This window comes from Spinacia oleracea, chromosome 5, assembly GCF_020520425.1.
Source record: "Spinacia oleracea cultivar Varoflay chromosome 5, BTI_SOV_V1, whole genome shotgun sequence".
NCBI lineage: Eukaryota > Viridiplantae > Streptophyta > Magnoliopsida > Caryophyllales > Amaranthaceae > Spinacia > Spinacia oleracea.
Window position 1 is genome coordinate 11045938 of NC_079491.1, and position 53923 is coordinate 11099860.

At 37.4% G+C, this 53923-nt stretch overlaps 9 protein-coding genes, 1 long non-coding RNA gene and 1 other non-coding gene across 14 annotated transcripts; 5 read left to right on the top strand and 6 right to left on the bottom strand.

The window, feature by feature from the left end:
* The first annotated feature begins 1840 nt into the window (after positions 1 to 1840).
* Positions 1841 to 1947, top strand: LOC130462145 (small nucleolar RNA R71). Its single transcript, XR_008922285.1, has one exon. It is a non-coding gene; the product is annotated as a small nucleolar RNA R71 (small nucleolar RNA).
* Positions 1948 to 10894: 8947 nt separating this feature from the next.
* Positions 10895 to 16068, top strand: LOC110799621 (ribulose-phosphate 3-epimerase, chloroplastic-like). The gene is made up of 10 exons (NM_001426460.1): positions 10895 to 11176; positions 11893 to 12007; positions 12186 to 12326; positions 12408 to 12521; positions 14044 to 14122; positions 14451 to 14560; positions 14661 to 14717; positions 15085 to 15154; positions 15243 to 15353; positions 15820 to 16068. The coding sequence occupies exons 1-9, from the start codon at positions 11055 to 11057 to the stop codon at positions 15290 to 15292; spliced, it is 858 nt and encodes a 285-aa protein (NP_001413389.1). The 5' UTR covers positions 10895 to 11054; the 3' UTR covers positions 15293 to 15353; positions 15820 to 16068.
* Positions 16069 to 16313: 245 nt separating this feature from the next.
* Positions 16314 to 18980, bottom strand: LOC110799630 (NEP1-interacting protein-like 2). The gene is made up of 5 exons (XM_022004916.2): positions 18624 to 18980; positions 17569 to 17747; positions 17256 to 17339; positions 16803 to 16961; positions 16314 to 16674 (listed from the first exon to the last, which is right to left on the bottom strand). The coding sequence occupies exons 1-5, from the start codon at positions 18736 to 18738 to the stop codon at positions 16552 to 16554; spliced, it is 660 nt and encodes a 219-aa protein (XP_021860608.1). The 5' UTR covers positions 18739 to 18980; the 3' UTR covers positions 16314 to 16551.
* Positions 18981 to 21969: 2989 nt separating this feature from the next.
* LOC110799639 (probable steroid-binding protein 3) lies at positions 21970 to 23149 on the top strand. The gene is made up of 2 exons (XM_022004926.2): positions 21970 to 22130; positions 22460 to 23149. The coding sequence occupies exon 2, from the start codon at positions 22489 to 22491 to the stop codon at positions 23038 to 23040; it is 552 nt and encodes a 183-aa protein (XP_021860618.1). The 5' UTR covers positions 21970 to 22130; positions 22460 to 22488; the 3' UTR covers positions 23041 to 23149.
* A 4847-nt stretch (positions 23150 to 27996) lies between these two features.
* On the bottom strand, positions 27997 to 36011 carry LOC110799650 (pentatricopeptide repeat-containing protein At5g61400). 3 transcript variants are annotated; one of them, XM_056828182.1, is made up of 5 exons: positions 35791 to 36011; positions 35628 to 35686; positions 33125 to 35506; positions 30383 to 32401; positions 27997 to 28476 (listed from the first exon to the last, which is right to left on the bottom strand). In XM_056828182.1, exon 3 carries the CDS (start codon positions 35487 to 35489, stop codon positions 33561 to 33563), a length of 1929 nt encoding a protein of 642 aa, XP_056684160.1. In that variant the 5' UTR covers positions 35490 to 35506; positions 35628 to 35686; positions 35791 to 36011; the 3' UTR covers positions 27997 to 28476; positions 30383 to 32401; positions 33125 to 33560. The 3 variants fall into 3 exon arrangements, with proteins under 3 accessions (XP_056684160.1, XP_021860629.2, XP_056684159.1); XM_022004937.2 differs by having other exon boundaries at positions 33125 to 35686; XM_056828181.1 differs by having other exon boundaries at positions 33125 to 36011.
* Positions 30928 to 32304, bottom strand: LOC110799022 (putative pentatricopeptide repeat-containing protein At1g74400). Its single transcript, XM_022004226.2, has one exon. The coding sequence runs from the start codon at positions 32302 to 32304 to the stop codon at positions 30928 to 30930; it is 1377 nt and encodes a 458-aa protein (XP_021859918.2).
* Positions 36012 to 36370: 359 nt separating the features above from the next.
* LOC110798753 (uncharacterized) lies at positions 36371 to 37450 on the bottom strand. The gene is made up of 3 exons (XR_002536198.2): positions 37426 to 37450; positions 37131 to 37335; positions 36371 to 36525 (listed from the first exon to the last, which is right to left on the bottom strand). It is a non-coding gene; the product is annotated as an uncharacterized lncRNA (long non-coding RNA).
* Positions 37451 to 38258: 808 nt separating this feature from the next.
* On the bottom strand, positions 38259 to 39485 carry LOC110799033 (uncharacterized). Its single transcript, XM_022004235.2, has 2 exons — positions 38600 to 39485; positions 38259 to 38551 (listed from the first exon to the last, which is right to left on the bottom strand). Exons 1-2 carry the CDS (start codon positions 39483 to 39485, stop codon positions 38259 to 38261), a joined length of 1179 nt encoding a protein of 392 aa, XP_021859927.2.
* A 788-nt stretch (positions 39486 to 40273) lies between these two features.
* On the bottom strand, positions 40274 to 41107 carry LOC110798758 (18.3 kDa class I heat shock protein). Its single transcript, XM_022003957.2, has one exon. The coding sequence runs from the start codon at positions 41028 to 41030 to the stop codon at positions 40515 to 40517; it is 516 nt and encodes a 171-aa protein (XP_021859649.2). The 5' UTR covers positions 41031 to 41107; the 3' UTR covers positions 40274 to 40514.
* A 182-nt stretch (positions 41108 to 41289) lies between these two features.
* LOC130461304 (pentatricopeptide repeat-containing protein At3g62470, mitochondrial-like) lies at positions 41290 to 42464 on the top strand. 2 transcript variants are annotated; one of them, XM_056829344.1, is made up of 2 exons: positions 41290 to 41516; positions 41632 to 42464. In XM_056829344.1, the coding sequence occupies exon 2, from the start codon at positions 41701 to 41703 to the stop codon at positions 42259 to 42261; it is 561 nt and encodes a 186-aa protein (XP_056685322.1). In that variant the 5' UTR covers positions 41290 to 41516; positions 41632 to 41700; the 3' UTR covers positions 42262 to 42464. The 2 variants fall into 2 exon arrangements, with proteins under 2 accessions (XP_056685322.1, XP_056685323.1); XM_056829345.1 differs by having other exon boundaries at positions 41688 to 42464.
* A 3821-nt stretch (positions 42465 to 46285) lies between these two features.
* Positions 46286 to 48507, top strand: LOC110798766 (pentatricopeptide repeat-containing protein At2g20540). Its single transcript, XM_022003967.2, has one exon. It carries the CDS (start codon positions 46473 to 46475, stop codon positions 48126 to 48128), a length of 1656 nt encoding a protein of 551 aa, XP_021859659.2. The 5' UTR covers positions 46286 to 46472; the 3' UTR covers positions 48129 to 48507.
* Positions 48508 to 53923: the final 5416 nt, after the last annotated feature.

Genomic DNA, 53923 nt, shown 5'->3' on the forward strand with positions numbered 1-53923 from the left:
GTTTACAGAACTTTCGGCCCTTTGGGTCGTGGCATCATCAATCCGTCCCTTCTTTCGAACCCATGCCGAAGAGTGCATACTCCGATCACCTCCACCTGCAAGATAATTTGAAACATGTGCTTTTTCCGAGGAGTTATTAGAGTTAGTATGAGTCAATTCGGTATTAAAATAATCATTAGAAACATTGACTCCAAAACATGACTCTTCTACCATAGGGTTCTTAGCAACATGGGTTAAATTGAAAGTAACCTTATCATCCCCCACATTTAAGGTCAGCTTGCCATTTTTGACATCTATGATTGCCCCCGCAGTGTGTAAGAAAGGCCGACCTAAAATAATAGGAATTTGCCTATCCTCTTCCATGTCTAAAACAACAAAATCAACAGGAATAAAGAATTTACCTACTCTAACAGGCACATCTTCTAAGACACCTAGGGGGTATTTTACAGATCTATCGGCCATTTGCAGAGTTATGTTGGTAACTTTTAAATCACCCATGTTCAACTTAGTACATACAGACAGGGGCATGACACTAACACTGGCACCTAAATCACATAAGGCTTTGTCAATAAAAAGGTTGCCAATATTACACGGGATAGAGAAACTCCCGGGGTCCTTCAACTTGGGTGGAGACTTATTTTGTAGTAAGGCACTGCACTCCTCAGTAAATGCAACAGTCTCCACCTCACTAAATGCTCTCTTCCTAGTCAAGATGTCTTTCATGTATTTAGCATATGCAGGTACTTGAGTAATTAATTCAGTGAAAGGGACTGTTACCTGCAGATTCTTTACCACTTCTAAGAACTTACCAAACTGCTTGTCTAGCTTGTTCTTTAGCTGACGATGAGGGAAGGGAAGTTTGATAGGTGGAACTTGTATCTCAACTTTCTTCTCAACCCCTGTGTCAGCTTCCTTATCCTTGACCACCTTCTCACTTTCTCCTGGAACAGCACCACTAACAGATACTTCAACCCCTTCCTCTATAGTCATAGGTGGCCCATCATATTCATATCCACTCCGCAGAGTGACAGAATTTACAGACTCTCTGGTCACAGGCTGTGAAGGGAGTTGACCTTTGGGTCTCTCTGCAAGAGCGGTAGCCATTTGTGCCAACTGTTTATCCATGATCTTGTTATGAGCAGTGAGGGCATCGATTTTGGCATCCTTTTCGCTTAGAGATCTCTGCAATTCCAACATCATATTCCTCATCTCTACAAGCATGGGATCAAGTTGTGTGGGTTGAGGTTGTGGTGGTAAGCCAGGTGATCCACTAGGTTGCGAGTTGTAGTTACTCCGCGGTTGGTAGGGTTGTTGTGGTGGTGGAGGGTGTTGAATCTGGTGGGGGTTCTGAACATTAGTACTCCTATATGATAATAGGGGGTTGTTTTAATACCCCTCATTGTATGAGTTGGAATACGGATTGTTCTGCTTGTAGGACTGGAATGCATTGCATTGTTCGATGGAGCTCCGGCATACCTGTGCATAATGGCCTTGCATCCCACAACTATTACAGACATTAGCAGATTGGGCACTCATTGCAGCGACACTAGCATGTTGGGTGGATTGGGAAGATGCGATATGTATATTGTCGAGCTTGTGATGTAGGGCAGTTAGCTGAGCAGTAAGCTGTTCAATAGAATTCATCTCATGCTTAACACCTCGGTCGGTAAAACCTCTAGGATTCCCATATTGGGCACTATGGATGGCCATCTCCTCAATCACCTCCAAAGCTCTAGGCACCTCCAGTTGCATAAATCTCCCACTGGCAGCTGAATCCAAAAGACACCTAGACTCATTACCCAGACCATTGTAAAACTGCTGAACCAGGAACCAGTCATCCAAACCATGGTGTGGGCACTCTCTTTGCAAGTCCTTGAATCTCTCCCAGACTTCGAACAAACTCTCATCTACTTGTTGAGAGATACCTAATATCTGACCCCTCAGACGAGCTGTCTTCTCGGGTGGGAAATATTTAACATAGAATGCAAGGGCCAAAGAATTCCAATCGGTGATTTTCATAGCTGCGCGGTTGAGACTGTTAATCCATAGCTTGGCCTTCCCACTCAATGAAAATGGAAAGAGTATCTCCATAGTCTGCTCCGGTGTTAAATTCTTCTGCTTAATGGTGGCACAATACTGAATGAAAGACTGAATGTGGAGATTGGGATCTTCACCCTTTTCCCCACCGAATTGGTGTCTCTCGATCATGTTTATCAGTTGGGGTTCAATCTTCAAATTCTCGACCGCAATGGAAGGCATGATTGCCTTGGGAAGCATAGACAGACTTGGTTTAGAATAGTCTGTAAGCCTTGGCACAAGTGGGGGTGGTGGTGCTTGGTCACCCATCTCTGAATCTGTATGGAATAGATTGCTTATCAGATAGTCGGATTCAGAGTCAGAATAGTCTCTCAACTGTTCAACGAATCTACGCCGTCTACGAAAGGTCCGTTCAGGTTCAGGATCGAACGAAGTCAGATCGCTGGTATGGACAGTCCTGGGCATAAACAAGCAAGAACTAGAAAACAGTCGTGAGATCCGGTCTCAAGGAACGGGAGTCCCTTGAGAAGTGACAAACAATAATCTAGAAAAATAATTAATAACAGAAAATAAAACCGTCTCCCCGGCAACGGCGCCAAAATTTGACAGGCTAAATCGCACTCCTATCAAAGATAAACCTAACATTCACCAACTAAAAATATAGCAAGGGAAGCAGGGATCGTATCCACAGGGAAACAATGTTCTTTCTACTATTAATTAACTAATCTAGACTACTGGTAACAAAGAATTGGATTGGTTTGTATATTAAGCTAAGGCAAATAATCAAACTGGAATATAACAATATTAAGGGAATCTAGGGCAGCGGTTCACCACAAATGCAGACCGGGATTGGACAACGGACAATAACAATTAATTAACAATCATAACTAGGAAAACATGCATCTCTCGAATCTTATGAATTCCTTAGGATAGAACAACCAGCGGGCTCTCGCTACGTACTAGAAATAATTCCTATCTAATAGCCACAGACCAAAAACATCAGATTTATACCTCTCGGCGCATAATCTAAGGTTAATCAAACTCAAATCAAAATAGTCCGGCCGAACAGAATTGACGAGCAATAATAATAAGCTATAGAAATTATAATCAATCAATCAAATAATCAAATCCACATATAATCCCAATCATGCATTCATGGATCCCCTAAACCCTAGAAATTAAACTACTCACTCATGATAACTAATAACAAAGCGATTAACATAATGGAAAACATGATCAAAGCAATAGAATAAATTAAAGTAAGAAACAATACCTAATTCTCCAACAATGGAAATTGAAAGCTTGTGTTTTTATATCAATCGAACTAAGTGTTTGAATTAATGTAGAGAGGAAATAAAACTTAGAAAAATAAACTAAGGGTTTAGTGCTGGAAAATAAGATGATGCTAAAAAAATAAAACAAGTTTGCTTATATAGTTTTGCCAAAATAAGGCCTAAAAACGGAATTAAAAACGCGAAAAACTGCTGGAGGTTGGCGTCGCCCGATCGGGCGACGCATCGCCCGATCGGGCGAATCACTCGATAGTCGGCCCGATCGGGCCAAAATCCGCCCGATCGGGCGGATTGCGAAATCTCCATAAAGCCTCCAGATTGACCGCCCGATCCGGATCGGGCGAGCTGCGCCCGATCGGGCGCGCGTTGATGAACTTGGCTTGCTTATACTTCCGCCCGATGGTTGCATTTCGCCCTCAGCTTCCAGGGCGATTTGCAATCTTCAAGGTATGTCGCCCGTATCACCAAGTCTAACTCCCGGGGCTCAACCATAAGCATCTAAGGCTCCCGAAAGTTGACGATGGAGGTCCCGAACTTCTCGGACTCATATAGTGGCCTTGATCAACAATGAAACGGGTCTAAAACGACCAATTTCCCATAATCAAACCTGAAACTCAAGGCACACTCAATAACACACATTAGTACTAGAAACGGCTCCTAAGAGCACGTTTGATACATAAAATTACTAAGGGACGGGGGTAAAAAACTCTATATAAAACGCATATATCAATAGTCTCCTTTTACGATGCGACGCTTGACAACGTCAAAGTAACCAGTTCTCAAACAAGTAATCTCAAATCACTCAGGTATTGAGGATTACTGTCTAATAATGTAATGAAATTTACTTATGACAGATTTTCATCTCTTACAGTAAAGTTTCATAGGTCTGTCCAATACTAATCTTCTCAAGTAAGTATCTATGCAAATGATTGCGACATTTCCATGTCCACATAGTTCAAGAAACAGAACTACTGGTCATTTTGCACTCTAGTCGTCTAGCGTTTTCTATGCGTCCACCTTTATAGAAAACTTCCGACTAGGGACCATTTTCAACTTTTGACATTCAAGTTCACTTGATAGACATTTCTTAGTCACATGACTGGTCCTGACAGTCTATCTTGAATATATTGTCAAATTGAAATGACTCATCATTCAATAAACCACAAAATTAAATGGAAAAATGAATTTCTATTCATTTATATGAATGGTTAACCAAAACGTTTTACAAAGTATTAAACTCTAAAACTTTAAAATTTATATTAAAGACATCAAAGCCATTATCCAACATGCTTGATTCCCATAGTTGCAGTGTGTGAGTTGTGCTTCGCTTGCGGTAGAGGTTCAGTCAATGGATCTGAGATGTTGTCGTCAGTTCCAATCTTGCTTATCTCGACTTCTTTTCTTTCCACGAACTCTCGTAGAAGGTGAAATCTATGAAGTACATGCTTGACTCTTTGGTGGTGTCTAGGCTCCTTTGCCTGTGCAATAGCTCTGTTATTGTCACAATATAGAGTTATTTGTCCTTTAATGGAGGGGACTACACCAAGTTCACCTATGAACTTCCTAATCCAAATAGCTTCCTTTGCTGCTTCATGTGCAGCAATGTACTCCGCTTCAGTTGTAGAATCCGCAATGGTGCTCTGTTTAGCACTTTTCCAGCTTACTGCACCTCCGCTGAGGCAGAAGACAAACCCAGACTGTGATCTGAAATCATCTTTGTCGGTTTGAAAACTTACGTCCGTATAGCCTTTAACAATTAATTCATCATCTCCACCATAGACCAGGAAATCATCTTTGTGCCTTTTCAGGTACTTCGGAATATTCTTGGCAGCAGTCTAATGTGCCTCTCCTGGGTCTGACTGGTATCTGCTTGTAGCACTGAGTGCGTACGCAACATCTGGGCGTGTACATATCATAAAATATATTATTGAACCAATCAATGATGCATATGGAATCCCACTCATTCGTCTATGCTCATCCAGTGTTTTTGGGCACCGAGTCTTGCTTGGAGTCATTCCATCAGACATGGGTAGGTAGCCTCTCTTGGAGCCAGCCATATTGAACCTTTCAAGCACCTTATTGATATAAGTGCTTTGACTAAGCCCAACCATCCTTTTAGATCTATCTCTGTAGATCTTGATGCCCAGTATGTACTGTGCTTCTCCTAGATCCTTTATCGAAAAACATTTCCCAAGCCAAATCTTGAGAGAGTTCAACATAGGAATGTCATTTCCGATAAGTAATATGTCGTTGACATACAATACTAGAAAAGAAGTTTTGCTCCCACTGACTTTCTTGTATACACAAGATTCGTCTGCGTTCTTGACGAGGCCAAAGTAACTGACTACTTCATCAAAACGTATATTCCAGCTCCTTGATGCTTGCTGCAATCCATAAATGGATTTCTTAATCTTACATACCTTTTTAGCATTCTTTGGATCCTCAAAACCCTCAGGTTGTGTCATAAACACAGTTTCTATTAAAACGACGTTTAAGAAAGCGGTTTTGACATCCATCTGCCATATTTCGTAATCGTAATATGCATCGATTGCTAACATTATCCGAATAGACTTTAGCATTGCAACTGGTGAAAAGGTTTCATCATAATCCATACCGTGAACTTGCATGTATGCTTTTGAAACCAATCTAGCTGTGAAAATTTCTAGTTTCCCATCCTTGTCTTTTTTCAGTTTGAAAACCCATTTTCTTCCTATGGCTTGGTAGCCATCTGGAAAATCGACCAAATCCCAAACTTGGTTTTCAGACATGGAGTCTAATTCAGATTGCATGGCTTCTTGCCATTGTTTGGAGCTAGGGCTCGTCATAGCTTGTTTGTAAGTCGCAGGTTCATCGCTTTCCAGAAATAGAATTTCATGGCTCTCATTTGTCAAAATACCTATGTATCTTTCTGGTTGAGACCTATATCTCTGCGAGATCCGTCATTTCCGAATGATCATAAATAGAGTACTTAGTGAATGATATATTCACTTAAATACTTGATCCGTTCACGTACTATTTGTGTGCCCCTACGGGTTCAGTCAAGAGTAAGTTGTGGATTAATATTATTAATTTCACTTGAACTTAAGCGGCCTCTAGCTAGGCATTCAGTTCACTTGATCTCATTGAATTATTAACTTGCATGTTAATTAATACTGAACCGCATTTATTAGACTTAGCATTAAATGCACACTTGGACCAAGGGCATTTTTTCCTTCAAAATATGCATAGCAAGAGCATCCAAACAAAAATACAACGTAAGTACAAAGTTTCACAACTCTAGAAGAAAAGCCTTGAAAACATCACAAAGTAGCATTAACATGGGGGACATAATATGTGTAAGTGACTTAGAAAAAGTGCTCGGAACAGGAAAAAGTACAGTCCAAAGAATGGTTAAAAGGGGAATCATTAAGGCTCATACAAATTCATTACATCCCAGTTTAAAGGATGAAAATATGACGGGTGGGTTGGAATGGATTTTAGGCTTGTTGATGGAAACAATTCAAGCAAATATCACACAATGTACGACTTTGTGCACTTGGTTGAAAAATGATTTTATTTAATCAATAAATCACAAAGATGATACCTAGCAAAGGGTGAAAAAGACAAGTATAAAGCAGCAAGTTCAAGCAAATTTATTCTAAAACAAAGGGTATTTGTTCGATGAATAGGAATGATTGGTTCTGGTATTGCAAGATGTTACCTAGCAAAGGGTATTTGTTCGATGATGCTTGGGGACAACTGAGGTCACTAAAACAAAATATACGTACTTCATTCATTATTTCAAAAAAAATAACTTCAACAAAAATACTTCATTATATTACTTCAAAATACTTCATTCAGTACAACTTAGGCTAATTAAACCAACACCACTCCAACTTTATTCTATTACAACTTGGCCTAGATAATTATGTGCATTTGATATGGATGCAATGTTTGTCTGTGCATTATATGTTGATGCAATGTTTCTGTGCTCTTCCCCTTCCCCGTACACAACTTTCCATGCTTTTTTCACTGCCCACATTGGAACACTCACTTATTCTTCCAATCTTCCCTCGGCAACTAGTTTTTTCTTACTTACATGTGGTAGATCATAGTCATTTGATCCTTCAGCCTTCAAAATCTAATTCATCACATATTGTAGAGTAGTCCACACATGACTTAGTGTTGTAGGCTCGAGTTCATAGAATACTTCATGCACAGCCTCCATCATCTAGCTTGTCAACATATTTGGGCATCTTTTTGTTCATGGGTGATTGTATGCTTCTGAAAAATTCGAGGTATATTATGTTTAATTTAACGGTTTTTTCATGAAATACCCTCGAGGTTTCGCGTAATGCACCAAATACACCCGCGTGTTTCAAAATACATAATATACCCCTATTTAAACTTATTTGCACTAAATACCCCTGAACTTAACGGAAGTCTAACGCCGTTAGTGATTAACCCCAAATCTGTTAATTAAACCTAATTAATTAAAAAATTAACTCCTAATTAACTAATTAGCCCCCAATTAACTAATTAACTTCATCTCCTTGCTTCTCTTCCTCCTCCTTCCCACCATCACTCAATTCAACACCACCATTCTCCAGCATCCCAACCCGACACCACTACCCCAACCGGCGGCACCACTACCGACCTCCCACCACCACCACTACCGAACTTCCACGCCCATCTCCACCTACCTGGGGAACCGCAGCAGAGGCAGCGACGGTGGTGGTTCGACTCGCTCATTTCTACCCACAACCGCCACCACCCTTAATCAAAAGTCCCCCGTAAACCCCGCCGGCAAACCAACCTACGCTACTTCATGTGGGCCCAAGCATGGTGGATCGGCTCGCTCATTTCTACCCTCAACGCCCAATCTGAAGACCCAGAAACCCTAACCCCTAATTGATCAAACCCTAACCTTCATCTTCTCTTCTCTTTCCCCATACTATTAATGGGATTATGGAAAAACAAAATTGGTGTTTGGGATGATTTGTGATGATTTGCGATGATTAAGCACAAATAATGGGATTATGGAAAAACAAAATTTGTGTTCCCGGCGGTACTTTGTAGGCGGTTGAATTTGGGATGTTCTAATTTTATTTTGGTTTGTTCTTGTAAATTGGTGTTGTGTGGTTTCATATTAGAATTGGGTTTGATTTGTTATCTGATTTCTTGTAATGTATCCCTTCCCCTCTCATTCGTTCAAGCCAATTCCATGGTAGTTAACCATGGATGTCCTTTAATCGAAGCCCAGATCCTCCACCATTGTCGTAGTAAAGCTCACAACTCCCTCCACTACTAGCAGCAACGGCGTTCGACTTCGACGAAGCCCACACGTAATTTAGTGTTAATGGTGATGGGGTAAAGGTGGAGAGATGAAAAATGAGAGACTTCGTGGAGAGTTAACAGAATTGGGTTGGGTTGTGGAGGCATGGGTTCATGAATAGGGAGCAAGAATAGGGGACGGTGAGGTGCGTCGGCGGCTCTGACATGTCAAGCGAGGGAGCCGGAGTATGCCGACGTGACGCAAGGGCCAGCGAAGGTGTTTGGAGGTACGGTGGTTATGGTATTAGGACGACAATGGTGGATTGGTGTTTGTTGTAGTTAGGTAGTTATTAGGATTAGTTTAGGATAGTTTAGAGTTAATTAGGTTTAATTAGGTTAATTAAGGGGTTAATTAGATTAATTAGAGGTTAATTACTAACGGCGTTAGACTTCCGTTAAGTTCAGGGGCATTTGGTGCAAATAAGTTTAAATAGGGGTATATTATGTATTTTGAAACGCGCATGTGTATTTGGTGCATTATATGAAACCTCGAGGGTATTTCATGAAAAAACCGTTAATTTAATGGGGGCTGTTTGGTGGTTGTTTAATTAAAATGAAAGTAAAACCTTCTTGTTAATAAACTTGCTGCCATATCAGATCCTCTTGACTAATATGTACTCGTGCATTATCTCGTTGAATAAAAATTTATTTATGCCTTCCACCCTTGGGCCATTTTGCCTTGATTGCTGGTACGATTGAGCATGTCCCTTGTGACATTTTGGTTGACTGATTCAACCACTTTAGTCATCATTGTCCCCTTTGCTCTGTATTTTGAACTTCTTTTTGTTGCTTCTTGGTAAGTGAACGAGAAGCTAATGATCTTCCCATCAAATGTGCACTCACCTTGTTCATTAAATCTTGGCCTTGCAACAACCCCTGCGAACACGACCTTTAGAATAAATTTGCTTGAACTTGATGCTCTATATTTGCCCTTTTCACCCTTTGCTAGATAACATATTTGTGATTTCTTGCTTAAACAAAACCATTTTTCATCCAAGTGCACAAAGTAGTACATTGTGTGATATTTTCTCTTTGTTGTTGGTGTATTTCCCATCAGCAAGCCTAAAATCCATTCCAAGCCACCCTTCATGTTTTCATCCTTCAAACCGGGATGTAATAAATTTTTATGAGCCTTAATCTTTGGAGTGTACTCTTTCCTGTTCCAAGCATTTTTGCTAAGCCTCTTACACATGTTATGTCCCCCATTTTAATGCTTGTGATGGTTTCAAGGCTTTTCTGCCAGAGTTGTGAAACTTTATACTTACGGTGTATTTTTGTTTGGTTGCTCTCTACTTATTTGTTGTTTTCCATAACTTGCTTATGCTTCTTCTTGATAGTTTGCATTCTTTAGTTGCAGCCTATATCGATCCCCACTTGATTTCTTCCTCTTTTCCCGATCCCCATTAAGCAGTCAAACGAGGATATGCAACCTTTTAGCACTGTCGAGTCTGACTCGCTTGTGACTAAAACGGTTGAGGAGCAGTGAGTTTTCTACTGATTTGGGGTAGTTTTGTCATTTCACGTTTTGCACAAAGATATTATTTTCGGAATTTAGCAACACCTTTTTTTTGCTAGCTTTTTGAATTTTAAAATGTATTCTTTTTAAAATAACTGTTAGATTCTTTAGAAGCTCAAAAGCTTCAAAACGACATAATTTTAAGCCGGTTGCGTGTAAAATGATAGGCAAACGGATATACCTTATACTAATTCGGTGTACCTCCTAGTTTGCGCTAGACCTGATCAAGATGAGCCCGGCCCGGGCGAAATTTTTGCGGGTTTGGGCAGAATTTTCCGGCCCGGAAACGCCCGGCCCAAAATTTTTATTTTTTTGGGCGGGTTTGGGAAACACAAAAATACACTTTTTAGTTATAAATTTGACCCGGCCCGAAAATGGCCCGAAAATAACGGGTTTGGGCACAAAAAATTATCCCGAATCTTGGCCCATCCCGACCCGACATAACAGGCTGTTTTTACGCTCAAGCCCGGCCCGAACCTGGCCCGACCCGCCATTTAATCAGGTCTAGTTTGCGCTCGATATCGGGGGTCATATTAGGCTAATTTCCAATGGTTATACACTTATACCCCGTACTTCGAATTTCCCATATCCCCCTTGTCCCTTGATGGCGTATGTGCACCACAAGTGTTGCACATCCAAACAATCAACCATGCCTTTCAACAACCCCCAAGAGTGGGCCTCCGTCCCTCTCAATCGCCCCCGTCAGCAATACAGAACCAACCATTCCTATTCTGCAGATCAGATAAGCCACATCCTCCTAAAACTTTCTCTGACAAATCCTTTCTTTCTCCTTTAATTTCTCCGGTACAGAGTTTTTTCCCCTCCTTTGCCACAAGTTTGAAGGAGAAGAACACCTTGAATTGATTTCTTACGAGGAGAGAGAAAACGGTGCAGAAATGAGTGCTGCTTCTTTGTGTCAATCAACTCTTCAGTCCCAGATTAATGGGTTTTGTGGGGGTCTTAACATTCGCAAACTTCAGCCTTCTACTTCTAGCCCCAATTCTCTTACCTTCACAAGGTTAGATTTTATGTAATTTTTTCACATGGGTTTCTCAAATTATTTGCTAATTAAATACAACTATGTAGGTAGGAATGGAAAATTGAAGGACCTGTTCTACATTTATCGTCATTTGGTTTTGATTGGTGGATTAGTAGTATTAGTTATGGTGTTTTTGAAACCAATTTTGTAGGATCACTAGTTGTTTGATTGGTGAATTACTATTTGTTCTAGTTATTTGAATCACCCCAATAGGACAATTGTTAAGTTGTAATTATTGATTTATTGGCTAGTTTTATGGATTGTTGTATTTGATTTGCTGAATTTTGAAAATGAAGCTACTTGATCTAATTGTCTACCAGAAGGGAAATATGCAAATGCAATGTTGTGCATTGTGATTAGCTGAATGTTAGTTCAGTGAGGTCAGGGGTGATGTATTACTTAAACGAAGAGGGCTCTCTAGATGAAGTCTTGGCGAATGCCCATGGCCTTTGTCTGACTTGCTTCCTAAAGGATAACTTGCCATCTAAGTGGAACCACTAAATCCCCTGCTTAATCTACAATCTAATTTCTTCCATGCAAATTATTTCCTTCTTTGAGGATATGTTCATATGTTTGTTCCAAAATGTACAAATAGTCTGAAATATTCCAATAAGCTTGACATTTTGAATTATACTGCTGACAGTGAATATGGATTCCATATATAATCCTTCTAACTCTCCTGCTTCTTGTGGCAGGAGAAAAGTTCAAACTTTGGTAAAGGCAACATCTCGAGTTGACAAGTTCTCTAAATCCGACATCATTGTCTCTCCATCTATTCTCTCTGCTAACTTTGCAAAGTTGGGTGAGCAGGTACATTCTTCTATCTCTTCTAAACAGAAGCATTCAAGTAGCATTTATTGGCTTTAATGTCGATTATCATTCTAGCTATTAGTACCTTGGGTGATCTTCTTTCACGACTTTCCCCGAACTGTTGTTATGGAATATCAGTTGAAGTAGATCTATGTGTTTTTGCTTTTGGGACCTCTAGGTAAAAGCAGTTGAATTGGCTGGTTGTGATTGGATTCATGTTGATGTAATGGATGGTCGTTTTGTTCCAAATATTACTATTGGACCTCTGGTGGTTGATGCCTTGCGACCTGTGACAGATCTCCCACTAGATGTGCATCTGGTAACCTCTATTCCAGATGTACCACGTATATACTATTCATTTTTTGGATACCATGGTTAATTGAAGTCGATTTGCTTGTAGATGATTGTAGAACCAGAGCAGCGAGTCCCAGACTTCATCAAAGCTGGTGCTGATATAGTGAGTGTCCACTGTGAGCTAGCATCCACCATTCATTTGCATCGGACCGTAAACCAAGTAAGTATTTGGTGAAGCATTTTATATCTATGCTTATGTTTCTTCTTCATTTTCTTGTGTTTTTTCTTTAAGTCAATGTTATTATATGTCAAATCTCATTTGATACTCACTAGATTCAAAATACTTTCTCCATTTCTTTAAGTTGTTCATGTTCGGTCTTTGTACATATCCAACAAACACATTTAAGCATAAATATCTCACTACGTATTGTAAAAAATCAGAAGAAGTTGGTATTTTGGAAGTACACATCGAGACGGATCAAACAAGATCCTACATGAATATTTTTTTAAAAAAATATATTTATTGAAGAAGTGTTATACTTCGTATTTCATTTGTATTAGAATCAATAAGATTCCAAACAAGGACAACATAAAAAAACGGAGAGTATTAAAGATAGTTCAAGTAACGCAATATTAAAGTATTCCATGAGAAGTCTTCCCATGGCCCATTAAAAGTAACCCCATCATTTGTCATGGCTTCATCTGGCTGTATACATATGTTATGTACAAGAGGAACGCACCTCAATGTCTCTTATTGGGTGAAGAATGACCCTTGGTTGTGATTGCAATTAACTGCACTTTTACTTATCCAAAGAAAAGCTAATTGGTGGTCATGTATGCATTATGCCGCACAAGCCAAAATAAACAATCCTACACTTAAACCACCTGGTAGGGCCGGCTAGATGGAACCTCAACAAGGAAGAGCATGTGGAAACAATGCAAGTATGCTCCATTGAAGAACTGAGAATTGGAAGGGTCAAAAGATGATGGGGTATCTATCTAGACATTGACCTCAGTTAGTGGAGACTCCATAATTCTGCTTAAGGGCATTGCTATTAAATGGTATTATCTCCTAGTTTTCTCCTTCAAAGGGGTTGCAGCCATTGTGAAACCCTTGTTTTCTTGAAAGCCTTTCTCAAGACCTTGTCTTAGAGGAAGGTTAGAGATGAAGAGAATGTGAAATCTGTGTATATGAATTGTGGGTTAGGAAATGTGTTTAACACGTAGTTCACTGAATGTGCCAAGCAATTTTACTTGTGACAATCGTGTGCTTTCTGTGATTTATTTACTGAAGTCTTTTGAAAGGTAAATCATCCAGTTGATCATGTAACTCTGTCAGTCAAATTAATTTACTTGATTAGATGTGTCAGCTACTTTTATGACCCTATTCATGCACAAGATGCACCCTTGGAACATTGTGCTGACGTGTCACCAAAGTTAGGGTAAGACAGAAAGCACCAAGGAATTTTTTTGGGGTAACTAGATAGATTTTCTGTCCTGTGGTCTCCAACCACTACACAATACTTCTAAATACGCTGTCTCACTCAACACCATTATTACCCAATACCCCCAAGGCACCAGCACCAGCACCAATGACCATAATGTTGGTAGCGAATATGCTCAAATTTTCCAGATTGTTTTGTCAATTTTGTGTTTTCTTATATTCTTTATCAATTGTCATCCTTAATACATCCTTTTATTATAATTTTCCAATTTGTACTCAAGAACATTATCTGATTCAGATCAAGAGTTTGGGAGCTAAAGCTGGAGTTGTCTTAAACCCTGGAACCCCACTAAGTACAATTGAGTACGTGCTTGATGGTAAGTCAGCATTCTTCTGGTGGAATGGGCTGAAGTCTAAACTTTTGAAATAAATGATTCTTTTCAACTTCATATACTTTTATATGGTGAAATATAGACGGTGATATTTGTTTTTACTCAATTTGCTGAAATTAACAAACTAATAGTTAGGCAGGCAGCACATGCCAAGTTGCCAACCCTCTTGCAGTCTTGTTCTTAATTTCCTGTCATAGATGGAGCTTATTATGCCATCCACTGTCCTGAAATGTGGTTACAGAACACTAAATTGTCGAACTTAGATGATTCTTTACGCAAAGCAACTTACAAGATGATTCTTATTTACAAACAGTGGTTGATCTGGTCTTAATTATGTCTGTAAACCCTGGCTTCGGCGGACAAAGCTTCATTGAGAGCCAAGTCAAGAAAATCTCAGATCTGAGAAAAATGTGTGTAGAGAAGGTATTTGTGGAGTTTCTATATCTTCTTTTTTATATAAAACATTTCAGTTAGTTGTTGCTTGATCTTAAAAATTGTCAATCAATTCCCATGTAATTGTCAGGGGGTGAACCCGTGGATTGAGGTAGATGGTGGAGTTACTCCAGCAAATGCATACAAGGTAATTTTATTATTATGTTTTTTTTTAAAAAAACCCTTACTCCTGATGCAAATTTATAGAAAGTTGAAAGTCATTTAAGGGACAAGAGAAAGAGGCAGTGCACATTTGGTTTGTTCTTTGGCACATTGAAATTCAGACGACTGAACCAAAAGTTTCTTCTAATGGTGTTCTTTGATGAACTGCAATTTTTCAGACCATATTGACTAAAATACAAAACTTGGCATGCTCGCAACTGTTTGTATTAGACTTAGTTATAAACTTTCTGAGTGCTAAATTCAGTACTACAATCTGCGTACAGAACCTTGGTGTTATTTGTATTAGATTTGGTGAACATAATGATTTTATTTTTTTTTGTTTTTGTTTGCAGGTCATTGAGGCTGGAGCCAATGCTTTAGTCGCTGGTTCTGCAGTCTTTGGAGCTAAAGATTATGCTGAAGGCATCTACTATACATTCTATTTTACACCTTTTGCATTTATATAATTTTCATCGTTTCATCTTAACTTTTTGATTTGAATTTTGTGCAGCTATAAAAGGGATCAAGGCCAGCAAAAGGCCAGAACCTGTTGCAGTCTGAAGTTTCCAACTGTAAAATTTTGTTGAAAATCAGGATCCGGAATTCCTTATACATTCTCTCTGTAGGTTCCCTTCTCGCTTCATTTTAGATTTCCAGATCCATTGTGGTTGATGGATAACTTGATGAACTAGTTCTGTTGATCAATTTGTTTAAAGGAAGACTTCAGCTCTGTTCTTTTCACCTTGAAAAATAGTTTACCAGGGTGTGAAGCGAAGCCTAAATGGAATTACCTTATCTGACTTTCTGAGTACTAATGATGTAATGTGAAATTGGACATCAGAACTCTTATTCATATGAATGTGATGTATTATGTGCATGAGAACCGTGTTATGGTGTCCCACGAACACTTCCGTACAAAGAGTAGGCGAAAATGCCTTTTAAGTTGTCTATTATGGCAGTTATCAAATGTAACATCTAGCGGTTGTATGATTTAGAGACATCAGCATACTTCTATGGTTCCATTTCTTTTGATGTTGATGTGCATCAGTAATTCTGACATGTTATTTTCTTTTTGTTCATATCCTTAGGCTCTGGCAGATGTACACAACAGCTGTTTGGAGCCATTGTATTAATGCTTGAAGACGACATCCAGCAAGAGTGCTTGTAGAATAGAACCTGTAACATAGTATTGTTTTACACAAACTTCATATTATACTAGATTTCTTGGTACATTATTATTGAATTCTTAAACATCTGTACAAATGTTTTGGATTGTACTGATCAAGTACTAATAAGATGAAAACTTCCAATCATTTCCTGAGGATTGAATTGTTCATCAACTTTTCTTTCTGACTCCAAATCCTTTCTAATCTCTATTCTATAAGACAACTCCGTCCGTTTAAAGCAGTGTTATTTTCCAACCTAGCTACTTAATAGATTTATTCGCCATGAAGAAAAGTTCATGATAACAGAGTATTATAAGTTGTTGCAATCAGCAGACGACAATTGGACAAATTTCTTCAATACATTTTCAAAAATCGCCTGAGAGCTAGTAAAAATAAAAACTTATTGTGCTAATTGATGCTTATAATTAAAAGCTGGAATTAAATTGATGCAAAACTTACAAAATGCTAGCACTTCCTTCTCAATCCTGAAGGTAGTAATAGTATGGCTACGTTCTGGATGAGGGAAGGAGTCCCCCCTTTAGGTTCACTCGGTAACTCACTGAATATATACAAAACTAATTACACAGAACTCAGTGGAAAAGGTGTTGATCTTCCCCATTGTCGACAATACATATTTACATCAGAACAGAAAATTTAAACATCCCTTCTACAAATAGGGCAGGAGCTTCGTGTTAAAAGCCACTTATCCACGCATTTTTGGTGGAATGTGTGTTTGCAGTGAGGCAAGTTTCTTGCAGTATCTCCCACTTCAAAATCCTGAAAAGACAAGTTTATAGTTCCATTCAACATTTTTCTTCAGGTTGTGCAATTGATTTTTATATTTGATTATATATTCATGAATATTGAAGTAACAAAAAGAAGAAGAAATTAGAGCAAAGATAGACCTGCAAACATATGGTGCAGCAAATGTTGTCTGTTGCTTTGTTCATATCCAAGATAACATGGCATGGCAATTCCTTAAGTGAATCCCCAGATAACCCTCGTGGAGCAACATCCCCATAAACATCATAAACATCATCATATATGTTGTTGGCAATATGTGCCTGCGAGTTCGTAAAGAAATTCATATATCGCAAACTGCCTAACTGGCTACAGATCAATAGGGTAGAAAACATTGTTCATGCAAGATTGCAAGATAATGCAAAATTAGCAGATGTAACTACTACTATTTGGGTAGAACGTCATACAACTTGACTCAAATTTCATACCGAGTATGACAATTGAAGTTATCTTGGTGAAAAATCTCATGGGAAAAGAAACCAAAATGTCTAAAAATGTTTTAGCAGGTAATACTGTAAAATAGTAAAAGCTTTGAGTTGTGACACTGTATGAATTACCTGCCAATAGTACCTAGTTAGCACCGCAGTTGGTAATTGTTCCTCAACAAACCTCCCTTGGAGTAGCTCCTCTATGAAATCAGCCTTAAAACAAAGATCCAACAAAGCAAAGGCAAGATAAGTACACTATGGAGAATTATCACATAGAAAAATCTAAGTTTATCTTGCAACTAGTAAAAGATTTATCAAGTAATGCTGAGAAGTCTATTTAGAAAGCAAGATGTCTTTCCAATATTAACACTGAATTAATATAACATAATGTGAATAACCAAAATGTCTTTCCACATTCACACTTCACTGATTTAGTACTAACCATGGATGATGAAGTAAGTGAACCAGAATGCTGCGAACACCAATAAGCACGAGAAGCCTCCAAAACCTCCACAGACAGAACAGCGCCTGCCACAGCACCCAACCCTGCACCTCTGAGTAAACCACTATCCGAAGCCCTACCAGCTAAAGCTCCAGTAACGGCTCCAGTAAAAGCACCAGCTGCAAAATCAATAATCAGAGAAATTAAACCATGTCATCATGTTGTCTTAAAGTCTCATCCTCATCCCCTTTCTCACGCTTCAAAGAAAAGGAAATACACAAATTTGGCTTGGAAAAGGAAAAACAGGTAGAAAAGTTAAAACTGCCAGCAAACTTTCACAGGACTTGTGATCTATTTCAACCTTTTAATTCCTAACTATGAACATTGAACATTTGAAGTGAATTCAATTCAGTGCAAAACAAAAAATAACTGCATAACCCAAATGCACGAAGCTCACATCTACAGTAAGGTTGGGGGATATGTGTTCATACATTTGCCAATACAAATGCAGTGAAGGTGTTCGAATAAGATCATAGTTCAGTACAAATCAGAAGTAAGAAACAGGTTAGTTTGATTAGCCAATTCTGTAATGCAAGAAAGATTACCACCTAGGAAAGCTTGAATTTTCAGAAAGTAAGAAACCAAAGCAAATAACCCACTGTGAAAGTGAATTGCCGCTATGATAGTATATTATTACGAGCATAATTTGAACTAGCAATGTGACAACTAAATTTGGACGGAGGTTATATCCCAAATTCCCAGTTTTGAATTTCAGTTCAACATTTACACAAATTAAGACCCTTGCATTAAAAAGAACGTTTCCACAAACCTTAAAAATTAAAATTATAATGCAACTATTACATACTAAATGTACTTTCCAACAATCAAAACCTAAAATGATGTCAAAGAACCCATTTCACATCACTAGAACATCAATTTGCACCATCAACATAACAAATCTACTCAAAACATAACTGAACAAGAAAATCAAATAGTTAAACCATTTTTAACAAGAAAAAAAAAAAAAAAAAAAAAAAAAAAAGGGAAATTTATACCAAGAGCAAAAACGCCAGTGAGAGCACCAGAAACAGCACCACCAATGAACTTGGGTATGTAATCATAAACCCCATTTTCTCTCTCCTCAAACGACCCACCTTCAAAATCCTCCATTTTTAGGTGTCAGTAAAAGAGCCGCCGGACCCAATTGAGAGTTTTCCCAGAAAATCTTGAAAGTTCAGAAAAGTGAAGAGTGAGCTACAGGTGTAAGGATGTACCACATCCATGATCCATGAATCATGATAGAGAAAGTTGAAAGTGAAAGAGAAAGAAGGATATAATTGGTACGAGATGGGGTTGTGCCGTTGTGGGCAAAAATTGTTTATTACTTCGAGATCCATAGAATTTAGGATGCATTAATAAGCTGGTATAATTAGGTGGTGTTGTTCAATGGGGTATCTGAAAGAGGGTGACTCATACAGTCATACTCCGAATTTTTACTTATTCCATTTCAGGTTAATTGCAACATTAGGTGGAGATAAAGTTGAAGGAAAAATTTTTATCAAAAAAAAAAGCAAAAACAAAAAGTTGAAGGAAAATTTTAAAATTGTGAACTGATGAAGTGGTTTTTTAACTATGAATGTTTAGTAGATTTTTTAACAAATTGGGTTTTTTAAACTTTTAGGGCGTGTTCGGCGGCAGTTTTTGAGGTAGCGGGAAGCGTTTTGATCTAGGGCGTGTTCGACGATAGCTTTTGAGGTAGCGGGTAGCGTTTTGATCTAGGGCGTGTTTAGCGGTAGCTTTTGAGGTAGCGGGTAGCGTTTTGACCTAGGGCGTGTTCGGCGGTAGCTTTTGAGGTAGCGGGTAACGTTTTGACCTATTCAAGACGCTACTTGTAAAATTTGTGAGTGTTTGGCAAGGTAGCGATTTAGGTAGCGGTTAATGGTAGAGGTAGCTTTTGTCAATCGTTAAAATTAGTACTCGGGTTTCACAAATTTAAGTAAAGTTTTAAACAATATTCTAACTTTTATTTTATTTTACAATCACAAATTCTTATTTACAATGGGTGTACAATAAATATTGTACACCAAAGTAAAAGTTAACTCAAAATGCTTAAAAGTTAAGCATATATATATGTAAACGTTATCTATTTTTCAATGATAAATTTTTTCATTTTAGTAAAACTTATTTCTTCAAAATAACTAATAATGTATAAAATTAACGGTTTTTTCATGAAATGTCCCTGAGGTTTCACGAAATTCACCAAATACCCCTGCGTGTTTCAAAATACATAGTATACCCCTATTTTTTTCGTATTGTTCACCAAATACCCCTATTTTGACTTTCCGTTAGTCCTCCGTTAAGTCATGTTTATAATTCACCAAATGCACCTATTTATAAATGTCTTGCACAATATACCCATATTTGTAAATTTGTTTGCACCAAATACCAAAACTGCTTTTTAAATTGCAGAATTTGAATCTAACGTACACAAGCATCTTCACCTCTAGATGTTTCCTTTGTTAAGTCAGGAGCATTTTTTCTTCTAGTAGTTCTTCCCAACTGGGACGGAGCACCTTTGCCTCCAGAATTCCAGATGTTCCATTACCCAACAGTGGACTGACAACTTCCTTTTAGCTCCGATATTCTTGCATCCCTCATGTCCCTAAACAAAGAAAATGCAGATTGGAAATCCTGGCTTGACATTGACGCTTCTATTAGAGAGTCATAACAACTAACATCCAAGTGCAAGCCAGAACAATTGATCTCCGCTACCATTTGTGCAGCTTCAGCTGTCCGATACTCTTTACAGTAGGATTTTAAGATTGACAAATACACACCCCAAGTCCAACAGAAGCTCCTTTAGCTTTCATCTCATCCAATATACTATGTGCTTTATCCAACATCCCAAGTACAATACAAGCATTAACAATACCAAACCCCGTAGATTGTTCCCCAACGACATTTCAGGCTCTGACATTTTAGCTTCAACAACCAATGCTGCTAAATCCTTAATACTCTCATGCTTTAGAAACCCTTTCACAATCTCACAGTAAGTGTCTTCACTAAATTTTGAACACCAAAATTGCAAAAGAAATTACCAAGGCAATCGAAATCCATATTTGAGGAACACTAAAATTGCAAAAGAAATTACCAAGACAATCGAAAACCCAACAAAATTGAATTGGGGCAAATCGTTCAATTTTGCGAATAAAAGCTATGAACCCTAGAAATTGGGGATTTCAAGAATCAACAATTATTTGATTGAAGATTCGAAAGGAGAAATTAGTGAATGAAATCAGAAGTGGTGTTGGTTGAGTGGAGGAGAAAGAAAGTTTGTGAGTGAAATCGAAATCGCGTCAAACATCCGAACAGTACGAAAAAATACCCATGTTTGTGTTTCTGAGTAATTTGAGGTGAATCTGCCATTGATGAATTGGGGGTGAGATCGAAATCGCGTCAAATATCCTTTTTGTCGCGAATTCACCCAAAGAACACCCAGATTTTGTAGCATTTGAGTAGAATTGAAGGAAGAAGAACAGGGGAGATGAGAGACGAGAAGAAGATGTTTTTTTTTTTTGATTTTCTTTAAGGTTTTTCATCCTTAATCGCCCTAAATACGAATTAAGGGTAAAATGGTAAAACACAGCTAACGGCAGGCTAACGTCCGTTAAGTACAGGTGCATTTAATGAACAGTACGGATAAATAGGGGTATACTATGTATTTTGAAACACGCAGGAGTATTTGGTGAATTTCGTGAAACCTCAGGGGCATTTCATGAAAAAACCGTAAAATTAATCATTTAACCCTTTAAAATATTTATCTATCAATTTTTTTTTTACTAATATAAAAGTTAATCAAAACTAGGTTAAAGTTATAAAAAAAGGTTAAAGTTATCTTGGTGTACAATAAACTTATTGTACACCTTGTGCGCACAAGATCTTTTGTTTTACAATATCAACCGCTACTTTTATCAAACACTAATATTTTACCCGCTACTTTAATAGTTATCCGTTACCCACTACTATTCACCGCTACTCGGCACTCGCTACTCTAACCACTACTCGCTTATTTTTCCAAACAAGGCGTTATTAAGTAGGAAAAGAGATTGAATGTTAATTACTTCCTCCGTAGTTTATTGAGTGGTGAGTTGATTTTATTAAACAAAGAAATAAGTGGGGTTAGTGTAGATTAAACAATTGGAGAAAAAATAGTGAAAGTATTAAAATTTATTTTTATTTTTTTGAGGGGAAGGTGAAAGTATTAAATATGACAATTCTCATTAACCTATAATAAATACGGAAAAATACAGTAATGTTGTAATGTGAATCTTGTTAGATTCATTTCAATATATTTTCGTATATTTTGGAATAATATACTTGGTACGGAACTACGGACTATATTTCAATGTAATCCAAAAAAACACACACCAAATGAGACAAAAAGAAAGGTACGAAGGAACTCAGGAAGTATTCACTTACCTAACTTACGATCGTGCTGAGATTATTAGAAGGGAATAAACATCAGAAAAAACGTTTGTTGTCCTCTCGATCTTCTCTGCCAGGTAACAATTGTTTCAATATTTCATGACTTGGGTTAATTTTTCTTCATTTCCATTCTTTCGAATTTACTTACATTTGGGTAATTAGGGTTTATATTTGATCTAATATTGTTGATTTCTGCTAAAATTCCAATCTTTCTTCTTAGTGCTTGCTCCACATAGCCATTTAGCTTATACTTGAAATTATCTATAACTGTTAATTTTTCTGTATAATAGTTTTCTTGCTTGGAAACTAGATTGCCTCTTTAGGTTTTATCATCCGAAAACTCCAAATTCTAGGTACTAAGGTCTATTAGTGTTGATTTTTAAGTCAAAGTTGTGATATTTGACAGATTTGAGGGATCCAATTAAACAAACAAAAATGGGGGTAATTTCCGAGAAGATAGTGGAAGTGATTTCAAAATACACAGGGCTATCACCAATGTGGTTCATGATCATGGTGGGGTTGACTATAATAAGTTACAAGATAGTTAGCGGCATGTTTGTGGCGGTGAATGATTACAAAGCAGTTGAAAAGATGAAGGAAATATTCGAGGAGGATATGAGGAGGGAGGTGGTGGAGCTGGGTCAGCTGACGGAGGAGCAGCTCAAGGAATACGACGGGTCAGACCCGAAGAAGCCTCTATTGATGGCAATTAAGGGTAATATATATGATGTTTCAAGGGGTAGGATATTTTACGGGCCTGGCGGGTCATACGCTATGTTTGCTGGGAGGGATGCTACTCGGGCTTTGGCCCTCATGTCTTTTGATCCTCAGGATCTTACTGCCAACACCGACGGTCTCAGTGAATCTGAGCTTGATGTTCTTCAAGATTGGGAGCTTAAGTTTCAAGAGAAATACCCCAAGGTCGGTGTTCTTGGAGGCCAGCCGCAGCTGCAGGAGGAGGTTGTAGAAACTAAAAAAGCTGTATAGCTTACTCTTTCTAATTTCTAATTTTCTTTGTTTCATGTTTGATGATATCTCTTAATGTCAGAGAGGACCTATTATTAATCAAGTAGCTTTTGATGATATATTGATCGAACTATGTCTTATTAATCTTTCATTGTAGCTTGTTGTGGTTGACATTGCACTGATTAGCACCAACTTGTGGTTTTGAGTTTATTTGATTCTGAGTTACTCAAACTAGTCATTGCACTGATTAGCACTACCAAAATGTGATTTAGTAGTTATGTGTATATTAAGGCAACTTTGTGCGATTGGTTGAGAAGTGGACAACTTTGTGTTATTTTTGTCATATTGACAAGTTTGTGTCAATGATTGCAAATGGCCCAAAGTACATGTCCATTGATGTAATTTTCTCATAACTCCCATACTGAAGTATGCATTATAAATTGGATGTCAGTATGTCAGACACAGAGTATTATACATTTTCCTTTGTTTTTACTTTTCTCTTTTCAGCAAAATGCTTATCATTTTAGCTATTATTGTGATTTGATAATCTGCCTGGCCTTCCCAATATTTGTGGAAATTAATATAAATCTTGACTACTGTGAACATCTAAAACAGCTAGTGGTGGCCTTGATCTTAGTCGTAGGTGCTCGTTCTATTTTGATTTGAACGGGCCGAATGTTATGACTTTTAATGTGGGTCTTTTTTATGAATAAGTAGAAATCAACTTTGGTAGGGATACTAAAGAACCTTGAAGAGATTTGATCTTTTCTAGTTTGTATTGGCTGGTAAGCATTATGGTGGAAAAGTTGTGGCCTGCCCTTCAATCCTGCAAGCATCAGGTATGATTTTATTTCCTTTGTGATCCGCTCATCAATGGCAGAGTCAGATTATTAGAAACAGGGACGTTTATTAACATCATGCTGACAAATTTTACTATTTGTGTTTCATTTGTTAACTCAGTGTGATGAAGCAAATGATCTCCTGTTTTTTTTGTCATGTACTTCTTAACAATGAAGGAAGTCGTGAGAATTAGTGTTCTTTCACATAGATTGAATTACTTGTGGCGATGTTTCCCTGCTTAATCTTTAAAGATTTCTCCGTGATGGAGAGGATATTTAAAGTTCATGAATGTGAATCTTTTTCCCAATCAAGCTTTTTTAGGTGGATGAATGGAGTTGTAGAAGTTCATCTTGGTTGATATGTAGATGAGTTGAGGGTGACTGTTGATTTAAAAAACATTGTCAATCTGATATGGAATTATGGATAAATGCTGGTTTTTGAATTAGCAAAACAAGTGAAAAGGCTTGAACTGGACTTCACACTAGCAGCAACTGGATTATTGAAACCTTGGCTTCCTAAATGGCGCTTGTCTGTTGACCAGCTTCATAATTTATCTGTCTTCAAGTCTTGCCTATGTTCTTTGTCTCTCATGTATGTCAACATAACTACAAAAGATATTGATTGCCTTCTTCTTCATTTCTGCATGGTCCTTGAGAATTTGTGCAAACGTTCTTCACGATCTTTAAGACGTTTAAGAACTTTTAGTTTACCTCTACGTACAGCTTAAACACTTTGAGGTATATTACTGTCTCCATTTGAGAACATTTTGATATTTTGGCCCCAAACTTTTGTCATTTACACATCATGGCTACCCTGTTTAGCTACATATTACAAGATACTGTGTCCTATGCTGTTGACTCTCATTCTAAATACTTTCCGCAGTTGGAGCATTTGAGTTGGAAGATGCAATTGTATCACGGGTTTTTACAGCTTGATGCTCACTGTGTTGAGGTACTCCATGGTTTTTTATTGATGCTTTTTGCCTAAAAATGTGTATGAGTTGCTGATGTTTTCTATTGTTGTTTAATTTAGGGTTTAATAACCCGCATGCCATGACAAACCTCAAGCATCTAGAACTCCATGTCGCTGCAATTTGTGAACAAAGTCTCCTTGGATGGGCAGACTTGATTGAGGCATCTCCACTACTATAAAGATTGACTCTGAAGGTAAGCACCGTTCTCTTATTTTATAGCTTCTGGTCAAGCTATAAAATATAACCTTTGGAGGTAGATACTAGATACTTAATACTTAGTTCATTTGTTTTTTAAATCTAACACCTGGTTTCACTGATCACTTATTATTTGAAAAGTTGACAGTAAAATTTTTATTTCTGAAACCTTCTTTTGTCATATAGGGCTCTATATTAGGACACCTATAAATTGAGAGAAGCTTGATAAGAGTTATCGCTATTCAAATTTGAATGAGCTTTAATATTAGGGGGTTTTTTTTTTTTTTTTTTGCAATTACCATCTTAGAAAGTTCCAGCTTTGGAAATTACCACCTTAACAGGTGGTGATTTAAAGACGTTTGTAAAATTAAGGTGGTAATTTCAAAAATATACTATAAGTTGGTAAATTCAGAAAAAATCCTTAAAATTTTTGTTTGAGCTTGGCTTGTTAAGAGATGTATTTTGTTTCAATTTATTACTCCGTATGACTTATATCAGGCAAAATAAGATTCATATAAGTTCAAACAGAGTAAAAAAAAAAAGTTTTGTCACTCCTACAAGTTCGCCAAATTTTAAAATTTTGAGAATTTCATATAAGTTCAGATCAGTCGGTTAATAAGTTGTATAAAACACACCCTAAACGAGTAAATGGGCTCCACAAAGAGTTTGCTGCTTGGCGTCTCGAGCTTGAACAAGCTTGAATCAAGCGTCATTTATTTAACAAGCATTGTGATATCTTTAGGAAAAAAAGGACTTTTTTTTAAAGATCCTATGCATTTGTTTAGTAATTTTCAAGAATTTTTCCAATTGTCTCGTTAGAAGAAAGTTATGGCCACTTTTATACGTACATTTGACAGTATTTTTTTTCTTTTTCCAAGTGTTAATTTCCTGTGAATGACATGCCTCTGAAAATTACTTTTTCGAGCTTTTCAATTATGGAGATTTTTTAGAGTTCGAACATGTTTATTACAAACATGAACAATCTTACAAATGAACTTAAACAAAGGAGCTATTCATAAACATTGTTCAAATTTGAAGTTATTCATGTTTAGTCACTTACTAAAAGATCAATTTTTGCTTAAGCTGGCTTTGATAGAGTATTTTTCCCATATTGCAGTTTATGGATTGTGACTACTTTTACTAGGGAATAATGCCTCATCGTAACATAATGAAACGAAATGGTTCCCCCTCAAGAGCTTGAAGACACGTACTGGAGCCTTAATTATAATGATCTCGGACTTCCCATATACCTCGAGTTTGTTATGTGGTTGAGAATTCCATCACGCTCAAGGATGTACGTGATTGTAGAGCTCAGGCCTTTGCTTCATCCACTTTCAAAAAACTAATAGTGAGAAGGGATCAAGTTGCAAAACGTGAACGAATAGTGCCACAAGGTGTAAAGTTCACTTCAAATATGATGGATAAATGGCAGGAAAACCAGGAACTCTGGGAAAGGTTTAATCCTACTTGAGGCTCTATGTTCGGGTAGGGATTCATTTATCCTCCTTCCTCACTCCCAACGAGTATGTATATGATGTGTAGCAAGATTAGATCACAAATTTTTATTTATAATGGGTGTACAATAAATATTGTACACCGGAGTAAAAGTTGACTCAAAATACTTAAAAGTTACATTTATATATGTAAAAGTTATCTATTTTTTAATGATAATTTTTTTTATTTGAATACAAATTATTTCTTCAAAATCACTAATAATGTATAAATTAATCATTTAACCCTTTAAAATGTTTATCTAACAATTATTTAATTTTATAATATAAAAGTTACAGAAAAATAGGTTAAAGTTACAAAAAACTGCATAAAAATTATCTTGGTGTACAATAAATTTATTGTACACCTTGTGCGCGCAAGACCTTTTGAAATTAGATTGACTTGCGAGAGATGCTAGTTTAGTAGGGTTTTTTTTTTTTTTCATAACTGAAAAAAATGTGGGTGGAAAACAAGTGACCTTCAAAAGGGTTAATCAGCAATTCAGCATGTCTTTTATTTTTGGGCATAGTAATCAGCATGTCAATGGTGTTAATCGTTTTGTTTCTTTTCTTTTCGGGCTTGTCATTCATTGTTATGTTATTTTGATTGTATTTTTTTAGTAGGTTATTTTGACTGTATTTCTGGCTAAGTTAAATGACAATTTTGAAGAAACAAATTTCGTTTTATTTTCCAATTAAGTTGTCTTATTTGAAATCTTTCTTTCAGTTGCCTTGAAAGTTTTTGTAGAATTTAAAATCTTATTTTATTAATATTTATAATTCGATTTTTTTTTTTAATGTTGAAAATCAAAGAGAGCTCAAATATCCGGTAGGCTAATCAGACCGGCCAATGTTAACTCTTGCTGAAAACACCGGTGAACTTTGATCATATCAAGGCATCACATAATCATATAAAGGCACATAATCGCAGTAGTGTCTATTATACTCGTACCTTGCAAGTACAATCGACACTATATTAACAAACTGCAATTTGACCGATGTTGGTGATTTATAAGTAAAAACATAATCGTGCTTTCTTGTTAATTCCGTCTATTGGGGATAAAGATTCAACAAAAATCACCATAATGCTGAGCAGTTGTACAGAAACTAAAGAAAAAACAAACTGAGTAAATATTCTTTTCCTTGAATCTATATCTAGTATTTAAAAAGGAAAACTATAATTTATTAGATGACACGTGTCAACACATTTGATTAGATTACACGTGTCATCTATTCTTTCCTCCATCAATTTAGTTTTTATTTTATTTTTTCTTTATTGTTTGATATATTATACAACTCCAATCGATTCTTTTACTCCATCTTCCTCATACAACATCAATTCACCAATCTATTCATTCAACATTTTCCACTCCATCTTTCCGATTAACACTCAATATTAATACACTATTTAATTTATGTATTAATTCAACTTTTAAAATTTACCTCTATTTAATCATATATATTCTATCTAAAATCACAAGCTCAATAAAATTTGAACTTAAAAAGATAAACTAAATACAGAGTAACCACTACACAATCGCCCGTTCTTTGAACGGGCTCAAAAGCTAGTTGCAGTTAAAAATGGATCATGCATTGGGTTCTAACACAATTATGGAGCAGAATTCATCCATATATACAAGAATTAGCACAAAGAATCTGATTTCATAGCTTGGGACCTTTAACACACACCACCACCAGCAAGCCTCGTCCTCCCTCCAAAAACAAATGACTGGGAGAAGTAGAAAGAGAAAGAGAATGCTACGAAATGAACAACACTAAACCAGTTCCAAAGATGATGGTTGATTCATGCACAACTCAATGGGCAGATCGACATGAGATAACGCTCTTGTCGTCCTCCTTTCAGTCAATTGAAGCCTGTAATCTTTTCCATACATCCATAGATGAACACATTCCACCTTTGTCTGGAACTATTGCCCCTTGTATCTCCACCATCTAGACCTGTTCATTGAGGGAAACAGAAGATATAACTACAATACTGAAATGGTAGTTCTCTGTGTAAATCAAGGGGATGGAAATTTGGTCTAAAGTGTAGAAAATGTTTTCTTAGTAAACCTTTCTGGTTGATCGAATACAGTTTACACAACTACTCATTTTAGGCTACGTTCACTTCACCATTAAATAAACTTTTCAGGAGAAATAAGTACAAAACCTATCGCAGGGATCCCTGGTTCGATTTGTATTACTTCGCACCTTAGTGCAGAATCTGTTTATAAAAACAATATAACGAGTAAACACTGTTGATAGCTACGGGTCACACCTTTTTACTATGTTGATATGGTCACCTTTAGCTTCATTTGTCAAGGGTGAGATACAACTCAGTGAAAATGCAAAATATTCCCAAATATCATACAACTTCTGAAAAAAAAAAACCTCAAAGGCTGTGTGTTATTATGACTGTAAAATATACAAGTTACAACAAACACAAGTCAAAAAGGTTGTAATAAGTTAAAATAAAGGGCTACCCAAGTTCAATTCAAAACAAAATTTGAGATAAACAAGTTCAGAAAAGTTCCGATAAGTTTAAACAATTTCGAATACATCTCACCAAGGCTCTATATTTCACCGGATTTTGATTGAAATTAACTTATCTGATCTTACTTTTGCTTAAAAAAACTTATTTGTGTATTAAATTGTCCAAAAAAACTTATTTTTATCTTAACTTATTTTGTCTAATCTTATCTAAACTCATTTTTTCTGAAATAAAGTCAAAATATGTTGAAACAAACAAACCCTAAATAAATTTCGGGTGAAACACAAGACAACTAGTATAGGGGCAGAGAAAAGGCGAATACAGGTTAGCTTGTGTGTGCTTTAACCACTACACTCCTAGGGCAGGTGTTTAAAAGAGTACACCATCCTATGTCCTAACAAGCAGATGTACCATAATCAATGATGGAGCCAGGAATTTTTTATCGGGGGCCTAAATAGTCTAAATCAAAGTTCTTATTATGATTCCTTCTGGAACATTCAGTACATAAACAACCAGTGGCGGAACTTCAACAATTTAAGTAGGGAGGTCAATAGAAGAATTAAGCATTATAATATCAAATTTAGAGGAGGTCGGAACTCGGAACTAAAAATACACTACAAATTTTCCGCACAGAGACCAGGCCCACCCACACCATAACAAAGCTCCGCCATTGTAACAACGGTAAAATATGTTTATTTTTACTAAAGTATTTAAATATAACATGCTTTTAGTCAAAGATATTAAAAAGTTGTAAATTAAATGGAGAAAGAATCATATAGAAATGAGGATAAACGAAAAACTGGAAGAACAAAAAGTAAAAACGTTACAGTGAAATAAGAATAAAAAGAATAGTAGTGTGAAAAAAGGAGCAAAACGGAGCTCAATGGATTCGAACCTGGGTTACTAAACGGAAAACATTCTTTTTGCAAAATACAGCAACCATTGGGACAATATGCTTCATAGAATCATAGTGCACTATATACTACTTCACACTTTGGGGGGGCGGCAGCCCCCACCCGCCCCTTTAGCTCCGCCATTGACCATAATCTTACAGAAGACAGAACTAAACACTCACAGAAGTAACTGACTAAAACAGTAAACAACGTAGCAATCCATACAGATGTTATAAAATCAGCACCGAAACAAAATTTATGGCAACCCTTTCAAAAGCTGTAAAGATTTTTATAGGCGGACTTTTTACTTGAATTAAAAGCGTAATTAACAGAGAGAACTTAACCAATAATGTTAACGTGGTGAAAACAGGGGAACATCATTGCATGAATGTGCATACTTTACAAAAAGATTAAAAAAAAGGACATGCCTAACTTAAGTATATGAAACTTTCACAGGACAGAGGGAGTAAGAAGGATTCACCTTTTTCTAAAAGAAGTCAAGCAGGAACCGAATACACTGCTTTGATCATTGTTCAAAGTTTGCCATAGAAGTTCATAGTAGCATCCATCATTAATCCTTTTGGAAGTTGATGCCTTCTTCAACAACTGTTCAAAATCTTCCATGAAAGCTCTTGATGTCAGTCAAAAGTATTGCTCCATATTGGACAACCAGCTTCAATGGTCAGCAAGTTGACAGGGAAGGTTCACCCAATTCAGAGTTGTGGGTGAGAATGGTGAAAATTGTTACCCAGTGAGACTGATGTGGCCAAGGCTCATATAAGTCATGTCCAAGATGTGATGCAACATATATTATATACCCTACCATTACCAAGAGGAGAAGCAGAATAAGGTTGCCCCGTCAGGAATCGGTCATGAAACACAGACCAAGGAAACAGCATTCTCACAAAGGGGGCAAGGATGAAAATATTGTCAAGTGTCAAACCATTATCTTTCTCCCGGTTCAAAGACATAAAGGTGTGCCTGGTGTCAAATTCTCATATTTTGATAAAATGTTTTGAATTTAATTCAATAACTATTGATGTCAGATGCATCTGGAATATGGCTGTGACTTCTGACTATTCCCATCAAGTGTTCAAGGACATTATAGATCTCAGCTTTTAGTGGATGATGATTATCTCCGGCAACGAACTCATTCACCTCAAATGCCACCTCAATTGAACTGCAACCAGGCACCCTGCGACATCCTATGCTATCTCTGACCATCATTTTTTCATTCCAAAGCCCTCTTCCAGCATACATGTTTGACAGGGTAACATCATCACCAGTATGTGTTGGATCCAACTTGGATAACAGCAACCGAACCTTTCCACCAAGCTCAATATTACCATGATTACAACATGCTCCTAACAACATCCTCCAGATCAGTGCATTTGGCTGAACTAGCATTCCCGAAATAAAACCATAAGCCTCCTCCAAGAGCCCAGCTCTGCAAAAGAGATCTACCATGCATCCGAGATGAGGTAGCCTTGGCCATAATCCATAGTCATCCATCATGCTTTTGTAATACTGCTTACCCTCCTCTATCATCCCACCATGACTACAAGCCATAAGAACTCCCAAGAATGTAACATCATTCGGAAGCACGCTTGGTTTGCTGCCCTTGACAGAACTTCTAGTTTGTCTCATTCGTGCAAACAAATCAAGAGCCTCAACAGACTGCCCGTGTAGTGCATGCCCTACAATCATGGAAGTCCATGTAAATACATCCTTTTCCCTAGAGATACAAAATAATCTGCGTGCAGCTCTAATCTGTCCACACTTGAGATACATGTCAATGAGAGCATTACTGAGGCAGAGATCAATTTTGATCCCATATTTACGACAAGTATAAGCATGAATCCACTCTCCTACACACAATGCACCAAGATCAGCACATGCAGCTAGAGCAACAGTCAGCGAAACTTGATCGGGCTCAATTTTATTCATCAGCATCTGCCTGAATATTGTAAGGGCTTTCCTAGCCATGTTGTTATCAATGTACGCAGTAATCAAAGAAGTCCAACATATAGCATTCTTGCAGCATACTTCATCAAAAATACGACGAGCATAATCCACGTCCCCCATCTTAGAGTAAAATTCTATCAAACATGTCTGGAGAAAAATAACAGGTTCAAAGCCTACCTTCTTAACCATGGCATGCAACTGTCGTCCCTCGACTGTTAAGGATTCTTGAGTACAAACCTTGAGAACATACAGAGACGAGTAGCTGTCCACAGCAGAAGGATTTTGCCTCCAAAGTTTTCTGAAGAATACTATAGCCCTTGTAGCAGAATGTGTCTTTAGATAATTTTTAAGAGCTTCGTTTGCTTTGGGTGGTCTGAGCAAAGCTGGGAGCTTAGATTTGGGTTGACGGAATGATAAGACTTTATTGAAATACTTCATACTCTCCTTGCTGATGCACAGAAGAATACTACGGCCTCGCTATTCTTTCACATGCTACAAACTTACAGCTTTAATTAATAGACAATTTGAGATAGACCTGTTACACGAGTGCACGGCAATAAGAAACTCAAAAAACATTGACTCAATTAGAACACAAACCATAACTCTACAAGAGCTAGGATACAAGGCAACACGATGACTAACCCCTCAACCAGAACATGATGATCAAAGTTCAAGGTTTCATGTAACAGAGGAGATGCAGCAACCAATGACAATAAATTTTCTGAAACACACTAGCAAAACTGATACACTGAAAATAGTGCAGCGGAAATTTATTGATCTGAAAATATGTTAGATGGTAAACTTGATTACTTAGCAAGACTAGCACACCAATAAAAGTAAGAGATACTAAACCGATTCACCAAAGCACCAACTTATTTTCTTTCTTTTTTAGGAATGTTAATTATAACTATGCTCCTCCTGCCTGTGCATGTCAATGATGCATAAAAAAAGTACGCATACCCTCAAAATGAAAGGAGAACATCTGTGGTCTACTCAGCTTCTAGATTTTTATTATAAAACAAACATATTGAAGAATATTGAAAGAGTATCGGTAGTAATTACACAAGTAAACTGTACCTTCAGTAAAATTAACAAAACAAACAAATATTTTCAAAAAAAAAAAAAGAAAACAAACAAATTATTGTCTTTCTTTTTCTTTTTTCGGGGATTGGAGGGAGGGTGAGAGGGGTTCATGAACACAGAATTAAAAATTAGCCGATTCAAACAACACCAGGCTCAGCAAGGAACTGTTTCTCACCAGAAAAATTGGTTATCCAGTCTCTTAAGAGGGAAAGTAAATTCACGAGAAAGTTGTGAATTTAAACACATCTCAAGTCTCAGTCAAAAAGATGGATAACATCATCTTCAACAGTCAGCCAGCACAGCCTTTTCTAATCTGATCCAAAACAGATGGCCACAAAAATAAATCCCAATCGACCTGTGGACTTCTTGTACAAAATGGTTGCTCCTTAAATTGAACCTATTACAGACTTCCCCTCCTAACTCAAAGATACACGTGCAAATCATATTCATATATCCTTGAAGGGATTCGGCAGTCTTCCACATACCTTTTCGTACATGCCCATTTACAAATCATCGTTCACAAAAGACATGATGCATCCATAGCCAAACAATGGCCCCACTGTTTGGGCACCATCTACTTGGACCACACAACACCTAAGCCTAACAGATCATCAAAGCACAATTTCTTGGTAGGCCTTGTGCAGGATTGAATATATGCCTTTGTCGGGCAAAAAACCTAGTTTGAGCATATCTGCATGCAATGCAAGTAAGTTTTGGACATGCAGAGCTCGAGCGTGTCCCAGAATAAGTACCAAGTAGGTGATTACATCAGCTTTTAAACCATGAGCTCTCATGTCTGAGAAAATCTTACTAGCTCTAAGCATTCTCCCTTCTTTACAAAGACCTTGTATAAGAGCCGTATATGCTACGTTGTTGAAAGAATTTGTTATTGATTCAAACTGAGTTTGAGTGCCTTCACAATGCACGGAGGCTGTACCTTTCAGAAAAAGTTTGAATGCATCATTAACTTTCCCATCTTTGCACAACCCGTCAATGAGACAACTAATTGTGAAAGCATTAGGGATGAACCCTTCCTCCTGCATTTCTTTATACACCCCAAGAGCACCCTTCGTGTCTGCATTTTTGAAATGCCCATTGATTAAATCTGTATAGATCACAACATCAGGCAAAATCCCTTTGATTAACATTTCTGAATATATGCCCTTAGCAGCATCCACATTCCCTTCTCGATAATACCCATTTATGAGCGTAGAGAAGGTTAGAGAATTGTGTCCTATGCCCTCATCTATCATTTGTGAACATAGTTCGAGAGCTTTCTCCATGTCTCCTTGTTTGCAATGCCCCTCAATTAAAGAGTTGTATGTCACAGAATTCGCAAAGATCCCTTCTTTTTTCATCTTTGAAAGTAGATCATCTGCTTCTTTCACCCTACCTACTTCAGATAAACCCTTTATAAGAATACTAAAAGTAAAAACATCTGAAGGGATACTAAAACTTTCCATCTCTCTAAACAGAGTCAGGGCTTCAAAAAGATTTCCAGTCTTACAGAGCCCATCCATCAAACTATTGTATACAAACACATTGGGAGGAATACCAGCCTTCATCATATAAGGGAAAAGGCTTCTTGCCATCTCCACTCCACCATCTTTACAAAAACCATCCACTAATATTCCAAATGTAACAACATTAGGCGCCAAGTTAAGGCTCAGCATTTCCCTATAAAGTCCCATAACACGTGGTAACTTGGCCAATTTACAATATGCATCCATCAAGACGTTGTAAGTGTATAAATTGGGAACTACATCAGATTCTTTCATTACCCTAAAGAAATCTTCTCCTTCTGACAACCTACCCACATTGCACAAACCATGAATCATAGTGGTGAAGATAACAACTGTTGGTTTGATCCCTTTCCCAACCATTTCATCAAATAACTCTTGTGCTTTCCCAATGTCCCCTTCACCACAACAGGCACCAATCAAAGTACCATATGTAACAACAGTAGGAACCATCCCCCTATCAACCATCTTGTCATAAATTCTCCAAACCGAACCAAACCTACCTGTCTTAACTAATCCGTTTAGAAGTGCATTACAAGCCTGAGTAGAAGGCAATCCTCCAATCTTATAATAAACCCAAACAGCTTGATCTAAAAGACCTATTTCAGATAATGCAATTATCATCACTCCAAAAACATTGTTATCAAATTTAGACTCATCAATCCGAGTCAAGTCCTTAAATACAATGGAACAAACACGGGGAGGTGGGCAGGTCTTGAGAAGTTCCTGGATGAGGCACTTTAACAAACACCTTGCCTGCAAGTACCATTTGGCCTTGCTTAACACATGAATGATCGCCGAATGAGCTCGGCGATTCTTTTCCACATCGATTGACATGGAAACTGAGTTAAAGTAACTCAATGCCTGAGCAGGGGTTTTGCTACCAAGTATTGTATTAGTGAGTCTAGGCATATAATCATTTGATGATGAAGCAGAACAGCACCTGATTGTGGTTAAACATACTAAACATTTCTTCAAACAACAACATAGTGTATTCTTCGGTGAATAAAGCCTCAACATTTGCTCAAAGAAAAGAACTGAAATAAATCCAAATTACCCAATTAAGTATGAATTTCTATCAATTCTATGATTTGATCAATCCAACTTCTGGGTTTTCATGTGCATTGTTAATAAAAAGGTGGGAAGATGAGAATTTACCTCAATGAGATTTTAAAATTCAGGAGGGGAAGTTTGAAATTGAAAGAAAAATGTCTAGTCTGGGAGAAAGAAAGAAAAGAAAAAGTAATAATTAGGGTCTAGATTCTAGAACTAGACGAAAAGGTGAGAATAAGAAGGGATGAAAGGAGGAGAGAGAAAATACCGGATGGTTGCAAATGTCCGGTAGCTGAAACGGTGACACCGCCGGAGAACCTAGGACTTGCTATTGAGGACGAGGACGAGGGAATACAGTAATGATCTATGGATTATGGTAGGAGTATGGACTATGTCTATGGCAGATTGGTAATGGACTAGTGGCTATTTCATACTCTTTGGTAGCTCCATGGTAAATTGACCAGATTGGTAGGGTTATTTCGGAAAATGATACTGGCATAAAAAAAAAATGATGTTGAGACTTACGCATTTTTGGAGCATAATTTTGTATGTTACTAAGGCGGGTGTCCTGTATTTCATATTGAATAAATAGGTCGGGAGGTTCCTAAATTTTGCCAAAAGGAGCAGTTAGGTCCCTCAAGTTTCAAAAGGAGCATTTAGGTCCCTCAAAATGGATGGAAAACGCTGCTTTTTGTTTTCCGTCACTAACGGCCGTTAAAATTCAATTAAATTCAAAGGAAACTAAATAAAAGGCACTAAACGACAAAAAAACAGTTACATTTACCATTTACCAATAATTAAATAAAGGGAAATTCATTTCAGTTAGCTTTTTACAAAAATATAGCCGTTGAGGCTCTCAACAAACAGAGTATTTAACATTCCATGGCCAACAAAACAACAATAAAACACTTAAAAAAAAAATTCTTTCTTCTCCATCTTCTGCTCTGTGTTTTTTCTCTGTTGCTCCACCATAGCTGACTCTTCTCAACAAAAAGGTATTTTTCTGCCATTTTTTTAAAAATCTTAAGTTAGCTTATTTTAACAATAATTAAACATATTTAGGAAATAATTATTAAAACGTAATTTATTTGCAGAATGATGAACAGGGCTATCTCTTTGTTCAACAATGGTGATAATGAACACCCTAAGAGGAGCTACTGTGGATTCACAGTATCCATTCAAAAGGCATGGACAAAAGAAAATCCTGGAAGGAGGTTCATTGCTTGTCCAGATTATGATGTTGAAACAAACAGAAGGGGTTGCATCTTTTTTAGATGGATTGATGAACAAGAACCAACAACTTGGCAAACAATTGTCATACTAGGGTTAATTAATGCAAGATAAACAAAGCCTTGCTGCTGAAGTTGATAGTTTTAGGACAAAACTTAGTGAAGCTAACAATTATGCAAGGAAGAGGGAGGCAGACTATGTGATGAGCAAGATGAGAAGACCTATTAGTGTGAAATGTGAAGTGTGGGTTGTAATCCTAGTGGTTCTGTTTTCTTTTATCTGGTTTGTTTTAAGTTAAGTGGGTTAAGTGGGTAGGTAAAATGTAATGATCTGCACTAATGAAATGTAATGAAGACTTTAAATTCAATAAAATCTAACCTCATGGTCTTTTTTCTAATCTTCTAGCCATTGCAAGATCCTGCAATGCTTGGCTTGATATTGTGTGTCCTTGACTTGGTTGAGTCTGTGACAATGGGAAGTCATGTGCAGGGAAGGAGTAGATGGTTTGCTCACCCCCATGATCAGAATAGAAAGCTGCAGGAGGTCTTTGCCTCTGTGGTGTGGGGAAATGTTGTGATATAGGCTGCATTAATTAAAACAAATTAGGAACAAGTTGGCTTCAGTACAGTAAAGTAACATGTAAGAAAGAACTTGAGTCTATTGAATGACTTACAGTAGCTATTCTTTGATACCCATTTGGTAGGTATAAATACCCACACCCCTATTGTGCATTGGTATAGCTGAACTGGTTCTTGGGTGTTGTTGCTGTGGTGTGGTCTGCTCTGCAGTAGCATGATTGTTGCTGTGTTGTTGTTGCTTAGGGGCATTCTTGCAACCCCTTTTGTTGTGGCCTATCACACCACATAAGCTGCATTTCATAGAACAACCTGTTCTCTTCAGCTTACCAGATGCAGTTACCTCTCCAACACCATATCTCCTCTTTGTTTTAGGTCTTCCATTGACCTTTTTCACCTTTGGAGACACAACAATGCTATCAGAAGTAGGCCACTCTTGAGGACCATTTAAAGGCTCTAACAAAAATTCATATGCCTTCATGTAGGTCTGTTTGCAGAAATATGCATTGACATATTGTTCTGGGTGGTCTACTTTATTCCATATAGCAACAATTGCATGTTTGCATGGAATCCCACTCACCTGCCATGCATTGCAACTGCAAGTATGTTGGTTCAGATCCACCACATACTTAACCTGTGTTGCACCTTCTCTTACTCCATAGCAAAACCCACCATCCCAGTATGCATTCCAACCCCTAGCCCAAATTTCGTGTTTCTCTAACTGAATTTGGATCCTAGGACACAACATTATCTCATTTTTCCCAATGAAATCTCTTTTCTTATGCAGTCTTTACATCAAACCCTCTCTGATATCTTCCAACATGGTAATAATAGGCTTGTGCCTTGCACTCAAGATGTATGCATTAAACACCTCACTCATGTTGTTGTCTACACTGTCACAACAAGATAATGGAGTGTAGAATGCCCTACACTATTTCTTGTAGTTCCTTTTCAGTAGGTCTTCAGCAGCTTCATGTGAAATACCCCTCATTACTTCAATATTTTCATTGAAGTGATTTACTGTGTTGCTTTTTGCAATAGTCCAGAATTGTTTTCTGTACTCTAAACCACCTCCAAACACTCCCCTAAAGTTACAGTACACATGCCTTGCACACACCCTACTTTCAGCTTGTGGAAACACATTTGACACAGCAGCAAGTAAACCCTTTTGTTGGTCAGACATGAATGTGTACCCTGCTCCTTCACTAGTGCCTAAATCAGTAGCTAGAAGTTATAGAAACCAACTCCATGTGTCAGTGCTCTCAACCTCACAAACAGCCCAAGCCAAAGGGAACATTTGATTGTTTCCATCCCTCCCTACTGCTACTAACAATTGACCCCCAAATGGTCCCTTTAAGAAACATCCATCAAGTGATATGAAAGGTCTGCATCCTGCCAAGAACCCTTTCCTAAGTGCCTCAAAACACAAATACAGTCTGTCAAACACATTTGCATCCAACTTCAACTTCACTGTGTTCCCTGGATTGCTTCTTAGTATCTCAGCTGCATACCTTGGGAGTAATGCATACTGCTCTTTGTATTCACCAACAATGAGTGCTTGACCCCTTCTCCTAGCCCTGGCAGCCTTGTCTTTGCTCACCCTTATACCCTTTTCTAACCAAATGGTTTCCTGAATATCTTGCACTCTCATGTAAGGGTTAACCTTAAACAGATTCTGGTAGTGTTCTGCAATCCAATGTGAAGTCATCTTCTTAATGATAGGTGTCCTACCACAAGTGTGCTCACTGACAAATGTTTTCACTGTAAATGACCTTCTTCCTCTCTCCCATGAAGCCCAAATTCTCCATTTACAACCTTTATCTTTGTGCTCACACTCTGCACAAACCCTAGTGGAATCATTTTTAGAAAATGGAATGTTTCTTCCTTTATCAATTGAATAATCTATGATTGCTTTCCTAAATGTCTTTGGATTTTCAAACTGTTGCCCAACATAAAAAGTGGCTTCCCTCTCTTCAGTTTCAGTGTTGTTTTGCTTCTGTTTCCCTCTCCCCCTCTTATGGTGTTGTGGTGCAACTAAGTAACCAACATCATCCTCATCTTCTGACTCACTAGGGCTGTCTAAGTCACTGTATCCATCAAAGTCATCCCCCAAATTCAGACCACCTTCTACTTTACTTTCTGCTAGTTTTTTCAGCATTACTAACTCCTCAAAATAAGCCTTTTCCCTTACTTCACAATATTTACAATTTTTCACTCACTTTTTCTTACTTTATTCATTTTTTCTTACACTCACCCACCTTTTTTTCACATTTCTCTTAATTTATCCGCATTTTATCATATTCAACCAACTTTCTCACTTTTGTCTTAACATTTGTGCAAATAATGACCGTAATTATGAAACGGAGGTAGTACTCCGTGTTTACTTAGACAACGTAATATAAACAAGTTATACATTTACCCAAAGAATTTAGAAGATATATGTCCCGTACTAATTAATGGATTATTCTTGCGTGGGCCTGGTCCACAATAATATTAGCATGGACCTAAAATCAATAGTTTTATTAGCACCATTTTTACACTCATAGTGACCTCTATGGTTCATATGGAACTATAATAAATAAAATACCAAGATTTTTAGACAAAGTAACCATTTTTTGAAGCCCAGTAACCCTATGTTTCTAAAAGAGAACTGTGACTTAAAATCACATTATTCAAGCACATGTATTAACGACATTAATTTGATATTTTTTCATAATCCTAATAAAATGCCAAAATAAATTAGGAACAAGATGCTGACTTTATTTTAAGACATGATCCACAATAAATTTAGTGTGGACCAAATCCATATAAAAACCGTACCTAATTAACATAAATATAATCTTTCTTACAACACAAGTTTTATTTATTTATATTTGGGATCATTTCCTATATGGTGATTGGTAAACTCATAAAAATAGCAATTATAAACGAAATTACCTAGACAAAGTCACAATGTAAACACAATTTTTATTATTTTTATGGTGATTGTTAAACTCATAAAAATAGCAACTGTAAACGAAATTACCTAGACAAAGGTCACAAATTCACAATGTAATCAAAAGTGCTACGAAGTACATATTTATTTAGTTATTCACATAAACTTCTACTACAAGTCTACAACATACACTTATACACATAATTACACAAAGGAACATAAGCCTAATTACTAGCTTTACTACCATAATTTTCATTCATCTTCGCCGGTAATTTCGATTACTCTAACATCACGACCTCCCTCGTTATTCTCTCTTTCCCACATCATTTCCCCGACAAATTTCGGAACCACAACGGTTAAGACACCGTTCTCCACCGACGAACTCATCAAATGAACCTCCGCACCCTCGGGCAACCTCAACCGCCACGAGAACCTCCCATCCACGGCGCTAATCTTAATAAACCCGCCATCCTCCGCCGCGACTTCCACCTCGTGTTTCTCGATCCCGGGCAAATCGGCCACGATCAAGTGCGCTTCTGGGATCTCCTTGCACTCTAGCCGGGTTCTCACCTCGCCGAAGGTTTCCACGGCGAGTTCCGAGTATGGGACTGTACGCGCTGAGTGAGGAGGGGTGAGAAAGGGGGAGAGTGGGAGGTTTGTGAAGGGTTGGAGAGGGAAATCATGGGAGAAGAAGTGATCCCAGAAGTTTTGAGAAAATGGGGTGAAAGGGGTTTGATTGTTGGAGGTGTTTCTGGGGATTAGCGACATTGCTCGCTACTCCGTATGTGTTTGATGAAATGCTTATGAGTGGAGTATGACTTATGAGAGATGAGATTACATTATGTTAAATGATTTTTTGCCAAAAAGGACCTTTTATAAGCATTTTTTTGCGAGAAATGACCTTTTATGTCAAAATTGGTGAAATGGGACCTAAAATACAATATTTTTTGTTAAGTGGGACCTTTGCCCGGATTCTTGGAGTCAACCCAAGTTTCTGGCGTTGACTTCGACACGTGGCAGCCGGAAACTGCCACGTGTCAATATCCTTATTTAAAAAAAAAAAAAAAAAAAATTCCCAAAAATCATCGTTTTACTGAAACAGTTTTACCCAAAAAAAAAAATCGATTCTCGATTCTCTTCTCTCTCCTCTGCTCCTTCAACTTGACGCCATTGTTGAAGATTCAAGGTTGAAGGAAAGTGCTCCTTCACTCAAATTGCTTGCCACGAATTGTTATTCAGGCCTCCACGAATCAGGTATGCTATTTCCCCCCCTCAAAATCCTCTTCAATTGTTGTAATTTTGGGTCGAAAAAATTAGGGTTCTTCCCAAATTTGGGGATTTTGTAATTCGTTGTGTATTTGTGTTTTAGATTGACAATGTCCCATCAAAAAGCGAAAATTTGGGGACTAATTCAGTTTTACTTAGTGGTTGGTGTAGAATGAAGAATCTAATGGAAGCTGGTGAAATCTGGAACGAGATGATTGATCAAGGTTTGAACCCAGATGTTGTTACTCATAACATAATGTTAGATGGGTTGTTGAAGGTTAATAAGAAATCTGATGCAATCAAGCTTTTCGAGGTGATGAAAGTTAAGGGTCCACCCCCAAATGTTCGGACCTATACTATATTGATTAGGGATTTGTGCAAGCATTCAAAGTTGAATGAAGCTGTTGCTTACTTTGATGGGATGACTTCTTCAGGTTGTAACCCAGATGCTGCTGTATATACTTGTTTGATTACTAGATTTGGGAACCTTAAAAAGATGGATATGGTGTTTGGTTTGTTAAAAGAGCTGAAGGAAAAGGGTTACCCACCTGATGGGCGACTGTATAATGCTTTGATTAAGTTGATGACGAATAGAAGAATGCCGGATGATGCAGTTCGTGTTTACAAGAAGATGATTCAGAGTGGAATTGAGCCAACAATTCATACTTATATTATGATGATGATGAAATCTTACTTTGATTTTTTTTTTTTGTGGGTAAAAATGTTTCAGTAAATGATGTTGGTTTTGGAGGGAATTTTGGGAATTTTTTTTTTTTTTTTTTTTAAATTTTTTTTTTTTTTAAATAAGGATATTGACACGTGGCAGTTTCCGGCTGTCACGTGTCGAAGTCAACGCCAGAAACTTGGGTTGACTCCAAGAATCCGGGCAAAGGTCCCACTTAACAAAAAATATTGTATTTTATGTCCCATTTCACCAATTTTGACATAAAAGGTCCTTTCTCGCAAAAAAATGCTTATAAAAGGTCCTTTTTGGCAAAAAATCCTATGTTAAATGGTTCTTGTGGAAGTAGTTCTAGAACGTATAGAAGAATCGAGAGACTAGACTAGGTGTTGGCTTTCGGTGCTCTTGGCTCCCCTTGACCCACCTTGTTTATTAATGATCCAAAAATTATTCAGGAGCGCTGCCCGGTCAATTTCCTTGATTGATAAGTTAAGCATATCAAGTGATAATATCGTAAATAAAAACACAAGGAAATGAAAATTGAATAAAACAAAAGGAAAAGTAAAAGAAGTTAAGAAAATGGTTGTGAAGGCATCATTAGTTATTAAGTACAAAAGAAGGAGATCAATGGTGAGAGTTATGAAAAGAGTTGGTTGGTTGAAGATGATGTCGGTGAGTAGATCGTCATCTTTCTCAAACAAAAAGTAATATTTACGAGGTGATTGAAATTTTGACAGATTAGGTAATTGTTAGCATACATCGGCGATCTGAAACCATAAATGTTGGTGATTGTATACTAGTAGGGATTGATTGTAATATAATAGAGAACGATTGTATAAAACTGAGTTGTGACAATATATATATTGTTAGTTTGTAAATGCAAGGGGTGAGAAAAGGTAGAAGCCATGGATGAAATAGATGAGAGGGTAGCTTCGTAGCTGATTCAGGTCATTGTTGGCATCCGTCAGATATTGCATATTAGTAGGGATTGAGTATATACTATCGAGAAAGCTGGTATAAACTGAGTTTGGACAATATATTTTTAGTTCCTAAATGAGAGGAAAAAAAAAGAGAGATGAGAGAGAAACGGAGAAGAGAGAGAGATGAGAAAAGACAGGAGCCATGGATGAAATAGACGAGAGATATGATAAAAAGGCATATCCAAAAGCCATAGATGAATAGATGAGAGAGATAGACAGAGTTTGATGACACATGTTAACTCTCTTAAATATATATATTGTCGTCCCTTTGCAATTTTCCTTTTACCCATTTTTTTTATGCTTATTACACCTTTGCCACTTGATTGACTTGTTTTGCCTATCAAGGAGATTATTTAGAAATTTCTCCACTGATGGAGTATGAGTTTAAAACTTTTACATTAGTTTTTTTTTTATTAATTCTTATTTACTTTAATATCTCAGATTTTTGTCAATACCCTTTCAAACTTACCTATTGTTGTGAAAATAATAATAATAATAATAATAATAATAATAATAATAATAATAATAATAATAATAATAATGTTTAATAGTCTGAAATAGTGTCTTGATATTCCAAGACTTTTGATCGGATTCATGTCATACTTTCCCACTTAGACATATGGAAGGTCTGATCTTAGTATTTAATGAGACTTTTGCTCATACTAATGTTGATATTGATCTTAAGCTCTAATCTCTTCACCTTGCTTGGTTTGATATGGTGCGATGTTTTGTAAACAATTTTTTTTTCCTTGTTTAGTATGCTTTACTCTGGTCTTGTCTGAATATTTCTTATATAATTTGATTGTAAAAAGAAAAACTAATAACTAATAACTAATAAGAAATAACATTAAAGTGAAGAGATCATATCCTAACATCAATATTGAGTACAATAAAATCATTTTATTTATTTATTTATTTTACAAAGGCTTAATCATAAATAATGGAAATATTCAATTAATCTATTACAACATACACCGCAATTTAGATGGTGAACCATGGTGCACAGTGATTATGGGGTGCACCTTAAGAACACAAGTGCATGGTAAAAGAATATTACCTTACATTAAAAGAACATCAATATATTTATTATTTATACTTTGAATAAAAAGTGAAAAAATATACTACCTCTGTTCCTAAATGATCTTTACGCTTACTATTTGCACGACAATTAAGGAACTTTGGTGAATATATGATGGTGGTGTAACAAATTGAAAAATTAGTGGTTATATATTGTCCAACAATGTGAGTTGGTGAAAATTAATATTAAAGTATTGTGAGTGAGTAAGCTATGGTGGACTCACATAATAAAATATTGCAAGTTGTATGTTTTAATGGGCCAAATGAGGGTATAAATGTAAAATTTATATGCTAAAAATAAATTAAAGTAGAGTGTAATTAAAAAAAATTCAGGAACAGACTAAAACGGAAGCGTAAAGAACTTTCAGGAACGGAGGTAGTACAAAGTATAAAGTTTTAATTAATGACAAAAAAGTGAAAATGTATCGCAATGTCATGTTCTTTTGTATGTGTACATATGTTTTTTTTGGTGCATCATGCTCATTATGCACCATATAAATTCCTAACTAGTGTGTGCCCGGACGATGTCCCAGTTGCTACTTTGAATAACTAAATTTTTTTGATTCATCCTCAGCCCAATATTTGACCAAAATATATGTAGTCCATAAAAGTTAAAATATTCATTAAGTTCATCAACTATACATGTACACTACATCATTTATCATGCTAAATAATTTTTCAATTAGATCATCTTACAATTAAATTAATTTATTTTCTAATGGAACTAAGTGCTCCAAATTAATAAACACCAAATTAGATTTATGCAGGACATTTGTATAGTTGATGCTTATGAGAATTATGATATCATGTTTAATTCATGGTTTTCCTAATTCTTTAATTGTCTTTATAACAATATAGTCCATAAGAAATAAAAGGTAACATAAAGATTTAATTGTTCTAGACTTTGTTAACATGTATTTTTATAAGTTAATGTGAATGAACAAACAATAATCAGTGTTTGATTAAGATGGTATAATGAGATTTATTTTCTAAACATAAAAGTCTTGTATTCGAACCTTATTAATTGTATTGATATTTGATTGTCTAATATCACATAACCTTGGTAATTGTCTAATGACTTTCCCTTTTTTAACCAATATCCACTGTTTTTTTTTTTTTTTTTGCAAAGGTTGTAAAAGAGTTCCAATAACTCTTCAAGGAAGGAAAACATTTTCCGTTTGCAAGGAAGAAATCACTTTTTCATTTTTTTTCTCCTTAACCTCCATCTTGTCTTCTCATGTTCCACTTCTCTATGAATTTTTTTATAAGTAACTAGTTTGATTTATTTATTTTTTGGTAAAATATTCAATCATTATTCACTGAAAATATTTTCTGCCAAATCTTCTAAGGCGCCATTTTAGTTCACCTTATTTATCCTGATATGATATGATCTTAACGTTCTTTCCCGATCTGATCAGATCTAATATGAACGTATTTTTTCCCAACCTCTCTAATTTTTAAGAATTATGATTTTTTTTAAAATTATTATTAATTTAATAGGTTAAATTATTATAGTCATGATCAATATTACTCGTAAAATAAATTTCATTGAAATTTGTAATGTTATTATTGTAAGTTACACATAATGATTTGACTATACTCATGATTTAACTACTTTTTACTTATATAAGACTTGATTTCTTCATCTAAATTTTTTTTTTTCAATAAAATTAAACGTATTAACATGAAATGTTGTATTAATATTAATATTGACGAACAAAAAAAAAAAAAAAAAATTTACCTACTCTTTATTTTATTAACATGAATTATTTTATCAATATTACTATTAACATAAAATTTTATATTTTTAATATTAATATTAACATCAAACATGTATTAATATTCTCATCTGGACATATCAATTCTGATATGAGCAGATAAATTATGATTTAGACCTATTGATTCTAATTTTCTACATGATCGGGAAAAATTAACGGGTTTTTGATTTGGATCTGATAAATGATTTGAATAGATCAATTATACTCCGTAATATGACACATCATTTCTGATATGTATAATTAAGTCAGTTCTCGTCTCTGACATACAACTTATATTTTCATAACCAAATTATTACTGAAATATGGTGAACTAAAACGGGCCTAAATCAAGCGGAGCCATGGTACCGGACAAAGTTCTTAGCACTAGTTTTTTTTGGACGTAAGTCGGGAACCACCAAAGAGCAACATATGTGCATTAAGATTTAAAATGCCAGTTGCAGAAGCATTTCCCGCCATTAAAATCAGCTTAAGAGCCCATCAACAACACACTTTCTTTCTCTTAAAAACCTGCAACTCCATAAAACAGCTAAAACAAATCCACGATCAAATCATCATCAATGGCTTTTCCCAGAAAAATTTCCTCATCGTCAACTTAATGTCTCTCTATACAACCTATGGAAATTTGTCGAATGCTTGCAAGGTGTTCGATGAAATGCCTAGCCCATCAACTACTGTTTGTAATCAAATGATTAGAGCCTATTCTCACAGTGTAACACCACAAAAATCAGTAGAATTGTTCTCTAAAATGTTGTATGAAGGATCATTTCCTGATGAATACACCTATTCTTATCTTGTAAGTGCTTGTGCGCGATCTTTGATGTTGAGAGAGGGTGAACAGATTCATGGGAGAGTTTTATCAAATGGATATTACTCAAACAGTTTTGTTAGCACTAATTTGATTAATTTGTACTTGGGATTGGGAAATGAAGTTGGTCGTGTGAATGCTTACAAGGTGTTTGAGGAAATGCCTGAGAGAAACAATCCTGTAACTTGGAATTCGTTGCTTGCGGGGCATATCAGGTGTGGGGATTTTGATGGCGCAATTAGAATTTTTGATGGGATGCCAGTGAAAAATATCGTTTCTTGGACAACAATGCTTACGGAGTATGCTCGAAATGGATGGTTTAGACATGCTTTATTGCTGTTTCAAGAGATGAGAAGAGAATGTTTGGAATTGGATCAGACGTCACTGACTGTAGCTTTGTCAGTGTGTGCTGAGTTGGGTGACTTAAGCACCGGAAAATGGATTCATATATATGTTATTAAGAAATTTGATGGGAGGGAAAGAGATATATGTGTGCGTTTACACAATGCCCTCATTCATATGTATACTAGCTGTGGTGTAATAGAAGAAGCAAGTAGGATCTTTAAAGAGATGCCAAGAAAAACTGTGGTTTCATGGACAACAATGATCATGGGATATGCTAAACACGGCTCTGCTAAAAAAGCTATTGAGGTTTTTGAATGTATGCAAAATTCAGGTGAAGTAAAAGCTGATGCCAGAACCTTTTTGGGGGTTCTCTCTGCCTGCAGCCATGGAGGATATGTTGAAGAGGGGCGTGTATATTTCAAAGAAATGGAAGAAAAATGGGCAATTAACCCCAGAATTGAGCATTACGGTTGTTTGGTTGATCTTTTGAGTCGAGCAGGGTTCTTGGAAGAAGCGCAAAGGCTAATAGAGACTATGCCTATGAAGCCCAATGATGTAGTTTGGGGTGCACTTCTTTGTGGATGTATGATTCATAGGAATCCTGAGATTGCTTCGTATGCAGCGGAAAATCTCATAATGGAGCTTGGCCAAGAGGAAATCATGGAATATCTTGTATCGGTGTCAAATGCATATGCCATGGCTAGAAGATGGAGAGAGGTGGCTATTGTACGGAAGAAGATGGTTGAAATGGGTTCGAAAAATAGTAAAAGCAGGAGTTGGGTGCAATTAAATGAAGCAGTCCACGAATTCATGGCTGGGGATATTACTCATAGACATATCTCATTGATTTATGAGACGCTTGATAGACTCACTAGTGAAGTCAGATATGTAGCCAATGATCATGACACGAGTGAGGAGTTAATTGACTTGTAGGAGATGGAATTCTTCTGCTGTAGTAGCTGTGTAATTCACCTCTTCCGAAGCACCGAGAATCTGAGATGTCAGAATCTGTAGACCAGTCTAGCACAGTCGGAATTCAGCTATTCCTAGCAGTTCCTGCTCCATACAAAATTGGATTATCCTCAGGGTGAGATTTTTCATCTGTATGATCAAATATTCATGAATTATTCTAGGATGCTGGTGCTGTACTCTGCAAATTGTCTTTTCATGGGATGTTGAGAAGAAAAGAGAGTGAATCTGTCTGGTTTAACGAATTGATATCTTTTCAGAGCACTCATTGTAGCTGACTAGCTGATATGGTTATTCTGCTAATATGAACAATGTGATTGAATTTTGTTTGTTCATTTTATCATTTGAAATCTTGTCTTGGATTACGGGGAATGAAAGAGTTTGGGAACTTTAGGGGGTGTTTGGTTCACACGAGGTAAACGGAATGGAATCAAGAATGGGATAGAAGGGGAATGAGAATGAAACCCTTTGATTTAAAAAGTTGTTTGGGATTTTTTTTTCATTTTCTATTCCTTCCCCCTCAATGCCTCTCTTGCACCCTACCGTCGCCGCCCACCCGACCGCCACCCACCCGACCGCCGCCCTCCCTCCGCCGCCCACCCAACCACCGCCCTCCCTCCGTCGCCCACCCAACCACCTTTCTTGTTCCCTCCGTCGCTATGCCTCCCCCGTCGCCCTCCTTCCGTCGTCCTCCCTCTACCTTTTATTTTCTCACGTTATATGGATGAATTTGATGTTTAAATGTTCTAATTCGACTATGAAATCCTCATATCTGAAGATTCCATAGCCGAATTTGACCATTTCAAGACATGATTTGCACAAAAAAATGTAATTATTATTCTAATTCTTGTTTTTTCTTCAAATTTTTAGGGTTGGGGTGGATTTTGGGGTGGTGGTGGTGGGTATGGGGGTGGTGGTGACGGGTCAAAGGGTGGTTTCGGATGGTGCGGGGCGGGTCAGAGGGTGGTTTCGGGTGGTGGGGGGGTGGGGTCAGAGGGTTGTTTCGGGTGGTGGGGGTGGGTTAGGGGGTGGTTTCGGGCGGTGGGGGTGAGTCAGAGGGTTGTTTCGGGTGGTGGGCGTGGGGTCAGAGGGTGGTTTCGGGTGGTGGGGTGGGTCAGGGGGGTGGTCTCGGGTGGTGCGGGTGGGTCAGACGGTGGTCTTGGGTGGTGGGGGTGGGTCATGGGGTGGTTTCGGGTGGTGGTGGTGCAAGTGGCTATGTGGTGGTTCAGGTGACCTTTAGGTGTTATAAGGTGGTCAAGGTTAGTTGAATGGTGGTCAACGTTTTTCTAGAAGTGTTGAGGGAATGGGAATGGAAAAGTCTAGGGGGGGTGGGGAATCAGGGTAGAAGGTTTTTGGGGTAACCCAAAAATGAAATTGGGTAAAGGGAATGGTGAAACATGTCAAACAAACAATAACAAAGGGAATGATATCAGTCCATTCCCTTTCCTTTTCCTGAAAACCCCCAACCAAACGCCCCCTTAGTATTTTAGGTTATGTCATTCTATATGTCTGAGTTCATAAATATTAGACTATGTAATTAATGTAAATTAATTCTTTGTATATTTCCTATATTAGCCCTAGTTATCCATAGAATACTCGTGTATGTATTCTTGTATTATGGAATGAGAAAGGCACGACAAATATTCTCACATGGTATCACGAGACTAGGTTTTCTAACCCTAGCAGCCGATCCTCCTTCTCTCGTGCTCTCTTTCTCTTCCTCATCTCTTCTTCTTCAATAATGGCTGACCTATCCAAGCTTCATCCAGCCACCACGGTCACCAATATCAAAGCTTGCATCCCTCTCATATTAGATTACGAAGGCAGCCAATTCAACAACTGGGCTACGTTATTTAAACTCCATTGCCGAGCCAACTTGGTTCTCGAACACATCCTTCCCTCGAAGGCATCCAAGTACGTTGCTCCTACCTTATCTGACACATAACTGCTGCTAAGGCCTTATGACCAATGCTTCTCTCGAACCCCCTTCACCAATGCTTTTTTGGCCTTCCCACGGATATTTGTCATGGACATCTACAATTCGCACCCCTAAGGCCCGAGCTAGCTCCTCCCTACGATCATTACCCACCCCCTTGCTGAATGACACCGTCGTTTTATTTAAATTTACCATTTGTCTCGACGCCCTCTCATAGATACCCGAGCTATCCCGGACCATACCCGCCTCCTCCAAACTTGCCTTCGAGAAAATAATACTGTCATCCGCGAAGAACAAATGCGATATTGAGGGAGCGGAAGGGGCGACTCGAACACCGTGGATGCTCCCCCTCTCCACCGCCTTCCATAACAAACCCAACAAAACTTCTACACATATAATGAACAAGTATGGTGACAAAGGGTTGAAGGAAATAATGCCCTTGGTCCAAGTATGCATTCTATGTTAAGTCTAATAAATGCGGTTCAGTATTAATTAACAAGTTAATAATTCAGTGAGATCAAGTGAGCTGAATGCCTAGCTAGAGGCCGCTTCAGTTCAAGTGGAATTAATGATATTAATCCACAGCTTACTCTTGACTGAACCCGTAGGGTCACACAAATAGTACGTAAACGGATCAAGTATTTAATGGCATTAAATACTCCATCTATGAATATTCGGAACCGACGGATCTTGGTTTCAGTGGGAGCTAAGATCGTCACAGGCAAGAAATGAATACTCCGGAAACGATGATATTGCTGGAAACGGAAATATGGATCGTATCGGAAATATAAATATTATCCAAGTCGTAGATGTTGCCAGAAACGGAAACATGGTACGTATCGGAAAATATTATCGGAAATGGAAATATTGCCAGAATCGGAAATATTGCCGGAAACGGAAATATTGTCAGAATCGGAAATATTACCGGAATCGGAAAATAATTCCGGAAACGGAAATATTAAATATTTGTTCGAAACGGAAATTAATTCCGGAATCGGAAATATTAAATATTGTTCGTATCGGAAATGAATTCCGGAATCGGAAAATTTAATCGGAAGCGCATCGTACGAATAAGCATCGGACGAGGCCTGCCGGACGAGGCCCAGCACGAAGCCAGGCCATCGCCCAGCAAGCCAAGCGCGCCGCACAAACAGCCACGCCAGGCCCAGCGCAAGGCCAGGCCCAGCAGGCTGCGCAGCGCGCACAGCGCGCACAGCACGCGCAGCGCGCAGCGCGCGCGGGCGCTGCGTGGGCTGCTGCTCGCGCGCACGCATGGGGCCCATCGTGGCTGCCGTGCGTGTGTGTGCAAGTGTTTGTGTTCGTGCACGTTTCCTAAAACATGCAGAGTTCGATTAATGATTAAATTCCTAATTCTATTTGATAAATTAATTAAATTAGAGTTCTTGTAGGATTCTAGGTTTAATTAATTTGTATCTGAATAGGATTTCGATTCCCTTTCCATACCCCTATAAATATGAGGCTAGGGCTCACAATTTATAACAAGTTTCAAAGTATTCAAAAGTGAGTTTTTTGAGAGAAAATTAAAACACACATCTTGCTCATAAAAGTGCCGAAATTTTCTAGTACCTTAAGGGCGATTCTAGTTGGTCAATCTTAAGGCGGATCCGGACGTGCTGTGGACTATCTACGGAGGGACGACACTTGGAATCCTAAATACTTGTTCTTGTTCGGTTCGGGCACAGCTAGGGAGGGCACGCAACAAAGAGTATGCATCTAAATTATGCTATATGATTATGTGTAAATAATATGTTGTCCTGGGTTAATGGTTGTTTCCGCATGATCTATGTAATGTCATATGTATCATAACCTAACAGTGGTATCACGAGCCCCTTATTATTTTCATAATCTAAATTGCATGAACATGGTTAAATATTACAAATTTGCAAGAATTAAAAGGGGTGATTAATTTTCGTAATTGTTAATTAATTGCAAATTGCGTTTATTTAATTATACGTACGCAGTTTTTCGGCAGTTTTTCGGCAGTTTCTTCGTTACTCATCCGAATTGAGTGATTTTTGTGTCAATTCCGCATGTAAAAGGCATTCTAAAATTTTGACAAAAATAGTACTTTTCTGCCGAACCCAGAATTCTCAAATTCGAAGCCTAACTATGACTTTTCGAAGGTTTTAGTTTTTCGAATGCAAAATTTCGTAAATTTAAGATGTTAAATTAAATATTTGCGATTCTTGTTGATAAATCTTGAATTTTTGATTGACCTACTGCATATGTTTAACAAGTTTGAATGCCTAGTCTTGTTAATTATGCAATCTAATTTGTAATTATGATTAATTTGTTGAAAATTAGAATAATTTAGAATTAATTTGATTTTCATAATTAATTGTAATTTAATTAGAAACCTATGATTAAAAACCACCATAAAAATTGTAAATTTATGATAAATTTTAAATTTTTATGACCTAGACTTGAATCCATAACAATCGGAAATCAATTTTATTATAAATTTTCGATTTTTCGCCCTAAAATTATGAAATTAATATTATTTATTAATTTGTCATTAATTTTAAATATAAATTTTAAATTTTTATGCGATTCGTTCATAAAACTTGCACGCACGAAGCAATGGACGCTTCGTGTTACCCTTAAGGGGTGTTGTATAATGCGGGCATGCGACGACGAGCAAGGGAGCTCGTCGCCCGTGCGGCACGAATGCAATGAGCAAGGGCGTAGTGCACGAGCACAAGGCAGCAGCCCTGCCTTGTGTCGTGTGCCACGAGCAATGGACGAATGGGCATGGGCGAAGGGCGAGCCAAGGCAGTCGCGTGTGGGCAGCAAGCGAGCTGCGCCACAACGCGCGCTGCCTCGCACAAGAGCGCGCAGCCTCGCGCGCAGCGTGCGCAAGCTCGCGTGCCACGAGCGCTGCGCCCAGCATTGCTCGCGCGCACAGCGAGCGATGTCGCGCGCCCAGCGAGCGATGGCTCGCGCGCCCAGCGAGCGATGTCGCGCGCCCAGCGAGCGATGTCGCGCGCCCAGCGAGCGATGTCGCGCGCGCACTGCGAGCGATAGCTCGCGTGCGATGAGCGCTGGCGCGCGCAGCGAGCACCAATGCGTGCGGAGGCTTGCGATGGGGATGCAGCAGCTATGCGACGAGCGCATGGGCTGCGCGCACATGGCCAGCAATGGCTGTGTGCGTGCGGCCCATGGGCGTGCAACGCGTAGGGTGTTTGCGTTACGATTAAAGATCGTTTTTGAATGTTTAATTTGAAAATTTCAGTTCACGTAATTTTAATTAATTTTAAAATTAATAATTTAAATTATTTTCTTGGATTTTAATTTTGAATATTATAATTATAATAAATGTTATTTATTCTAATTATTTTACTAAAATTAAAATCATGAATGAATTTAAATACGACTGAAATTAAATTAAACTTTTGGATTCAATTATAAATTGATATGAGCTTTAAATTTTAATTAAATTTGTATGTTTCCGGTTGGACTAGAAATACATTTTTATGTTTAAAATTAGTAAAGCATATAAATTTATTGGTTTAAGTGGGAGCGCTTTTTAGTCATAAACTCTTGATTAGGTCTACAAATCCTTAAGGTTAAAACAACTTGATTAGAATTAATAAGGACTGAATAATTGGTAGATTATTGGTGCCCTTGATTAATTGCTGCAAATGTTTACGTGATGCATAATGTGTTTTACTAACCAGCTATGTGGGCCATTCATGATAATGAATGGGTGAATGGTATATATTGTATATGTACTGTTTTGCAGGTTATGAAGTGACTAGTATGGCCCAAATAGGATAGAAAATATGGTCTGCGTACCATTAAT

Coding starts and splice junctions, on each gene's coding strand:
- LOC110799621 (NM_001426460.1), top strand. CDS start 11,055: ATGAGTGCTGCTTCTTTGTGTCAATCAACTCTTCAGTCCCAGATTAAT. Junction 14,561..14,660: donor GAAAAATGTGTGTAGAGAAG/GTATTTGTGGAG, acceptor TGTAATTGTCAG/GGGGTGAACCCGTGGATTGA. Junction 14,718..15,084: donor CTCCAGCAAATGCATACAAG/GTAATTTTATTA, acceptor TTTTGTTTGCAG/GTCATTGAGGCTGGAGCCAA.
- LOC110799630 (XM_022004916.2), bottom strand. CDS start 18,738: ATGGAGGATTTTGAAGGTGGGTCGTTTGAGGAGAGAGAAAATGGGGTT. Junction 17,748..18,623: donor CACTGGCGTTTTTGCTCTTG/GTATAAATTTCC, acceptor TTGATTTTGCAG/CTGGTGCTTTTACTGGAGCC. Junction 16,675..16,802: donor GCTGCACCATATGTTTGCAG/GTCTATCTTTGC, acceptor TTGTCTTTTCAG/GATTTTGAAGTGGGAGATAC.
- LOC110799639 (XM_022004926.2), top strand. CDS start 22,489: ATGGGGGTAATTTCCGAGAAGATAGTGGAAGTGATTTCAAAATACACA.
- LOC110799022 (XM_022004226.2), bottom strand. CDS start 32,304: ATGAAGTATTTCAATAAAGTCTTATCATTCCGTCAACCCAAATCTAAG.
- LOC110799650 (XM_056828182.1), bottom strand. CDS start 35,489: ATGTTGAGGCTTTATTCACCGAAGAATACACTATGTTGTTGTTTGAAG.
- LOC110799033 (XM_022004235.2), bottom strand. CDS start 39,485: ATGCTGAAAAAACTAGCAGAAAGTAAAGTAGAAGGTGGTCTGAATTTG. Junction 38,552..38,599: donor CCCTTTGGCTTGGGCTGTTT/GTGAGGTTGAGA, acceptor TATAACTTCTAG/CTACTGATTTAGGCACTAGT.
- LOC110798758 (XM_022003957.2), bottom strand. CDS start 41,030: ATGTCGCTAATCCCCAGAAACACCTCCAACAATCAAACCCCTTTCACC.
- LOC130461304 (XM_056829344.1), top strand. CDS start 41,701: ATGAAGAATCTAATGGAAGCTGGTGAAATCTGGAACGAGATGATTGAT.
- LOC110798766 (XM_022003967.2), top strand. CDS start 46,473: ATGCCAGTTGCAGAAGCATTTCCCGCCATTAAAATCAGCTTAAGAGCC.